Source organism: Scardinius erythrophthalmus (assembly GCF_964197995.2).
Source record: "Scardinius erythrophthalmus genome assembly, chromosome: 11".
NCBI classification, from domain to species: domain Eukaryota; kingdom Metazoa; phylum Chordata; class Actinopteri; order Cypriniformes; family Leuciscidae; genus Scardinius; species Scardinius erythrophthalmus.
Genome location: NC_138231.1, coordinates 41,510,642 through 41,582,730, shown reverse-complemented (window position 1 = coordinate 41,582,730; position 72,089 = coordinate 41,510,642). Strand labels below are relative to the sequence as shown.

The 72,089-nt window shown below is 37.6% G+C and overlaps 4 protein-coding genes across 4 annotated transcripts; 3 read left to right on the top strand and 1 right to left on the bottom strand.

Moving 5' to 3' along the window:
* Window positions 1-3,865: 3,865 nt before the first annotated feature.
* On the bottom strand, window positions 3,866-11,280 carry drc1 (dynein regulatory complex subunit 1 homolog (Chlamydomonas)). Its single transcript, XM_081377950.1, has 16 exons — window positions 11,008-11,280; window positions 10,819-10,903; window positions 10,435-10,547; window positions 10,101-10,284; window positions 9,884-10,021; window positions 9,632-9,718; window positions 9,375-9,497; window positions 9,091-9,230; window positions 8,375-8,509; window positions 7,964-8,294; window positions 5,144-5,233; window positions 4,795-4,890; window positions 4,580-4,695; window positions 4,343-4,495; window positions 4,133-4,235; window positions 3,866-4,055 (listed from the first exon to the last, which is right to left on the bottom strand). Exons 1-16 carry the CDS (start codon window positions 11,136-11,138, stop codon window positions 4,023-4,025), a joined length of 2,058 nt encoding a protein of 685 aa, XP_081234076.1. The 5' UTR covers window positions 11,139-11,280; the 3' UTR covers window positions 3,866-4,022.
* Window positions 11,281-16,445: 5,165 nt separating this feature from the next.
* paplnb (papilin b, proteoglycan-like sulfated glycoprotein) lies at window positions 16,446-25,472 on the top strand (the record flags this gene model as incomplete). Its single annotated transcript, XM_081378106.1, has 13 exons — window positions 16,446-16,499; window positions 17,877-17,986; window positions 18,072-18,132; window positions 18,543-18,645; window positions 20,020-20,150; window positions 20,226-20,323; window positions 21,552-21,753; window positions 22,281-22,457; window positions 22,538-22,688; window positions 23,209-23,289; window positions 23,415-23,556; window positions 25,007-25,073; window positions 25,191-25,472. 13 exons carry the CDS (start codon window positions 16,446-16,448, stop codon window positions 25,470-25,472), a joined length of 1,659 nt encoding a protein of 552 aa, XP_081234232.1.
* An 838-nt stretch (window positions 25,473-26,310) lies between these two features.
* Window positions 26,311-28,065, top strand: erh (ERH mRNA splicing and mitosis factor). Its single transcript, XM_081378659.1, has 4 exons — window positions 26,311-26,446; window positions 27,070-27,157; window positions 27,253-27,373; window positions 27,469-28,065. The coding sequence occupies exons 1-4, from the start codon at window positions 26,444-26,446 to the stop codon at window positions 27,569-27,571; spliced, it is 315 nt and encodes a 104-aa protein (XP_081234785.1). The 5' UTR covers window positions 26,311-26,443; the 3' UTR covers window positions 27,572-28,065.
* Window positions 28,066-30,406: 2,341 nt separating this feature from the next.
* On the top strand, window positions 30,407-48,721 carry smek1 (SMEK homolog 1, suppressor of mek1 (Dictyostelium)). The gene is made up of 15 exons (XM_081378496.1): window positions 30,407-31,443; window positions 31,530-31,585; window positions 32,794-32,892; window positions 32,997-33,614; window positions 42,094-42,171; window positions 42,254-42,370; window positions 42,599-42,715; window positions 43,665-43,796; window positions 43,902-44,004; window positions 44,152-44,310; window positions 45,685-45,854; window positions 45,956-46,098; window positions 46,696-46,886; window positions 47,021-47,232; window positions 47,323-48,721. Exons 1-15 carry the CDS (start codon window positions 31,302-31,304, stop codon window positions 47,440-47,442), a joined length of 2,457 nt encoding a protein of 818 aa, XP_081234622.1. The 5' UTR covers window positions 30,407-31,301; the 3' UTR covers window positions 47,443-48,721.
* Window positions 48,722-72,089: the final 23,368 nt, after the last annotated feature.

Here is a 72,089-nt window from a genome sequence, read left to right as displayed (position 1 = left end):
GTTTGTCTTTTTGCGTGATTGAAACGCTTTGCATAAACATATGACTTTCATAATGATAATGAATATAATTATTATCATTTGGATGATAAAATGTCCTCAGAACTATCACTTTTTGTTTATTGGCAGGTTATGTCAGTCGCTCGCAGTATATTTCGGCTGTGCCTCAGACAGTGACTGTGAGTGAAACGCAGGACGGCGGTATGAAGTTCAAAGTTCACCCGCAGAGGCGAGTCTGTCTCCGGCATGAGGACCAGCGCAGATTCGGTGGATATTGGATAACAGAGTGGTTGATTACACTTGAATTAGGCTACCTGAATGTTTAAATATTTCATTTTTACTTGTTAAATAAGTTTAAATGCAGGCAATATTGTATACATGAAAAAACAGTCTAAAATGTGCTGTATTGCTGTACTCATTGAAAATAAAGGCCAATGTAATGTATACTGGTGGTTGTCTGGAGTACTATTTTACAAAGGTTTAGAGAAAATAAAAAAGTTAATATTACTCATTAATAAAAACAGTTAATATTACTCATAAATATTGTTTTTTTAATGTTTAAATGTTAAATTATTTCTACTCAATTTTATTTGTTAATGTACCAGATGCAGTTACTCAGATTTACTTAATTTTTTTACTTGCATTTACTCAATTCATACAGTATATTTCATTGATTTCACAGCTTTAAAATTTACTCAATTTTTTTGAGTGTAAAAATGTTTCACCAATAAAATTGAGTAAATAATAGTTAAACTTTTTACAGTGTGTAATCCCTATGAAATGTGCATTTCTCTCTGGAGCGTTACTGCAAAGATCGCGAGTCAGCATCGTCAACTTTATCTTTGCAGCCGACACTGACACAGAAAACACTTTTTTTACAAATTAATAAACAATTGAAATGTCTCCTTGCTATATTTGACATATTCATAATCATTACTTTTGCCGTTTTTTTGTGACAGCTTTTAGGTGCGTTATTGGCAGCGCCACCCTTACATGTTACATGAACGCTTCACCACGCATCAGCACCGAAAACATGGAGTATTTTTTAGATAATAATCGCACAACCTATTCAATATTCTATAATTAAATACTCAGTGACTCATCCCAACCAAATATTGAAATCTGTGATTGAAAATTATCTCCACAATGGAGTTTAGTTATGTCTGTTTTTCAACAGTATTTTGTTACACAGAAAACAGAAGTGTTATTGCTTTGGCTGTTTATTTATTTTACTTAGGTATATTGTTAATAATTTGCATAGTTGATATTGTTCTTTGGTGTTCAGTTTATACAGGTTTTCCTAATGTTATTTAATAAAAATATCTTTTTTTTCTCAAAATCTCTCTTTTTTTCTCTCCAACAAACACGTTTGGTGCATCGTTACAGCCCAAGTTATAACTGATAAAAGTACATTTCAAAATACTAGGTCTTCGACATCTTATGGCATTTACACTTTGTTAAATTTTTGCACTTATAAATTTGTTTCATATACTATTTTGATTTGAGAGAAATGTTAATTCCCCAACAAATAATATTTTCTTGTGTAAAACACTGCTTTCTCCTCTCAATACAAATAAGTGCACGCTAGAAAATATTTTAGAAATTTCTGCGTGTCCTTTGTGTCAACAGCATTCCCCCAGTTGTATATACGCACACTTCACCTCGATCTTATGTTAAAATATCTCCCTCTAGTTTCGAAAAGTTGACACTGCAAGGCAGCAACTTGTGCCACGTGATAAAATTGGGAAAAGACTGACTAGCTTTTGCAGTCCATACGCTGCTCACATGTTTGTCCAGTGTTAAAATGTTTTATTTCATCCCAAAACGTCAACATAAAATTTTAACTGCAGTGTTGAGAATATATCATTTCAGTATAGATAACAAATAGGATAGGTTTTATACAGTAAACCCTGCGTCATGTTCTTCAGCTGGAGAAAAATATGCACTTGTTGTCAAAGTGATTTCAAACAAAAGATGGATCACTTTATTAAGTGATCAGACGTGAATAATTTGGTATATAGACAGATACATACATACATACATACATATAAATACATACAATTCATAGATATATAGATCAGGCTGAACTCACAGTGAACTGTCTATCATCGGTTTAATTTCCTAAGCTATTATTGTGAATTTGATAAAGAATCACTCTCTAGTTGTTCTTGCATTTTTAGATTGGTCTTTGGACACGGTTGCTGTATCACCGAGTAACAAGTTACTTCGTTTCGCGGTCACACCGAATGATTTCTCCAGCCTCCTGACACCCCTGCACTTCATCCTCCGCACGTAACGCTGAGTTCGATCTCTTGCTTATGATTTCAAGTTCATGCTGATTATTGTAAATAGCGCCGAAAGTCTTAATGATCAGTTGAAGTGGCAACATAATAGCTAAGATGCCAAATATAACACTGACAGCGGCGATACAATTGCCTAGTGTGGTTTTAGGGTAAATGTCTCCATAACCCATTGTGGACATGGCATTTACCGCCCACCAGAAGGACAGTGGGATGCTGGTGAACATAGATTCCGGGTGGCTCTCCTCTATTGTGTATCCCAACGCCGAGAACAGGGAAACTCCCACGCTCATGTATAAGAGAAGCAGACTCATCTCCATCTATCAGACTGCCTTTAAGCGCTATTGCGAGAGTTCGCAGACCCGATGAATGACGCGCAAGTTTGAAGACGCGCACAATACGCATGACGCGCAACACCCGCGCTGCCTGCTGAACATTGCCCAGCTCCATCATGGCAGTGTCCAGAATCAACACTAAGTAAAAAGGCATGATGGTTAGAATGTTTATTATATTCATGAAGAAAATCATAAAACGCAATTTGTTGGAAGAGGACACGAATCGCAAAATATATTTCACCGTAAACCAGCTGATGCAAGCCGTCTCGATGGAGTGAAGGATCGGGTGACCAGGTTACCCTCGGCATCGTGCACTTGAAGCTCGTGCACGTCCGCAGGGACGCTTGGCACCACCGATGTTCACAGCAATCCCCGTCTCCTCGCTACAGTCCGCGTAACGAGTCCTCCGGAACTTCCACATTTCAACTGATAATCCAGAGTTAAAACAAAATGACAGAACTGTAGGTTATGAAAAGCAACATGCCAGTGACTAGTAAAAATTTGTGGATATTTTTCAGGGTAAGGTAGGTGTATTGTTAAAGGCTTTTCAGCTAAATTTAAACCATGAAACGATTATGAAGTACAAAATTATTTAGGCAAAAATGTTAAAAAAAAAAAAAAAAAAAAAAACATTTACAAATAATATCAGAGCTATTGTTTAGGCAAAAAAAAAATGTATCAAAACCATGTGAACCTGTCATTAATGAACAATCGGCTACTTTTGACTAATGTCAACTTGACATTAATGAACAATACTGAAGGCAATCATTTCAGATCATTTTGATTAGCTTGTCTGAATGTGAATGTTCAAATATAAAGGCAGTTATGATAAAACTTACATGTTATCTGTGAAGAAAGTCTCGAAAAGTGTCAAAGAAGTCGATGCTGTGCTGCTTTTCAACAGTTCTGCAGCGCTAGACCATTGCGCTCGAGTCTTTTGAAATCCAAGTTTCATATAAAATATATCGGGTAATGTGAAAGATGTGTGAAGATGACCCCCTTAAGAACGATGTTCATTTACTTTAAAAATGTAAAATATTTAGATAAATTTAGCAAGCACAGGATGATGATGCATCAGCCAATGTTATTAAAGAAATAAAAACAAAATAAAACGAACATTTGCACATTTAGTTGCTATAACACAAAATGTTAAATTATACAAATTATTCCACTGGAACCACAGAAAAATTAATGTAATCAATTCATGTCTCAAAATAAACATGTCCAGATTCTTGTGTTGAAAATGATTTATTTCTTACTCATACCTTGGGGGAAAAAATCAGTGTAAAAAAAACAAACAAAAAAAAAACACTGCATCTGATGGCAAATATGTATTTCAGCACCACAATTTAAATGTTCAAGCTCAAGTTATATCACATGGTGACCTGCCTCATTCTGGTGGTCTGGGTCTCTCAGCACAAGCCTATCAGGAGAAATCAAGTTAGATGATTTGAAGCTAACAGCCAAACTGAAACTTAACATCATGTAACACTCAGTCACCTTGGAGGATGTATAAAGATGCAGGAGCTGTCTGAGCTCAGTATTCTGTTGTTGTATATCCTGTGTTTCCACTAGAAGCTCAGCCCTTTCAGTCAGTGTAGTGCTGAGGATAAAACATCCTTATTATTACTAATACAGGTTTAAGTCAAATTCAAAGTTTTGATTTGGGTGCTATATGCTGTAATGATTGGCTATGAAATGCACACTTACTGGTACTTGTTGAAAGCTGTATCTATAGCACCCCAGAGCTTGAGTTTGGACTCTGGCATGACATTAGCTATGCTTTCCCAGTATGCTTCATCCTCTGAGTCATCTCTCATTTCCAAACCCAAAACACTGCTCTTAGGCGAGGCCTGGACATCACTGGACACATAATAGCATACAGCAGATTTCAGGGAACATGTGTGATGACAGAAACTTTTAGGTTTGAAATGCAAGTGCACTGACTATGGTCTGCAGTGTTGCGCAGTAAAGTCTTTCAGAGCCACTAGTAGGTCATTAGGATGGATGAGGTCAGAGTGTTCTTCAGCTGATTCTCCTTGCTCACTGGATGTCTCCTCTTCCTAACAAAAAGACAAAAGAGAAGTGGAACATGTTTAGGTTTGTTTCCAGAGTGGAAACACAGTGAGAGGTTGAACTCAGGTGACGGGATCCACTTTTACCTCCATCTGTTCCCTCTGCTCTCCGCCATGTTGTTTGTAATTCATAAAGAACTCAGCCATTTTATACACATCCACCTCACTCTCAATCCCTATTGCCTGTGTGCATAAAAGACAGAAGAAATCAACTTAGACTGTTTTTTTGTCTAACTGAGTGGTTCTCTACTTTTTTTACTCCAAGGCCTCCATTCGAAGGCCCTCCAATCTAAGCTGATGTACCTCTGGTGCTTCTGCTGCTCACAAATATAATATTAGTTTGATTTTGTGTTTATAATTTTTTTAAGCATTTTAAATAAGATTATGTTAATATAACTCAATTAAAATCATTTATTACAGGTATAATTGTACTTACCGAGAAAATGGCATCTAGCTTTATAAAGGACTGTTCATTCTTCTCCAGATGAGACAACAGCTTTAGCAGTTTACTCTCTACGAGAAACCCCTGAGAGAAAAAGAGAAATGATAAGATATCGCAATAGTTTATAAATAAAAACGCATACATACAATGGTGATTTTTGAAATAGAGGATTTTGAAAAGAAAAACTTTGTTGTAGATTTTTGAAAAGAAAATCTTTGTTGTAGATTTGAAGGATAGATTATAATCACTTTAAATCATTTATGATGTCTCCTTACTTATTGTTCTTTTAAGAGTTTTACTATTTTGGGCCCGTTCCTTACCAGAATATTTTACTTCCCTTCTATTATAGATTTAAAGTGTTTTTAATTGTTAAAATTAGGAGTTTCTACTTTGCATTTTTTTTTTCTTAAAGGGATATTCACCCAAAAATGAAAATTAGCCCATGATTTACTCACCCTGAAGTCATCCTAGGTGCATATGACATTCTTCTTCTAGACGAATACAATCGGAGTTATATTAAAAATTGTCCTGGCTCTTCCAAGCTTTATAATGGGAGTGAATGGGTTTATGTCTTTGGAAGTCCATCAAAGCGCATCCATCCCTGATTAAAGAGCTCCACGCGGCCCAGGGGGGTTAATAAAGGCCTTCTGAAGTGAAGCGATGCGTTCTTGTAAGAAAAATATCCATATTTAAAATTTTATCGACTAAAATAACTAGCTTCCGGCAGACGGCCTACGCAAGTCAACTAACGCCAAAAGAGTAACACTTGACGATGTATGACGTAGGATGTAGGAGTAGCGTAAGCTTTGACGCCTCTCGTGGTTCAAACAAACAGGGCTGGGCAACCGCGTTAGTCATTACGTTGTGAGTCAAGTTCAAGGGTTACTCTTTTGGCGTAAATTGATGTGTATGGCCGTCTGCCGGAAGCTAGTTATATTAGCTGATAAAGTTTTAAATATGGATATTTTTCTTACACAAGCACTTTTATCATGAATGGATGTACTTTGATGGACTTCCAAAGACATACACTCATTCACTCCCATTATAAAGCTTGGAAGAGCCAGGACATTTTTTAATATAACTCCGATTGTATTCGTCTGAAAGAAGAATGTCATATACACCTAGGATGGCTTCAGAGTGAGTAAATCATGGGCTAATTTTCATTTTTGGGTAAACTATCCCTTTAAGAACTAAAACCTTTTGTACACACGAGTCTTAACATTGGAGCCGATTGACTTCACAATATGGACAAAACATAATAAATATTACAAAATTATGTTTAAACTTAAAATATTTCTTTTGTGTTCCATATAAGAATGAAAGTCATACAGGTTTGGAATTACATGAGGGTGACCAAATCAAAATCACCATGAAATTAAAATGGATCATTCTTATTTCGTTATGGAATATTGCAGTATTTATTATTAACGATTTATCCGTGCACAACATTATTTCATATTTAATTCATATGCGCATAATCTTTAATCAAAAATAACTTCCCCTCCCTCTTGCAACAACATCTCTTTTCTTATCTGATAACGTGTTTACTGGTGCGAGGGCGGGACAACCTGTCACTCACATGACATCACAGCAATAGCAAACCACAACCATCCAACAATCCAATCAATTCCCCATGGACAAAATCAAGTCCCGTCCTACATTTTTTCTTGTTCAAGAAGCCGTTTCACTCTGATATACAGACCCTTTCCAAAAAATTAAAATATCATGGAAAAGTTTATTTATTTCCATAATTCCATTCAAAACGTTAAACTTCCATAGATTATAGATTCAGGGCCCTCAACTTAAACGATTTCAAGTATTTAGTTGTTTATTTGTACATAATTTGGGCTTCCAGCTCATAAAACCCACGAAAACAGGGATTTCAAAAAATTAGAATATTACATGAAATCACACAGTAATTCCACAGTGATACCATGGTCACTGAACCAGGTTTTGGTTCTTTTGGCAGTGTGGGCAGGTGCAAATCCTGCTGGGAAATGAAGGAAGCATGAAGTGCTCTGAACATGTCCTGGTAGACGGCTGCGTTGACTCTGGATTTAATAAAGCACAGTGGACCAAAGTCCTCTTTTCTGATGAGAGCAAATTTTGCATCTCATTTGGAAACCAAGGTCCCAGAGTCTGGAGGAAGAATGGAGAGGCACACAATCCAAGATGCTTGAAGTCCAGTGTGAAGTTTCCACAGTCTGTGTTGGTTTGGGGAGCCATGTCATCGGCTGGTGTCGGTCCACTGTGCTGTCCACTCAACGCAGCCGTCTACCAGGACATTCCAGAGCACTTCATGCTTCCTTCAGCAGACAAGCTTTATGGAGATGCTGACTTCATTTCCCAGCAGGATTTGCACCTGCCCACACTGCCAAAATAACCCAAACCTGCTTCAATGACCATGGCATCACTGTGCGATTACTGTGTGATTTCATGTAATATTCTAATTTTTTGAAATCCTGTTTTCGTGGGTTTTATGAGCTGGAAGCCCAAATTATGCACAAATAAACAACTAAATACTTGAAATCGTTTAAGTTGTGGGCCCTGAATCTATAATCTATGGAAGTTTAACGTTTTAAATGGAATTATGGAAATAAATAAACTTTTCCATGAAATTCTAATTTTTAGGAAAGGGTCTGTATATACAATAGGGAAGACAAGACTGTCGCAATTTGTGCTTCATGCCAACTTTAAGGCCATGATAAGATCCTGTATTGATATGCAATATATGTTTTAACACAGACATTTTTCAAGATTTCAAGAGAGCCAAAAGTGTCTTAACTAAAGAATCAGCCACAAACACACACTCACCATTTCATCACATAGCAGCTCCAGAATTCTCTTCACTGTGCTTCTGTTAACTGTAGTGTCCTCCAGGCCCTCAGATTCGTCCACTGAATGTCTTCTTGTTTCGCCTTGCAGGATATCCGCAGCAGTCTGTGTGTCCGTCCTGAAGGTCTGCTGTTTGATCGGGCCGGAGCGCTCCATGAAGGGGACCAGAGGAGACACCCAAGCCAGACCCAACTGCTGCTCGTGAATAATTCGGTCAGTCTCTAGCGCCCTGTGTGCCAGGGCCTTAACCTCATCTTCATACATCAACCATAGCTTCTCAAAATGCTCGGCATCGAGCGCTGCAAAGTGCCTGTCCACACACACACAAACACAAGGAATGTCCAGGGACTGTCTGAACGTGTTTCTAGATTATGATGTAAGTTTGCTCACCTTGCTTTCTTCTGCATGTCTTTGTACTGCTGTTTGATGCGGGCGTAGTCATTGCTCAGTGATTGGTTTTCTGCTTTTGACTGCTTCTCCTGATTGCCACATTTAGTCTTTAGGTTGTTAAGAACATCTTGCAGTCTGAAAAATTCAGATAAGTTCTAAATACAAGTTAAGAATACTACGCATCGGTATTCTTGATCAGAATCACAGATGTATCTAATTTTTCATTCTATCAAAAAGTGTTTTGAAGTAACATATGCTTTGGGTGGTATGTTTTATTCAAGTCAAAAATAAAATACATTTTGACTGAATCTACCTTACTATAATGAAAGTCATTTTTAAAGGGTTAGATCAGGGTTTCACTTTTTACAGTGTCGCTTTACCTTTAAGTATTTGGTAATGATTCTTGCTGAGCTCATTTATTTATTGCACAAGAATGTAAGGCATTACAGTGAAACCTAAATGGGCAGATAATGGGGTTTTTGCTGTTTATTTGATGAAAAATACAGTAAAATCAGTAATTCTAATAGGCTGAGAAACATTTCTTATTATTATTGATGTTGAAAACAGTTGTGCTGCTTAAACTAAAAAAATAGAACAGCATTTATTTGGCATACATTTTTTTTGCAATAATGTAAATGTCTTTACTGTCACTAAAGTGAAGAGTGACGTCACTTTAAAAAAAGTGTACTAAGATTAACCTGTAAAACTTTCAATACCTAATGATTTTCCTCTTCAACAGGGATTTTAAAATGGTGTTCTCTTCCTCTCCTTTCTTTAGTATCTTAAATTTGTAATGAAGTGTTTCTTCTTTCACAAAGCAGTTGAACTTCACCTCTTGTACATTCTTCCTTATATTCTGCACACACACAGATACACACAGAATCAGTGTTTTATTTGTACCTATAGCATTACTGTATCTAGTATAGTTACATCTAAGCAGTATACAGTAACATTCTTATTGTCCTAGTTATTCTTGTCATTAAATCCATATCAAATTCACCTGTACTTCTGTATCCCAACTGATTTTGTTTATGTTGTATTCTTCAGCTTTCTGAACCCTTAGTTTCTGCAGCAAGTCCTCATACTCCTCAAGGAGACTTAAACCTTTCATCATGTTCCTCAGCTGCAGAAAAATATGCATCTGTTGTCTAAAAGGTTTCAATCAAAGGTATTTACATTCATATTGGTTTCAATCAATAGAACGGATCCCTGATTTACTCCCTTGTGCATGTGTGTGTTACATGTTACATGCTGTACCTCTTTCTCATTACGTTCCTTCATCTGATGCTCCCATTTCTGCCTGTGTTTGGTTAGCAACGTTATCCTCTCCTCATCAAACGAGTTCTTTAATGTCCACAGAAAAGAAATGGTATATGATTGAAAATAGTATGCATCCATATTTATTCCATTATGCATATTGCTCGACATATCAGAAGAAAATGATGAAGGATGGAATAAAGATTTGTATCTGCAAAAATGGCCTCCAGCCTGCAGGGGGCAGTACTACACCTCAATCAGCTGCAGGTCCTCCCGGTTTGACTTTTTTAGACTTGAGGCCTGTTCTTCTATCCTCTCGGTCAGCAGGTCTATGTCATTAGCCTGTCTTTTCAGGTCCTTCACATAGCGATCATCGCTTGCCTTCAGCTCCTACACACAAACACTTTTGATTTTGAGTCTATATGTTTCTTGATGCATTTGTTAGAAGTGTGTGTGTGTGTGTGTTCACCTGCTGTAGCTCACTGATCAGTTTATTCTTGTCCGCTATAATCTGGTCACAGAGTTGTTGCTGGTTGTTCAGAGCATCTCTCAGATCTAGCGGGGTCTGTTTCATTTTAGCATCTGTCCATTTGCGAGTGATCTCCTCAAACTTTTCCTGACTGGATTTGGCCTCGTTTTCCAAAATTTCTCTCCTTCGCAAAATCAAATGATTTTTATTGTGAATACAAATGTCACAGAATTACAATTTCAAAGGCGTATTGTCATATTGTTTGTTTCTCCCAGTGTAAAACATTTTAGTGATATTGTCTATGGAGACAAAAAAAGTGTTTAATCGCATGTACCTCAGTCGACATGCCTCCTCTTGTTCTTTTCTCCTGTCGGACTCTCTGGCGTCTGCTGCTACCTGAATGTTGGTCACCATTTCTAGACCATCACCTTTTAATTTTGCCATGTGCTGCAAAAAGAGAAGAGGACAGTATCCTGAAAACCTGATCTAACTTACCTCTTATGTGCACAATATTCAGTACAGAACAGTACAGTAATTCAAATCTACAATACTCTTAATTATTAAGATATTTCTTAATTATCATGCCAGTTAGGCTATTGCATTTTTGTATGATAATGCTAATTATCTGAACAGACCATCATTAAACAGCATATTGCAATATATATAATACTAAATAAATTATTTCGTCCTTATATTAAATATATATATATATATTGACCCTTTCCCTTTGCTCCACTTCCTTCTGACTTTTCCTCGTTTCTTTAATATCCAACTTTCCCTGGGAATCTTCACCAAGCTGTTGGCTGCAAAAAAATAATAATACAATGTGCCATTAAACCAGAATAAGTTACTTAAATGTCTGAGAAGTATATGTTTATTACAACTGAATAATGAGATGAATGTGTACCGCGTTTCGGCCTCATATCGAGCGGCTATGCGGAGGCGACGGGCTGTTATTCTCTCCTCTTGGTTTGTTGACTCAACAGATGGCCCAGGCTCGTCTGCCTCATCCCCTGCTAAAAGTCCGGGTTGGTGCATGTTCAGCTGCTTTAATAACCACTAGAAAGGATAATTAAATCATGAAGAGAGGGTGAAAGAGAGAAGACGAATGGTGAATGGTGCCAGCATTGTTTACAATGGCGTTGCTACGATACAGCGGAAGTGGCTGCAACACATGTCCGCACAATCATGCTAAAATTAGCTGTTAAACCATTTTATTTCCTCATTGCACAACAAAAACAAACAAAATGTATTTATTTATTTATTGCACAAGTCATACATAATGCTTATTCATTCATTCATTCATCCATAACATGCATGAACGAAAAAAAAGGAACAGGAAGAAGAAAAAATCTTATGGTACCTGTCGCTTATTTGTGCACATATAAAATAAAAAAAATAAAATAAAAAACATCTGCTTTATGAATGGATCAACCCCAATCCTCACCCCAAACACCAAACATTTTCAATAATACCTATCTTTACACTTAATTAGCATCATTTTAAGCATGTTAGTCATCATTTTTCTTGTAACATTCCTGTATTTTTTCCTTTTACAATTTCTTAAATTTACAAACACTTTTGAAGCACTTCAGTTCATAGTCCAAGGTGTTCCACAGTTTAAAATCAAAGTGCAGTTGAGTAAAAATTAACATGTTCTATTCCAAAAATATGGGAGAAATATATCTGGGAGAATATATAAATCTCTACACCCCTACACCCTACGCCTACTTTTTGATATTTTTTCATCATTTAGGAATATTTATTTTATTATTGTGAATATTTATAATTATATAATATTTTTATGAATTATTTTTGATCATTTATGAAACTTAATAGTAAAATGTTGTAGGCCTATATATAGTTCTGTATATTGTATTTTAAATATTTTTTACTGATCTGTGTGTGTGTGTGTGTGTGTGTGTGTGTGTGTGTGTGTGTGTGTGTGTGTGTGTGTGTGTGTGCCATTTGTGTATTTTAAAAATAATTTTATATAATCAAATGTGTGAAATACGAAAGAAATACCAAACCGTTACTTTCTGGCTATAACGGTGAGCGTATAAACAATTCAAAAAGAGCAGAATGCACGATGAAGATACTTTTAATGAACTCAGGAGAAATGAACACTACACCGCCAACATAACTTCAATGCAAGACAAAGAACGGAGGAGAGCTCAGGATTTAAATACACTAATTTATTTCTAATTAAGCTAATTAACTGAAACAGAACAGGTGTGTAATAAGAAACCATGGGAACAAACTATGATCAGATCTGAACACAGGCAAACAGGAACAGGGAAAACCAAACAAAGTACGTTTACATGACAAAAACAATGTACTAAAAACAGTTGAAGACACTGCTATTTAGACAAGCTTTTAGTTGATTGTGCTTTTATGTTTTATGTTTTTATGTTTATATGATGCTTTTTAAATGGTATACTTGCTACTTGTAAAGCACTCTGTGATTCTTTCTGTGATGGGTGCTATATAAATAAAGTTTACTTACAGTACTTACTTTACTTACTAAAACAGAAAAGTTTTATCTTTGTACAGATGAAAATATCAAAATGATCCCCATTCACAGCATCAGCGAAAACTATTTCAAAGGGTGTATTTTCATTCCAGGCCAGTAAGAAACATAGGCCATAATAGACTAAACACATATGCATGCTGTCACCATTTTCACAGATTCACGTTTTTGTAGTTTACACGGAGACCCAAAACATTATTGTCATGTAAATGAATGGCCAAAACGCATAAAGTTTTCAGTTTTTAGAGGAAAACGGTGTCATGTAAACGGCCCCTAAAACACAAAGAAACTAAAGACAGAAATAACCCTGATACATTACATTGTGTTGTACATTGTTCTGTTGTATTTTATCGCCCCGCAATAATATTTCGTAATATTTCTTCAAAGTTTAAATATACTAGATTGAATTTAAAATCTATGTTTTTAATATGTAGGCCTATATTTTGGGTAGAAAAAAAATATTTATGCTAAACTTTTTCTTCTTCTTCTTTTTGCCAAACAGAAAGAACAACAGAAAGAATTGCAGGGTCATAACTCATGACGAAAGTACTACATGTCAGAAGCACTTTAGCAGCAGTGATGATTGTGTAACAAGTTGAATGTGGCGATAATTTAGGAAAGCTCTCTTTGTGGCTTTCCCTCTCTCTGTCGCTTCTTCCCCACCACAATCTCTGATGCCTGATATCTTTTGACATGGCTGGACTAGCTAGCTTTATTTGTGCACCTGGCTATAGACCTTATTCAGAGCAGCGCCATGACACACAGGTACGAAAGTGAGGCTGTGAGGGATAGTTTTGATGCGTTTTCAATGGCATTCGCTGTCTGGGGTTTTTGTCTACTAAAATTTCTTAGAAAGATATTTTTGTGGTGTTTCATCAGCAGAACAATCCAAAAACGCATTAAATGACAGTACAACACACTAAAGAGATGTATCCCTCACATTAAAAGAAGGCGCTGCTGTGAATAAGGTCAATGCCATCAGATTAAAAGACGATGGCAACAGACTTAATCTAATGTGACCACTCTTTTTATAGATGCTCACTGTACAGTTCTCTCACTCTACAAATGTGCATTTTGCACATTCTTTAGAATAGAAATTTCTTATATCAGAGTAGATCTATGCACTGGGGTTCTTATAGTGTCTATTCTGAGAGGACCATAGACTGACAGCGTACTGGATAAGCAGTCACATCGTCTAGAGTTAAAGTATTGGCATGGTAATCACCTTAGTGATTATGATGGCTTAGCGACACTTCTGCCTTTGCTTGACTGATCGCATTAAGAGTTTTATGAGCAGACATCATTCAATGATGCACATGGACCAAAGTTCATCTGTCTTTAGTTACAGTGTAATGCGAATTTATGTGTGTGCATCGATGCATTAACAACGTCTTAGAAAGGGGATTACACACAGAAAAAAAAAGCAGAATGTCCTTTAGATCTCACAACCCCAAAATGTGTCTGGTCTGTCACAGACAGCAGGAATAAAACATAACTCAATGGAAATAATAAAATGCAGCTATTCATATTGTTTGGGTATAAAGGGAGGAAAAAACACTTTCCATAACTTTGTGTTCTTGATGATATTAAAGGCATTTATCCATTCAAACTCTACAGTATTTTTGTCACTCTACTAATAAGGCTAACATATTAGTACAATTTAAAGGTGCTCTAAGTGATGTTGGGTGACAAGGTTTTGTCTAGTAAATCACATTTCTGCTGTTATTGGACAGTGCCATTTTGGTATTATTTATATACTGCTATTTATTAATATTTTGAATTAGCTAATAATAATTTAATTAATAGTTTTGAATTTCACTTTAGTTTTAGGTTTTAGTCATTTTAATGCGCTTTTGTCATTTTTACAAAGTTTTACTCTAAAAAATGCTGGGTTGTTTTAACTCAATTTTGGGTCAAATATGGACTAACCCAACGTTGGGTTAAAAATGGACAAACCCAGCCGTTGGGTTACATTTTTAATGTAACCAATGCAATTTGTCCATTTTTAAACTGCATTTTTGTCTATTTTTGATTTTGTCCAAAATGCAGTTTGTCCATTTTTTAAATTGCATTTTTAACCCAACGTTGGGTTAGTCCATATTTGACCCAAAATTGGGTTAAACCAACCCAGAATTTTTTAGACCAGTCAACAACTGTAATTTCCATTTAAATTTTTTAAGCTTTTCATCTAGCGTTTAGATTTTATGTAAGCTTTATTTCACTTGACGAAAATGATTTTTAAACCAAAGCGAGTTTTAGTTAAAAATATTAACAACACTAATGTTGCTTCACCACTTGCCATCCGATGTAGATATAGAAGAAGAAACAGGAGAGTAGCAGGCAGAAAAAGAAAGAGCTTAAGGAGGGGATTAAACAAACTGGATTTAACAAATTAGTCAGGGAGACACGCGAGAGAGTATTGCAGTCTGTGTTGGTCCGTGTTTCTGGATCAATTTTCCTCTCATTAGTTTTATGAATATTGTTTGGGACTGAACAGTATGACACAACAGCAGGAGAAGTTGGAGACTCTGATGAGGAGTATGGAGGCCCTGCTCAGAGAGGTGGAGCAGCTCCGTGAGCACTGCGGTCATTACAACCTGGAGCTGAGTCGCCACATCACAGAGCTCCGCTCGGAGAACCGAACACTGACTGACAAGTACAACGCCCTCGACGAGGAGCTGCAGGAGGCCTTGGAGACCGTCAAGGACCTCCAGGACACCAAATACGCTCTGGATGCCAAAGAAAGGCAGGCAGAGAAGCTCAACCGACAGCTCTGATGGAACTGTAGACATGCAGTGACCGGAGCCATTTATTTGATTTTTTTTTTTTTTACAGTTTTCAGGGTAATCAACATGGCTTGCTTAGTTGTCTCTGCATTTTAAAATTGAGATACAAGAAAAGCTTTTAACATCCACAAAAATTACTTTTGCAGATCTTCAAATGTTATATGCACCTAAGCAATGCAGCTTTGTCGATTCAAGTATCATACATAAGTTGTTTACGTGGTCTCTGGATCTGTTGGGGTGTAAGTGAAGCAATTGTGTAGGTAAATGACTCCTTCACAGTGACAACCACCATCTGTCATTTTGGTTGCTGAAAAGTGAAATGGACTAAAATAGCACCTTTGAGGATAGCGTGTCACAGACCGCTTTCACCCCTATGATTTAATACTATACGTTTAGTGGCACCAAGGAACATCTTTGGTTAGAACATTGAAAAAAGCCTGACTGTGAGATCTGTCACACAATCACACAATTACGCTTTCATAATCATGCTGTCTCTTGCTTTCATAATAATTTTTTGGGGGCTCTGGCCCCATTATAGACAGTGGCAGGTCTTGCAAGTCTAATATCTTTCTGTAAAGCTGATTTGAAACATGTATTGTGAAAATGTACACTTGACCTCTGGCCTTTCTTCTAAAGCACTGCAAAATTATAAAATGATAATGGAACTAGTTTAAATAAACAGATATTGTGTAGAACTCAAACTATGTTTTTCATTTTTACCAAACAGTTATGAATGATGAAGTGTGATCACGATCTCAGATTCGTGCAGTAGTCAGGCATGATATTGTCTCCCAAGAGGGGTTAATTGTAACTTGATATGAGTAGTGTGTATGGGTACGTTTGTGTACGTGTGCACAAAGGAAGAGATGTTCAGTCTTGAGTGAATGGACATCAGTGTCACGACTGTCTCGCTGTGACTGGGTGAACTTGGAATTCTCGAAGTAAGACAGCGAGAAGGTAAGTGACTATTCATTATAGATGTTTCAGTGTTTTGTGAATTTGTGGTCAACAAAAATTCTTATGTTGAAGATGATGGTCCACTCTCTTCTCGGGATCTTGTGCTTGACCTCTGCAGTTTTCTGTGTGAGTAAAACAACATTAACATGAAACACATGCGCTCAAGAATTAATATGATTGCAGAAATGACTGTCCAGTCAGAGTTTAGCTCTTAAATGTTTTCCCAGCTGACAAATGGAATTGTGGGAACGCAGGGATTTGCAATATTTCTAAATTGTTAATATATCGTTATTTAAAATGTTATGATAATTATAAGTTAGTACATTCTCCTACTAAACATATATCATTCTTTGGATGCTTATTTGTAATATTCCAAGAAATGTAATGTCAACATTTATCAAGTAAATACGTTTTTTTTTTCTGGAAATGTTTTTCTCAGTATGTTTATGAGAACATTCAGGTAAAAACAACATCATAAAGACATTTCAAGAACATTTCTCTTAGCAACATGAGAACGCATTTCAAATATTAATAATATTATAAGAACACTTTTTAAATTTTTATGTTTTATCTTAACGTTTACATAACCTTTACAAAACATTAGTGAAAGTTGTGGGAATGTTCCCTGTTGGCTAGAATGTCAGAGGAGAGAATCAGATCAACTAAATTTATGTTCTTTTCACCTAGAATGTGTAAGGGATCCATAAAAAATGGTTTTGTCCACTGTAAACCCGAATAAGTTGGCAAAACTCAAAAAATGTAAGGCAATCAGTTGCCTCAAATTTTTTAAGTTAAGAAATTCAAAGTTTAAGTAAGCAGAACTGGGATTTTTATTTTACACACTAATTCATACATTTAACTTAAAACTTCCATGTAATCTCAATGTGAACACTTTTACTAGTTTAAACTTAGCTAGCTTTAACAAGCTAGTTTGCTAACATACTAATTTGTTAACATGTTAACAATAGTATATTATAGCACTTGCTGTATGAGTGCAGAAATATAAAGGTTTTATTTGCTCTCAAATCAAGCTCATGCACTTCATGCACCACCAACTATCCTAAAATCAACATTAACAGAAATTCTTCTAAATTAGCAAAACAAAACATTAATCACTACTAAATCTCCCACTTAACATTAATCTTGCGCAAAAAAAAAAAAATTATATTACACTTAATTTTAGCATTTACTCTCCCTTTTGAGTGCCATCGGCAAAGCATGCTGGGAAATAGACATCCCAGCCGTTTCAGTTAAACTTAAGTTCATCTAAATTAAAAGAAATTATTTCATACAACTCAAACCAACGAAACAGTGCAGTTTACTTAAAATATATCAGTTCTGTGAACTTGAAAGAAAAAGAAAGAGCTAAATACTCATAAAAATTTATTTGACTAAACTAATTAGTTTAATTTAAGTTTGCCCTACTCAAACCAATTAATTATTTTGAGCGTTAGGGTTTACAGTGATTTGTCCCCACCATGACAGATAGTGTGTTTGCTGTAGGTGAGGCAGCCGTCTGATGATTACTGGGATCAGTATGGTCCGTACGGAGCCTGCAGCCGCACATGTGGCACCGGAGTAGCTGTGAGAACCAGGGTCTGCAACACCATGAGGTGGGTGGTGAACACCTGTGTGTTTAGTACATTTGAAACCCTTTTCTTCAGAGCTTTCATAACCCTTCTATCTTCTATTATTAAGGACGGATGGTGGACACAATTGCGTGGGACCATCCAAGTCCTACAAACTCTGTAACACACAGGTAAACAACTTAAAGGAGAACTCCGGTCAATTTTAACATTGAGCTCATTTTTTTGTACATTTGGAGTGCTGTCAGTACAGAGAACAACGACAAAAATCGGTGTTGCCTACACCGAGTTATTCTATTTTTAAAATTTGCACCCTGTTGACTTCAATGGGGCAAGTACTAAACCTGCTTTTAGCCTCTTAACATCCTTGATGTGTCATTACAAGTGCACAGACAATGTGAGTGATTCCTTCAGAGTGAACACGAGTGGATCTGACTGCAGTAGATGTGAAACTCCAAATGTACAAAAAAATTAGCTCAATGTTAAAATTGACCGGAGTTCTCCTTTAACACACAATCAAATGCACACACACTATGTTTAATACAACTGTTTTAGAGCGCTATAACTTTTATCCTCTGTAAAGGAATGCCCTGTTGGTTCTCGAGATTTCCGTGAAGAACAGTGTTCTCAGTTTGACCGAATGGAGTTCCAGGGAAAACGTTACACCTGGCAGCCATATTATGGAGGTATAAGACACATGGCGAAATGTAAAATTTCATTTGATTGATTATACAGTTTTTTTGTATGAGGACGTTCCATTAGGAAGTTTATTTGAGCTGTAACAGCTAATGTTTTTAAAGGAGAACTCCGGTCAATTTTAACATCGAGCTCATTTTTTTGTACATTTGGAGTGCTGTCAATACAGAAAACAACGACAAAAATCGGTGTTGCCTACACCGAGTTATTCTATTTTTAAAATTTGCACCCTGTTGACTTCAATGGGGCAAGTAGTAAGCCTGCTTTTTAGCCTCTTAACATCCTTTAAGTGTCATTACAAGTGCACAGAAAATGTGAGTGATTCCTTCCGAGTGAACACGGGTGGATCTGACTGCAGTAGATGTTAGAGATATTAATAAAAACGAAGTTAATTCAGCCAGCGCTCATACCTTTGTTTACATTTAGGATGTTAAGAGCCTAAAAGCAGGTTTAGTACTTGCCCTATTGAAGTCAACAAGGTGCAAATTTTAAAAATAGAATAACTCGGTGTAGGCAACACCGTTTTTTGTCGTTGTTCTCTGTATTGACAGCACTCCAAATGTACAAAAAAATGAGCTCAATGTTAAAATTGACCGGAGTTCTCCTTTAAGGTAGGTAGCTGAATTAAATAAATAAAAGTGCAAAATAAATAAATGCAATTTACTAAAACATACATTTTCTCATCCAAATTAAATTTTTTTGATGACAATGATGACAAATTGGTTAAATTTACACTGAAAACAAGAAAATTAATGTTTAGCTATTAAATATAGTATTAGCTATTAAATTTAGATCTCCTTTTATGAAAAATAAGCGTAAATAAGAAAATGATTTGTTGTCTAAAATGTTATTTTTACATAGACTTAAAGGTGCTCTACGCGTTTTTTAGGCCAAAACATTTTTTTGTCACATACAGCAAACATCTCCTCACTATCCGCCAGCCGCCTGTCCCCTGAACACACTGTAAAAAACGCGGTCTCTGTAGACCACCCAGGCTCCACAAACGGCAACAAAAACAAACCGGGCCAACCTGGACAACGAAACACCACAAACTGTTCCAGCCAATAACCGACAAGAATGATTTGGGGGTGGGGTTTGGGGGGGTTAGTGTGTGGATGAGGAGGTGGGACAGGTTTTGTTTGACAATAATTTACACAACATCACTTTGAGCACCTTTAAATTGGAGCTTTCATTTGTTAGATGACAGTGAGGGAAATACTTTTACACACAAAGTAAGTCTTAGAAATATAATTAGATGTAATGTGTGGTTAAGTCAGAAAGTTCTGGATGCTTTCATATTTTGTTATGGTGTAATAAGATGTGGCTCTTTATGTAGTCACATGACCTGTTGTGTTTTGGTCTAGCTTCAAACCCATGTGAGCTGGTGTGTGTGCCCAGTGGCGAGAGCTTCTACTACCGTCACAGACCCACTGTGGTGGACGGCACACCGTGCTACGTGGGCCACAAAGACATCTGTGTGGAGGGTGTCTGCAGAGTACGTGCACACTGACTACAGCTCAAAACCACACACACAAACACTTCATTCTAACACTCTTATCTCTGCTGAAAGGCGGTGAGCCATGGGGAGATTGTGGCTTTTGAGGATGACTCTGTTCCTGTCATCTCTAGACATCGCCCTGGGGCTGCTCCCCATCTGGACACCTACAAGTAATTTGTGTATTTTTTTTTTGTGTATGTGTGATTTGTTTGTGCATCTATAATTAAATGTATACAGCGGTTGGACAATGAAACTGCAGCACTGGCCAATATAGTGTTGGAGGTTTCACTCCTATGTATGCGCGGCCTGGTGGCCAATCTTCACTGATTACAATTCCATCAGTAAGAGCAGAGTGTGAAGGTTTAATTCGCAGAGCAATAGCTGTACATAAGATATTGCAATCCACAACACAATGGGAGACATATCAGAGTTCAAAAGAGGACAAATTGTTGGTGCTCGTCTTACTGGCTCTTCTGTGAACAGGACAGCAAGTATTTGTGGTGTATAGAGAGTTATACCATGGTCTGTGAATACTCGATTATGATTGGCTGCAGGGTGTCCATTAAAAAGTGATAGAAGACACCTAGTAAAGGAGTTCTGGTGAAACTGACTGTTTACCGTTCGAAATTAATAAATAAATGCGCTGGCTACATCAGCTGTGAGTAACCATAGCAACAGGCAGTAAACTGAAGGGTTCTACGAGCTAAATAAACCGTCAGGCGTAACCAGGGAAACCAAGTTATTGTTTGTAAAAACTTTAGATTTCGATTGTAAAACTAATTAAAATATAAACTAATGTTTTAAAAATGTTTTTTAGCAAGTGACCATGGTATAAGCGGGTTAATGCCCTTCGAGGTGTCCATTGTCAGGTATTAATGGACTTCGGCGGAGGCAACCGTCTGACGCGCAGCCTCGCCGTCGTGTGACAATATGGACACCTCGTCGGGCATTAACCCTTACCTATGGTATCTAGTTAAGTAAGCATTACCTCATACGAACCACAACAGGAATAACTCGGATTGTATCCAGAAAACACAAAACCACAGCTACCCTTAAAAGCGCACCTTGACTCTTCTGTTGCCACCAAAACTGTCCTGCACAGTCACCAGATCGAAATATGTTTGAGCCACTGTGGGATATTTTGGAGGAGCCAGTCAGAAAGCCTTTGCCTCCACCAGCATCACAAATAGTGACCTAACCTGGCCACTATTTTGGAAGAGGAATGGCTCAAATCCCCCCTGGCCAGTGCAGGACTTATATGTCATTTTCATTGTTCGTATCATTTGTGTTCCAGTCTGTGAATTAGTGGTGAGGATTTCTCAGCGAGTCTCTCGGATAGGTATGAGTCCGACAAGTGACGATCTTTATAGTCACTATCTTTATATATTGTGTTTGTAGGTACACATACGGCACCTATTCAGAGTGTTCTCTTCCCTGTGGTGGGGGCACGCAGACCCGTACTGTGTACTGTATTGATGAGAGAACATCAGCAATGGTGGATGAATCTCACTGCAGTGCACTAGGCCTAAGGAAACCAACCTCCCAGGTGGCCTGCAACCAGCACGCTTGTGCCGAGTACAGTGTTGGTCCTTTTGGTGATGTATGTAATTATTCCATTAATATTTATATTTATGCATGCTCAGAAGATTTTTTTGCTCCCCATACAGAAATGTAATATATGTCAATATATGTAAATTACATATATAATGTCAGTGTCCATGTATGTCTGCTGCCTATATGCAAAATTCATATATGTAAAACACATAGACATATATGAAACATATATTTCAAAATCGAGCAAAAATGGACGTTTTCATGTAAGTGCCATATATTTTCCCGTATATATATCCCATATATGTCACAAATTTATACTTAATGCTGTCCATATATGCGAGAAATCAATACTACACTGTAATATATGCAGATATATGGTATCATATATGGATGAACTCAAATATTTTCTTCACATGTTTAGACACATAAATGTTGCAGGCATATATTGTGTTCTCAGAGAAGTCAAATATATGTATAGATATATGTCATGCTATTTAAAATATAAGTACATATATGGCCATATATTACATTTTTATAACATTGATGATTGTGCTATTCTGTTGTTTCTTCCAGTGTTCAGTGACGTGTGGTGAGGGCCAGCAGACGCGGGAGTTGTTCTGCGTCGGTGGCAGAGGAGAGCGTCTCCCTGAGCACCACTGCAGGGGTCTGACACGTCCACACGACACCAGAGCCTGTCAGAGACCAGCTTGCCACCAAGTTTTTAGATACTACACCAATGATTTTAGCTTGGTGAGAAAAGAAGGGAGAGGAAGGAAATAAAGGAGAAAGCCAAACAGATCTAAGTATTTTCCTCTCTCCGTCTCCTTCAGTGCACTCGTAGCTGTGGAACCGGTACTCGCGAGCGCAGAGTGATATGCATGGATTTGGATCAGAATCAATATGCAGATGATAGATGTGCTTCTCTCAGCAGACCTCATGCTTTGGAGAATTGCAACATACAAGCCTGCCCTGGAGCACAAAGTGAGTTCATTCATGGTCATTGACAGTGTGTTATGTGTATGAAAGATTTTGTATTTTCAGTCATCAGATTCATCTACATTGTGACTTAGATTTAATCAACTGAAAACAGTGTCTGTAAAGGTGTGAACCAAATTGCCCACAGATACAGTATATGGCCCATAGAAACTGATGGGTGTGAAACAACATTGCTCAGGGTAGACTGCAGTGTAGATCGATCTCCTGTGGGAGGTCCTAACAGTTTTCCTTTGTTTGTAGCTCTTTTGTCTTCATGTATAAAGTTCAGTCACACAGACAGATTGTTGAAGGGCAACATGCTAACATCACAGCTGAAGGACTGCTACACTACAAACCTTCAATAAATTCTTCTCCCCACAAGAACTCTGGTCAAGCTTACTTATTTTATGTATTGGAGAAATCTAATGCATTGGCGAGCCACCCAAACCACTGCTCGGCCAAATACACCAAAATCTATAATGCACTTATAACGCACTCATTCTGCACTTGTGTTGCTTTGGTTCAGTGGTGCCCAGCGTGCAGGACCCTGGTGCTTACGAGAGCTCCTTGCGTGGTTTTGTGCCGTACACCCATGATGCAACCTCAGGTTAAAAAGCTGTCACAAATATATTCATGATTCAAATGCAGTTTTAAATTCCTGTTTCCATTACTCATGTGCTTATTTCTATTGCATATGTGCTGATTCTTGCTCTACATTTGCTTTGTGGACAGTTCGCAGACCAAGCGATCCATACCCTTCAGTGACTGGTCCCCATTGTGCCCAGTCGTATTACGGCTGCTGTCCTGATGGTCACACTGCTGCCTCTGGGCCTCGTGGAGAAGGCTGTGCCCACGATGACTGCCTCAGGTCCAGGTACATATACACAGTATAATACATCACTAAATAGTCATATAATCTGCCCACACATCAATACACTTTCATAACTGATATTTTATAGTAGTACTATTATTTTAAAAACACAGTAATAGTTTAAAAATCTTGTTTCCACTAAGATCACTATAATATATATAGTACAGGTCAAAAGTTTGGACACATTACTATTTTTAATGTTTTTGAAATAAGTTTCTTCTGCTCATCAAGCCTGCATTTATTTGATCAAAAATACAGAAAAAAATGTAATATTGTGATATATTATTACAATTTAAAATAATTGGTTTTCAATTTATTATACTTTAAATTATCATTTATTTCTGTGATGCAAAGCTGAATTTTCAGATCATTACTCCAGTCTATCACATGATCCTTTAGAAATCATTCTAATACGATGATTCATTATCAAAGTTGGAAACAGTTTCGCTGCTTAATATTTTTTCATAACCTGTGATACTTTTTTAGGATACTTTGATGAATAAAAAAAAAAAAAAAAAAAAAAAGCAAATGTTTTAAAAATAGAAATCTTTTGTAACAACAATATACACTACTGCTCAGTAATTTGGGGTCAGTAATTTTTTTTCTTTCTTTTTTTGAAATAAATCAATACTTTTATTCAGCAAGGATGTGTTAAATTGATAAAAAGGTGATAGTAAAGGAGATTTATATTATTAGAAAATGTTTTTATTTTGAATAAATGCAGTTCTTTTTAACCTTTTATTCATCAAATATATCAGGCAGCAGAACTGTTTCCAACACTCATAATAAATCTTAATATTAGAGTGATTTCTAAAGGATCATGTGATAGACTGATGTCACATGTGACACTGAAGACTGGAGTAATGATCCTGAAAATTCAGCTTTGCATCACAGGAATAAATTATTTTTTAAAGTATATTCAAATAGAAAACTATTATTTTAAGTTGTCATAATATTTCACAATATTACTGTTTTTTTCTGTATTTTTGATCAAATAAACGCAGCCTTGATAAGCATTAGAGACTTTATATTATATTATATTAAAATTAAAAAAAGTATTAAATAATTATAAAAAAAAAGTATTAAAGGGATAGTCCCTTAAAAAATTATGGTTCTGTCATAGTTTACTCACTCTCATGCCATTCCAAACCCATTCCCTTCCCATTGACTCCCATTTGACATCTATTGAATTTGTCAATGGGAACCAAAACGGTTGGGTAACAAATATTCTTCAAAATATCTTCTATCATGTTCCACAGAAGAAGAAAAAAAACAGTCATGCATGTTTGAAATGACATGATGGTGAGTAAATGATGAAAGAATTTTCTATTTTGGGTAGAATATCATTTTAATAAGTCCATTCAGTATAATGACTTTAAAACCTTTAAACTGACAATATATATCCTACTTCACACCATTATCTATGTTATTATGTTTGTGTGTGTGATAATAGATATGGCTGCTGTCTGGATGGAGTAACAGCTGCTCATGGTTTTGGAAGAGCAGGATGTCCTGAAAGGGTATAATAGCTCATTTCATTTTCACACTCAATTTTCCTTTATGCTTCATCTATCATCATATAATTTTATTTCATTGTATGAACTATCTTTCCAACACATTATCTCCTTTGTTTTTAGGACTACAGCTCAGTTCATCAACCCTCTGCTAGTGAGTGCTCTTTGGGACGAGATGTTGGGTCCTGTTATGAATGGACATCTCGTTTCTACTTTGATCATTCCTCTGGCTCTTGCTCGCATTTCTGGTTTGGGGGTTGCCGAGGAAATGGCAATAACTTTGTATCCAAAGAGGAATGTGAGAGGACATGTAATGGTTCAGGCAGAGGCCTTGCCCCGAGAGAACCAACATCCAGGAGAGGAATCAGCGGGGTCAGAGGCTATAGAATGAGATCCCGTGCATAAGGGGTTAGAAGAAGGGTCATTGCAATCCCCCAACAAACAAATAGATAAGACAAAATAACAATTTATTCAAATGTGCACGCAGCATTTTTCCGCTGGCTAATTTGAAAGGCATCTTGGGTTTATATTGACATTAATTGACATTAATCTGTGAAAAAGTTTTAAGCATCAAAAACAGCATGTATTTTTTTTTTTTTTTTTTTTACATATTTCATACTCAACTGTTTCATCAATTTCATGAAAATAAATGTGCTGTTTAGAATTAAGCTAAAATCATTTTCCTTTTCTTTATGTTTCTATATACTTTGTACTTCAATTGTATACTCTTGCTAAGCCATTAAAGTGCTAACACAAACTGAGAACACTGATTGTTTATGATTCCATTCAACTTACCAGAATAAATCTCTAGTAGCCTACAGCATTTGAGACGATCTTGCATGCAGATTTCTGTTTTTATTTTATTCGTTTGTTTAACAGGGACAGCGCACATTACAGTAATATGCCAGGGTTAGCCTATTTTCTTTGAGCTATTTTTTCATCTGTAGTTCCTGGACAGAATGATACAAAGTCGCCCTGAAAACAAATATCAAATGTAAAGTCAAAATGATGTTATAAATATACACAAAAAAACAAACAAATAAAAAACACAGACATAAAAAGGATGCACATTATATTAGGCTACATCTAACACAAAACAATACGATATTGTTGCAAAAAACAAAGCCATTATTTGCTGATGATTACAATACAATTTTAAACCCTCATAGCCCTCAAATTTGAACATTTTGGAGTTAAAATGAATTCCATTTTGTATAATTGTGACACACTTTTATTTTGAAAAGCCAAATCGCCACCGCCACTACCGGAAGTGAACGTTCGTTGCACATTTATGCTCTTTCTGTTGCTGCTCTCAGTGAATAACCACCAGTGGTTAGCACATCATTCATAGCGACGTTTAGATACCAGGAGCAGATATGGTATGTATTTCAGTTCTATATTTTATATTATGGTATAGATTGTTGTCGTTTGTCTTGTTAGAAAACCGTGTTTTATCGCGTGCCTCGACTCGTTAATAGATGAACGCGGGCTGCTAGCAGCGGTGTAGCAAGGCAACGTCGAATATTCAGGAAATTGGATATTCCGCTGGAATATTTCTACATGCTCTTTCTACATAGTTAAGCACTTTGTTTAAAGTGTGAATTTAAACAAACTCAATTTTAAGTTCACCCGTGATATCTTTCTTAGTAAGAAGCGTCTAGACTGTTGTTTTGGGGGAGGGTTGGAGTCCAACAGCTGGTGTTTTCAGAGTCTTATTCCAGAGTTTCCGTGTGAATATTCGAGCGAGTTATATTTAATGTTACTTAGTTCATATGCCAAACGAGAATATCAGATTAAGATGTCATCCTTTAAATATAAATGTGATCTATTAATCTCATTGTCAGATGTGAAATAGTACTAGCAAGTTATTAGCAGTAGAGGGCTCCACATAATTAGGTAATTTCACGGTATATTTGGTCTTTCTAATGAACTTTTTATGCATTTTTGTTATTTAACATGTATAATTTATTTAAACTTGTTTATGTTTCTTCCTGATGTTCAGTCTCACACTATTCTGCTGGTGCAGCCCACCAAGAGACCAGAAGGAAGAACATATGCAGACTATGAGTCTGTCAACGAATGCATGGAAGGTAGGATGTTTAGTCATTTTTATTGGACTGGAAATTAATGTCATGAACTATTCTAATGCATTTAATTCATAATATTTACCCTTCTCCAAAAAAAGGAGTCTGTAAGATGTATGAAGAGCATCTGAAGAGGATGAATCCCAACAGTCCCTCCATCACATATGACATAAGCCAGTTATTCGACTTTGTTGATGATCTTGCTGACCTCAGCTGTCTTGTGTAAGTAATCACACTTTTTACACAACAGTGCACAACAAACACATGAGCTCTCACCAATCATGTCCATTTCTCTCACTCTCTGGTCGTTTAAACAGGTACAGGGCAGACACGCAAACCTACCAGCCCTACAACAAAGACTGGATCAAAGAAAAGATCTACGTGCTGCTGAGGCGTCAGGCCCAGCAAGCAGGAAAATAAGGAGTGTAAAAGGCCGAATTATTTCTAAAGCTAGTCCCCAACTGTATCAGAACTACGCTACATCACAATAGAAACATAGTGGGAACCAAGTGGTGACGTGATGCCGCTTAGTTCAGATTTTGTTGAATGCATGTCTATTCAGTCAGTATGTCAAAGAATAGATTGAAAATATTTTGCATTTTAAATCGAATTTTTGTAACCGGAGTTAGGGACTTGGGATATTTATCAGACTAGAGGGTAAAATCATCGGGGGGGAACAATCCCTCTCAATTGATGTATTTTCTTGTGTTTTTTTTATTGTGTTTTTTTTTTTTTTTAATTCAGTAAAGTTTAAAACTTACACATTTCAGATTATGGAGATAGTTCTGAGTCATCTTGTATCCAAACTTGTCCTCAGTACTGTTACAGGTTTTGTTGACACTCTGTTTTGTGTATGTATCCAGTATAGTCACCACTGGAACATAATAAAAAATTTCTCACAAAAACTTAATGTCAATACTGTTGTTTTTTCGCATTTCTGAAGAATCATGTGACACAAGACTGGAAAAACTCAGCTTTTATTTTAAATTGTAATAAAATAATCACAATATTGCTGTTTTATTGCATTTTGAACAAATGAATGTTAAGGGTAAGCGACTGCTCGTCTTTATATAGCTATCTTCTGGGACAAAAGCATGACCGTCCAACCTTTTTTTATTTTTACTCACTGCTATACTATTTTTTTATTATTATTATTAGTTATTAGTTTATTTGACAGGGACCATGCACAGTTCAGGCCCTGTACCAGAGTTAGCTATACAGCTAATTTACATCTGTGGTCCCTGGGCAAGGAAAATAAAAACAATATAGACAATAAGACAATACTATCAAAACAGACAAAAAATAAACTTAACAACAAACAACATGTGACAAACATTACTCACATATAAACCAAAATACATTCCATGTTATAATAAGATCAACGATCACATAATTGATTTGCCTTCAGCTAAGTCTTTAAGGACATTTTTAAACTGCTGAGATTTGCACAATCTCTGATATGAAGTCTATAAGCAACCTTTTCTATTGATGATGAAAAATCTCATTTTTGCCTTTATTTTCAAGAATCTAAACAAACTTTGTAAAGAAGCATTACACTGCATTAGCTGTGATTACTGAGATCAATACCTATTGGAGTGACATTTGTGATCATGCTTGGTGCTGTATTGAAAACCCCACAAGGTTTCATTCTGTTCTGTTGGTTACATGATCCACTGTGTATTTGCATTGTTCTTGGAAAGTTACCAAAGTAACTTTTGAGGAAGCACATACATTTTATTTATGGCAGTTACTGGTTAACCAAGGAAACAGCTGAGTACAAGACTTCAAAGTAGTATAGGAACACGGTAATGCTAAATACAAGTAAGGTAAAGCTGCAACAATTTCTATTTTTTAACAGATTTGCAATCTGGACAGTCTGGCTTGATCTTTGTGATGATAGTAATGATGTGCTCTGGTTTCAGGCCAACTCTTGCATTGGGAAAATGTAGATTAACTGTAGTGTTATCATACATCACTATAGCTGGCAATTCTGGCCCTTATGTGCTTTTATATTTACATTAATTTGATAAAATAAAAAAAACGTTTCTTAAGCAGTTTTCAATAAAATAAAATAATTTGGGGTTAGAAAAAATAAACGTTTTCCTTAGCTGGGCCCATAGTCCTGTTGTAGCCTACCATACTATTGATATAAAGGTCTCATCTATCTAGTTCATTCAGATTAGAGACACCACAATAGTGGTTTCTGAGTGAATGTTGAATTGTTTACTTTCGAAACCATCCAACCTGATCTCATGAGAAAATGTATCTATTTTATGAGGTGAACATTTTGTATGAATTAGTATGATGTGTGATTAACATGTAAACATAACATTTTTCGCAGACAAAAAGGGAAGTATGAAGGTCCACACCCCTAATATTAACCATCAGTTGTTGATTGGGTGAGGCAGATATGAATGTGAAGTTGTGAATTGTGAGAAAGAGGCAGAAGTCCTGCATAGAAGTCTGTTGTTTCACCAGTTATGACATTTATATAAAAAAATAAACAAAAGTAAAAATGAAACATGCATGGATGAATCGTTCACAGTAAGATAATAAAAATTAGATGCATTTATAAAACAGGGCAAATTTTAATTTAATGCTGACTAACCTTTTCTGGTCATTTTCCAAATGCTAACACCTAGTTAATCACCTAGCAACCACCCACAACACCCTAGCAACCAGTCTGACCTATTATCAACAACTCAGCAATGTCCTGGCAGCTTGCAACACCATAGCATTGTTAGTGAGTTTTTTTAGCAACACTAAACATATAGTTTGTAATTCATTTTACAGTTATATAATCTACAAGATAGTGGAGCAACCTAGTTATGGCTGTAAGAACACATTTGCTATGATAGGGACTTGGCCATACTCCAAAGCATAGCTTGGACAGTAATACCAGCATAGGATGGCCTGTTTTTCCAACAGAGGCTTCTTCTCCTGTTACTTATAATGGCTGGAAATGAAACAACAATGTATTCGGTCTCAGAGACAAAATAACAGCATCTGCATTTAATTTTATTGTATGAATGACAAAACATATGAAGTTCATTATCTTTAAGCGCGCCCCAGCAGTCATTCGCTCAAGGAGCTGCGCATGTTCGCGCTCACTTTCACTCTCATTCACATTCCTCTCCATGTCCCTTCTTCCCTTTCACCAGCAGTGAGTGTTTGATGTTACGAAACACCCGTGTGTCTGCGCTGGTCAATTTGGCGTACTGTGTCTTTAAACTGTGGCGGCGGCCCTGCGCCTGCAGCACAGGAAACCCCGTAGCGACTTTCTGAGGGGACCCAAGATGGCCGAATCTTCACAGTGGGGCTAATAATTACTTTTCGTCACGTCGCTGCTATTTCACGGTGCTCGACGGTCGCGCTGGCCATTCGCCATCCCGGAAAGCGAAACGAACGAGTCTATTCGATTAGTTGCATTGGGGAATGTTTATCTCTGTGTGAAAAGAGACTGGCTGGTCCATCCGCGGCCCTTAGCCAGAATATGGCGGAATACTTGGAGAAAATATAGCTTAGCTTATTATGAGCGCGCCGCTTTATACACGACCCTTCCCGCATTTTCACCTATCGCGCGCGAGTATAATTATCAAATAGCGTAATCGGTACGTCTTTGGAGTTAATTCGCGCACGCTTCGAACGTTTATCTGTTAAAAATGACTCGCGCGAGGAGATAGCCTGCTAGCTGAGGCGCTAGCTACGCTAACCCCGTTTGACTGAATTAGTCGCAGCGTTAGCCTAGCTAGCTTAAAGTAAGGGGGCACGGAGAAAAATAAACACATTCTGCATTCGTGCTCCGGCTGCATACTTTAAAAACAAACCTCTCACCGTTTCACCCCTTTTAAAAACGGAAGTGCTTTTTGTTGTTACGTTTATAAAGATTTCAAAAATATTGAGTATGTTGTGGAGAGTCTCGGCTGCACACAGCAGCTAGCTGACCATTGCTAGACTGGTCAGAATAATTTTTCTGGAAAGCACAAGTTTACTGTTGTAGACCGCACAACAACACACTGCATCAGCTTCGAGACAGCTCGCCACTGACAGCCATACATTTCAGCTTGAAGTTGACAGCAGATTCGGTTGCCTCTTGCAAGGCAAGGACATTGAGATTTATTGAATTACTGTTTGAGAATTGCTTGCAAGGATGACTGACACTCGTAGACGAGTAAAAGTGTACACTCTGAATGAGGATCGCCAGTGGGATGATCGGGGGACGGGACATGTGTCATCCGCCTACGTGGAGAGACTGAAAGGCATGTCTCTCCTGGTGCGCGCCGAAAGTGATGGTAGGTTTCAAAACACTACAAAAATGATGTACATGGTCACTTTTTGATTGAGACTGCAATTAAGATGTGCCCGTTCTTTAAAACAGGATCACTGCTGCTGGAGTCAAAAATAAACCCTAACACCGCCTATCAGAAACAGCAGGTGCGTTTGAAATGACATGATCTTATTGACAACATAATTCATGAATATGTGCTGTAAATGTCTTGGTTAAAACTAGTCAAATATACATTTGTCTTATAAAGATGCAAGACAGCACAGGTGAATAAAATTAATAAATCTCACATACCATACTTCCCCAGTTGAGGATTCACAGTACAACAACCCTGTTAAGCATATGATATAAAAGTCAGACATAGGAAATAATAGTCAGAAACAATTTCAGAACAGAAATCTAGTAAGGACAATTTATTGAAATATTGGACAATTTAAAAAAAAAAAAAATGCTTGCATGTGTGTTTTGTGTTGTACATCATATTTAATGCATCAGGCTTTTTATGGGCCAAATAAAAAAATGGATATTGATTTTATTCAGGTGTCCAAACTGACCATAATCATGCAATAATAGTTATTAGTAAGATGACATGAAATGCTTCGTTTTATGACCCAAGCTCTGTACTTTTAATTATATGGGGGCAACACATGAAATGCAGTGCAATACAACAAAGTAATGATTGAGAGATGTACAAACAAATGTTCCTCAAAAGCCTGTTGTATCATTTGTAACCATAGATGGATAATAAAGTAAACCTGAGTAGCTTTTAGAGGCCTTGGAAATACATGTATCAGATATGATACAATAAATGTTATTTTGATAATTACTCATTCACATACTAATTTGCATGAACTTCCAAAACTTTTCTTTGACATAATAGTTAAAGGGTTTTTTATTTTTATTTTTATCACTCCATGAATAAAAAAATAGTCGACAGACAGAATTTTTTTTAATGCATAAAATATTAAATAAATCAGGCAACTGATATATAAAGCCCTCTGTAAAAACCTTCATAGATCTGTTAAGCTTTGTGTATTTAAGTGATTACTGAAGTTGAGATTTCTGACTCATTTTGAGAAAACAGCCTTTAAAGTTATTTATTGTTATTAAAATCTACAGACACAAATCCATAACGTGTAACAAAATAAATATTTAAAAATATACTTTGGATGTTTTCTATCTACTAGTCTGACACGTTGTGGAATCAAAATAGCTCAAAATTGACAGGTGTCATGAAAACAAAGTGCTTTAGCCTGTAGTGTCTTGCCTTAAACTGTAGATCCCTGTACTCACTTCCTTGTGTCAGTAACCTGTTTTTGGGGCTTTTGTTGATAGTATTTGCATTTTTCTTTTGAAGGACACATTAATAGTCTGGTCTGAGGCTGAAAACTATGACCTGGCCCTCAGCTTCCAGGAAAAGGCTGGCTGTGATGAGATCTGGGAGAAAATATGTCAGGTGATTATGCTTATCATAATTATGTGCATTAATAATATTTTCTCTAGGTTTCTCTAAGTGGTGTAGTGCTCTATTCCGAAAGCCTTTTGTGTGTGTGTTTACAGGTCCAGGGAAAGGACCCCTCAGTAGACATCACCCAGGAGCTGATCGACGAGTCTGAAGAGGAGCGCTTTGATGACATGTCTTCTCCTGGCCTTGAACTTCCACCATGTGAGCTCTCCCGGCTAGAGGAGGTGGCCGAGCTGGTGGCCTCATCCTTACCTTCTCCGTTACGGCGGGAAAAACTGGCCCTGGCGCTAGAGAACGAGGGCTACATCCGCAAGCTGCTGGAGCTGTTTCGCGTGTGCGAGGACTTGGAGAACCGTGAAGGCTTGCACCACCTCTATGACATCATCAAAGGCATTTTCCTCCTCAACCGCACGGCGCTCTTTGAAGTTATGTTCTCCGAAGAATGCATCATGGATGTGATCGGGTGTCTGGAGTTCGATCCGTCGCTACCCCAACCGCGGAGGCATCGAGAGTTCCTAACCACCACGGCGAGGTTTAAAGAGGTCATTCCCATTTCAGACCCGGAGCTGCGGCAGAAGATTCACCAGACGTACCGGGTGCAGTATATTCAGGACATGGTGCTGCCCACCCCCTCTGTCTTTGAAGAAAACATGCTCTCCACGCTGCACTCCTTCATCTTCTTCAACAAAGTGGAGATTGTTGGCATGCTGCAGGTGGGTTTTCCTACTCAGCCGAGTGTACGTGATCAGTAGTGTGCTTTAGGGCTGGGTGAAATATATCGATTTCTCGATTTTAATCGATTCTCATTTTTACGAACTGATATCGATACTTAAATCCCAAGAATCGATTAGTCATCCTGTTTTCAGTTGATGGATGAATGAATGTAACATTGTAGCGCGCATCCCATCCAATAAATCACAGTAATCTTTGTGCTTTGTTACTATTGATATGAAACAAAGTCTCAGGTTTCAAATTACGTCCATTTTCTTACGAAATTCAAAAACATAAATACCGTGTTGTCGTTGTGGCGTGAGATCGCTCTGGCGTGTCTCAAGAGAATCAGCAGCACATGACCTTCTCTTCGCCTTAATAACACCAGTTACCGCGCAAAATAAACATGAATGAGCATCTGAAAGTATGTTAAAAGATAAAGTACAACTTATCGAATTCCGTATCATGTGACATGGAATCGCTCGATCAGTGTTTCAACCGTAGACGTCAGTAAATCAGCTTGTAAATAATGTCATGTAACGTCACATTTACCTCAGAAAAACCATATCCAGTGACCATAAACTCATTAGTCAGCTAGAAAAATTAACGTTACAGAGGTGCATTTTGCTAAATATATGCACCATATTACATATTCATTAATGTTCTTCAATTTTGAATGCATGTTTGAATAAATCTGGCAGGTTTTTATGACAGCCACCATTTAAATGTTTATATTTCATATAACTTTATTATTATAAAAATAAATAAGTGTAATGTAAGTGTTAGTTAATTTTTACCTTCAATATTATAGTTGGCTAATGAAGCCTAGTAGGCTACAACTGACTCCCATAGTTTACAGCATTAGTTAAGAGATTTGTTTTTCTTGAGAAAATTTGCCATGTATTGTACCTGATATTCAAAATAATCAATATTGAATCGAATCGGAATCGAAATCGAATTGCAAGCTTGTGAATCGAAATCGAATCGAATTATGAAATTTGTGTCAATACCCAGCCCTAGTGTGCTTTGTACCATTAGTGGTTGAATGATATTTTCCCACCGTTTCATCGACGTGTGACAATACCGGTATCATCGCCGGGGGGCTTTTAAATCGCTAATTTGAAAGCGAAACTAAAATGCACACGTCCGCATGGGCATTCATAATGGTGCGGCCGTTTTCAATTCATTCCTATAGGAATGAACTGAAAACTCTCGCTCTGTTCTGCTCGCTCCGCGGCCGTGGACATTATGAATGCCTGTGCGGACGTGTGCGTTTTAGTTTCGCTCTCAAATTTGCTCCAATTCAGGGCGGATTGCTTGAATGTTGAGTTCACTAGCCTATTATTCTTAATGAAAAACACAACAACCAAACAGTACAATGACAAATTCGCTTAAATAGGTGCTTTGACACCATCCGCCATCACCTTGTCAGTCAGATCCTCACTCTCGTGATAAATGAAATCTGACTCCTGCTATTGATCTGTGCTGCTACTCACAATTTATTAAGCAGACAAGATCAGTTTTTAATTGTAGTGTCTGTTCTCTAACTGAACAAAATTATTGTATAAAAAAAATGTTTTTTTGCCCACTTGCTTCTGAACACCGTCAACACCGACTATCGTAGCAACCTGTGGTTGAGTTAACTCTACTGAGCAAAACAAACTATAGATTAACTCTCCATTTAGGCTTCTAGCATCATATCGCACAGGTAACGTACATTGTAGGCTTGCTATGTGTCGTCGTGCATTCTCACCACGATTTTCAGAGCAGCAACTTCCGTCTCAAATTCATTGCATCCTCAGCAAAACTACTTGCTTGCAGAGGCTTCAGTGAATACGTTTACATGTTTGTGTTGCTGCTGCAACATCTCATTGAGACATGGTGGGTTGTACTGTGGTTCTCTGCTGTAAAGGTCATCAGATGTTCTCCACACCAAAAGGTCTACAGATTAAGGATAACAGCACTAACTATTTTCAGATGCATGTAATCATATTTAGTAGAAAACCGGCAGTATTTAGTGGATTTCAAGAGTAAAGTGGGAGTGATTGTGATTTAAAATGTTTTCATCATTCAGTTGTAGCTAAAGTGAGTTAAAAATATATTTTATGAAAATAGTTTGATGTATGCTTCTCACCTAAGCCTTACAGTGGAGTTGTTTGATGTTGGTTGGAGTTAGGGGAGGGGGCTTGTTTCCATGGGAACAGCACCATCATGTTCTTTAGAGCCATATCATGTGATGTCACAAACGCTTGGCAGCCGTGCTGGATGATCATTTTCTCCAACCCCCAGTCAGCTGCTTCAGTACAGTATGGTGGTTTCATACATATTTGCAGATAAGGGTGCAATTATATGGCACACTATTGTCTTAATATTACCATATCCCATTACTACCTGAGTGTAATCTAGTAGATGTTAAATAAACTGGCCATAGATACTAAAAGCTATTTCTTATGATTGTCTGAGCAATTAGATGTACTTTCCCATGACCGTATATGATCACAGTTTTTTCTTTCACTTGATTTGTTCCTCTTTTTGAGGTGTAATCTTTTATGTCCATGACAAGGTGATACAGTAAAATACAGTATCAGTCACGTCTAACCTTGGTGTCGACGTGCATTGATCAAATATACGTCACGAGTCACCCTCATTCAGCTAGAGGTCAAGTAATGTTGCAAAACGGATTTGTGATTTACAACTTTATATTGAGCTCAAATGACATTAGGATAATGTATATAAACAATTGACATTTATCAAAAATATGCGGCAAATCTGGCTAAACAAAATTATTAATGGTTGCATTTCACACAATACGGAAGGGAAGGGATTGAGTATCAGAAAATTGATTTTACTGTTGTGAATACAGGCTATTTCAGTAAAAAGTGCATCCAAGTATTTACTCATTCTACATACGATTCTGTGAGTCACGATCCGATTTCAAAACGATTATTGATCTACCTTTTTTTTATTAACTAATTAGTGTACTTTAAATCTTAAATTTATTTGTACTTTAAAAAAAGGGGGCTCAACACTAAGGATTTTTTCTATTTTCTCTAAAATCTAATTGCGATTTTTCTGGTTTAAAAATTGTGATCACAATTTAAAATGTAAATGCAATGCCCAAAATGTAGTTTTTATACAGAAATATGACTAATAATAATATTTATAATAATAACAATTATTATTATTATTATTGCTAAACAAAATTGAAATTAAATGAAAATAATATTACTTTTGTAATAACAATGTTACACTGCAAGAGGGCTATTACTATAAATCATTAGAAAGGTCTAAGGATTTATTATAAAATATTACATTATTATGAAAAAAAAATCTGTGATGGTAATTTCTTAAAGGGTTAGTTCACCCCAAAATGAAAATTGTCACCCTTATGTTGTCCCAAACCTCTGAGTTTCTTTCTTCTGTTAATGTTTTCTTGTAGCTTAAAAGGTAGAGCGTTGGCGTTTGCAACGCCAAGGTCATGGGTCATTTTCCCAAGGAAAGCAAGAACTGATAAGAATGTAAATGTGTATCTTGAAATGCAATGTGTAAGTCGCTTTGGATAAAAGCGTCTGCCAAATGCATAAATGTAAATGAACGCAAAAGAAGATATTTTGAAGAATGTTGGTAACCAGACAGCTGACGGTAATAATATTTTAATAGTACATTCTTTAAAATATTATCGTTTGTGTTCAACAGAAGGAACAAACTCATACAGGTTTGGAACAACTTAAGAGTGAGTAGGCCTAAATGATGACAGAATTTTAATTTTTCATATTTTTTTGTCAGGAAATTGTATGCGTCAACTGAGAGAAAAAAAACTCCTGTACTCCTCTCTATCGCTACTCTGAAGAAAAACTTGTGGATTCGCATGTTTACTTAAAATTTCTTTAGAGAGAACTTAGAGAATTATTTTTCCTTTTTTGCACAAAACAGGGTGTGGACAGCATGCGTGTCTCTGGTTCCTTCCACTGTAGGAAAATGAAGCCAAAATATCCCAGAAATAATCTTTGCCAACTATCGCTGTTGCAGAATAAAATGCAGATAGAGATGTTTTGACTGATGAAACAGACAATAAACATATTTATAATGCAAGCAATTCTAATCACATATCCTTGAACACAATAAAATATAATTTCTGCCTCATTCTGTGATATGAACCCACGTCAGATCACAAAAGGAAGTTATTTCAAACTCTCAACTGTGATTATATAGTAAAAACATCATTAAATGTTCTCTTTTGTTGGGCAACAGATGTGTAAATGCTAAGTCTTTTGAAAGATGTTGCTTTTTCTAATGCACATTAAAAGTAACTTGACCTCATAGCGCTTGCAGTGATGGAGTAGCATTTACTGCGTACGGATCAATCCACTCTGATCACGCTGATTTCACAATTATCGATTGATTACAATTTACAATTTCAATACCACAGCAAAAACTATTAGCCTAACTAATATAAAGTTCAAATATTATTGAAGACAAGTAAGTCTTCAGTAATAAAATTGCTTGTTTTAAAGGTCCCGTTCTTCGTGATCCCATGTTTCAAACTTTAGTTAGTGTGTAATGTTGCTGTTAGAGCATAAATAATAGGCTATCTGTAAAATTATAAAGCTCAAAGTTCAATGCCAAGCAAGATATTTTATTTAACAGTAGGGCTGCAACAAACGATTATTTTGATAATCGACTAATCTAACGATTATTAGAACGATTAATCGACTATTCATCGATTATTTCGCCGACTAATCAGTACTTTTGGAACGATTATTCAGCCTTTTCAATTAGCTAAAACACTGAGTTATACATATTCTAACTATAATATATATATAAAAAAATCACTTCAGCTTTTGAAATGGTTGTTTTAATGAACTTTGAGCAACTAAACAGGTCATTCTATTTAAGTTTTCAGATTTCTGTCCAACTCAAATCACACACAAATGCTCTCTAAGCAACATTGGTTAAATATTCTGTTCACTTTAAATAGAAAAAAATAAACAAAAAAAATTATCAGCTGCATTACAGACACACTTAAACTGCAAACAATTATTATAAGAATTTTTTTTTTATTGATATGACAATTGAGCTGAGCTGACAGAGACATTCTCATTCACCTTTTAATTTACAGTATAAAAAAATAACTGACATGATATTCTTCATAACATCTCCTTTTGTAAGTCTTCATGAATATGTAACAAAATACAGGCAAGGGATAATACTGTAATAACGTTACCTAATAGAGCTACAATAATAAAAACAGCCCTGACTCCTAAGCTCGATCAAGCTTTATTCTATGCAAAAATAAATCATCACATTACTGTAATTATATTATTATTGTTAATATTATTGCTATTAGTAGTATTGCATTCTCTAAAAAGAGATTTACTGCTAGTTATTTAGCTTCAGCTGGAGAACATTCACCTCTCACTGGCTCGTCTTGTGCCGGTGTGTTTCCTCTTTAAGTGCTTTAACATGCATGTTGTGCTCCCGTGAAAAGCAAGTTACGCCTTGCATGTATTGCATACGATAGTTTTGTGAAACTTTACACACCTTGCTAGTTCGGATTCGTTTGCACTCCGTCATAATTCGCGCTGTGTTTTCTTCTACCGCAATAGCATTTGTTACGGCTGCATTACACTCTAGCGCTACAGCGCCGTAGCGGTCAAATCGCGATATTGCAGGCCCTTACATTAGGTCACGTGGGATCAAACGACTACTCGACAACAAAGATATTTGTCGACAATTTTTTATTGTCGACGTTGTCGACAATGTCGACTAATCGTTTCAGCCCTATTTAACAGAAGTCGCCTACATCGAATGGCCCGTTTGGACTACATCCCTCTACTTCTTTCTTTAATGATGTCATTAAAACCGTTTTTTGACTAACCTCCGCCCACAGGAATGCTCCCTCAACTCTACCGAAATTCGTTTATGTACTTGCGCACTTCTAATAACTTACTGTGTTAACTCAGCTCTTACGGTGATTTTCTGAAGTAAAACTGACGCTTCATCTTTTGTGTGATGTACAATAAAATTTATTATACTCATCAGTATATGTTTGATCATCATTCAGCAGACTTGGATACATAGCCTACAAGCAGATGACAAATACGTTATAATAACCGTAATTAAACTACTAAACTATACCTGTTCCATCTCTATACAGCACTCTGACTCTGTAGGCATTATTGTCCGACTCGAAATGAACACCGTTACTGAGAGTTTCTGATATTATCTTCCTTCTGTGAGATGAAATTGTCCTGAGAGACTGAGCGCGAGCTCATGAAGCTCCGCCCCCTGGGTCGTCCAGCAGCAGCTCATTTGCATTTAAAGGGCACACACTAAAACAGCGCGTTTTTCTGAGCCCCAAAAAATGACAATTTAAACATGCTGTAAAAAATTATCTGTTGGGTATTTTGAGCTGAAACTTCACATACACACTCTGGGGACATCAGAGACTTATTTTACATCTTGTGAAAAGGGGCATAATACGGACCTTTAAAAAGTTACAAGCAACTTCTCAGATAAATACAGCAGAACAAAGATACAAATGATCGTAATGTACAGAAATGGAATCATACTGCAAAGTCTTCACTGTATAAATTAAATATAGATTATTTATTATTAATATTAAAGCTACAAAAGTTGTTCAGTCAAGATCAGTGAGTGACTTTCTTTGTCTTCTGTTGTTTGATTAACATTAATGGCAGAGACGGCAGCTAGAATTTTAGGCTGCTGTCTTTAAAGCTACACTGTGTAGGATTTTCTCACATCTAGCAGTGAAATTGTATATGACTACCAACTGAATATTACTTTCTAGCCCCTCCCACACCGAGGGTGTTTTAACTCCTACGGTGGGCGTATTATTTCAAATCTGCCGGCAGTCGCAAGTAATCTCCCCCTCGCATTCGCCATGGTGCCACTGAGTGTAAAGCGCGAAAGGCGAAGCTTTTCCAGGTATGTCCCTCTTTGGCTAATGTATTTTCAAGATGGAGGCGCAACATGGCTGCCGCCATTCGAGCGACTCGCCCGTATGTATTCTAAATGGCAGATTCTACGCTTACGAGAATACTTGATTAGTTGGTAGAAGTAATTACACATTGATGTGCGCATATCATTTTGAAAGAACAGTGTTTTTTGCTAAGAATCAACTTAAAAAAAATTACACAGTGTAGCTTTAAGACCGAAAGCTACTTTTGTGTGTATTTTTCCATTCAAGTGCAAAAAGACGTAAAAAAGAGAACTCAATTCCCCCCCTGTCAGACTCGGCTCTCTGTGTGCGTGCACACTGAACACAACGCGCAAACACCAAACATTTGCACACAAGCAAATAGTAGATAATTAAGAGGAACAAAGAAACCAGCAATAAACAGTGTTATCAGTGCCTAAGAGTGCTTTCAGTATCTGAACATTTTCCAGTCAAGACAAGAGGATTTTTCTCTTTCTCAGCTTTACTCTGCTGTTTAATTATTACTGATGACATCATAGACAGTAGGGGTGGAACGGTACACAGAAGTCACGGTTCGGTTCAGACATCACGGTTCGTTATGAGTTCAGAAAAGCAAAACAAAAATGCAGAAGGCTTGAAAATAAATACTTAAGCCTTGTATTTTTTAAATAAGTTTTATTAATAAAGTGAAGGCATAGAACCAGTTTATTTGTAGTGCACTGACAATAGTTTTTTATAATTTGTTTATTAATTAAATTATAAAGACAAAAAGACTTTGAGATATGTTTGGTAATTGTACCTGAATGAATTCAAAATTGATTTGCTACATTTCAGATTAATATATTTGTTTTCCTTTTAATTAACAGTAACTTAAACACTTTGCAGTTTGAATGATGTCCTGTATAAACAAAATGACGGAGTATGTTTTTATGTTTCCACTGTTCGATCGCGCCCGCGCCTCACACACGCACACAAATAGAAGTAAACATTTTGCGACATTTTTCGATCGCGCCCGCGCCTCTCTTCTCTCTCTCTCTCTCACACACACACACACACACACACACACACACACACACACACACACACACAACATATTCCAGCATTGCAATCTTTACATCGCAGCCTGCTTCAGAGCTAAGGCGGAGCTACAGATTAGGTGTCCCTAAAGAACCCGCGTATCTAGTAGTTCCGCATTACATAAATTAATTTGCATGCGAGTTTTATTCATTTTTATACCATGTATTCTCTGTGTACATTTATGCACCGAACCGTTTCGGTTCAATACGAATACATGTACCATTCCACCCACCAATAGACAGTGGGAGATCTAATAAGCTGCATTCACACTAATGCACAGATCTGTTTTGAGACATCATGTGTTTTGTTCTGTCAGTCTAATCCCTTAAGGCATAACTGACTGTTTACATTAATTTCATGTCATAAAAGCATAACGACTTAACCTTTAAAAAAATATATATAAAGGTTAATGTAATAACCAGAGCTCTGTTTCTTATGTGTGTTTTTTTGTTTTTTTTCCTTAGGACGATGAGAAATTTTTGACTGAGCTCTTTGCACAGCTAACTGATGAAGCCACGGATGACGACAAGCGACATGAACTGGTATGATAGCAGCATTACTAATGGATGCCTCCTCCTCAACATAATGGATACGTACAAAACTCATAATGTGTGTCACATCCAGGTGAATTTCCTGAAGGAGTTTTGTGCATTTTCGCAAACGTTACAACCACAGAACAGAGATGCATTCTTCAAAACCCTTTCCAACATGGGAATCCTGCCAGCGCTGGAAGTTATTCTTGTAAGATATCCTTGCTATTTTAAAGAACAGATTTATTGTCAGGTGTCAGTTTGGTGTGTTTTTTAATGTTAACATCTTTACTAACGAGTAATGACCTTTTGTATTGTATGTTATCGAGACCTTATGCAACTAAAACGGTCTCTGACTTGCTTGACCTTTCCTATCAATGAAAACCATAACCTTCTGCTTCCCTTGCTGTATTTACCAACGTGTGTGTGCTTTTTAAAGGGCATGGATGATGTGCAGGTGCGTGGAGCAGCCACTGATATCTTCTCCTACCTGGTGGAGTACAACCCCTCCATGGTGCGAGAGTTTGTTATGCAGGAGTCTCAACAGAACGATGATGTAAGTCATCTGACCCATGTGATCATTATCTACAGTACAGGTCAAAAGTTTGGAAACATTACTATTTTTAATGTTTTTGAAAGACGTTTCTTCTGCTCATCAAGCCTCCATTTATTTGATCAAAAATACAGAAAAAAAAGCAATATTGTGAAATATTATTACAATTTAAAATAATTGGTTTTCAATTTATTATACTTTAAATGATCATTTATTTCTGTGATGCAAAGCTGAATTTTCAGGATCATTACTCCAGTCTATCACATGATCCTTTAGAAATCATTCTAATATGATGATTCATTATCAAAGTTGGAAACAGTTCTGCTGCTTAATATTTTTTCATAACCTGTGATACTTTTTTAGGATACTTTGATGAATAAAAAGTAAAAAAATAAAAATAATTTTGTAACAACAATATACACTACTGGTCAGTAATTTGGGGTCAGTCATTTTTTCTTTCTTTTTTTGAAATAAATCAATACTTTTATTCAGCAAGGATGTGTTAAATTGATAAAGTGATAGTGAAGAAGATTTATATTATTAGAAAATGTTTTTATTTTGAATAAATGCAGTTCTTCATAACCTTTTATTCATCAAATATATCAGGCAGCAGAACTGTTTCCAACACTCATAATAAATCAGAATATTAGAATGATTTCTAAAGGATCATGTGATAGACTGATGTCACATGTGACACTGAAGACTGGAGTAATGATGCTGAAAATTCAGCTTTGCATCACAGGAATAAATTACTTTTTAAAGTATATTCAAATAGAAAACTATTATTTTAAGTTGTAATAATATTTCACAATATTACTGTTTTTTTTCTGTATTTTTGATCAAATAAACGCAGCCCTGATGAGCATTAGAGACTTCTTTTAAAAATATAAAAAAAATCGTACTTTTGATCTGTACTGTACATGTCATCTTCACTAATTGTCTCTTTTTACAGGACATTCTGTTGATAAATCTGATCATTGAGCATATGATCTGTGACACGGATCCAGAGTTGGGTGGAGCCGTACAGTTAATGGGGTTGCTCAGGACGCTAGTGGACCCAGAGAACATGCTGGCTACTGCTAATGTGAGGCCTGTTTTAATATAAATATAGTACAATGTATCAAATATACACTTTCATTGTCAGAAAAACATACTCCTTTAATTTCATGAACTGTCTGGGTCCCTGCAGAAAACAGAGAAGACCGAGTTCTTGAGTTTCTTCTATAAGCATTGCATGCATGTGCTCTCAGCTCCTCTTCTTGCCAACACCACAGAAGAAAAACCCAGCAAAGGTAATAATTAGGGTTTTATGTGCATATGGATTCATGCCGACTGGATGCGTTTGCAGCCTTTTTTAATCATTGCTCAATTGAAATTTGCATACCTATTCAAAGACGTAACATCTGCAGATTTCTCACTCCGTGTGTTTGTCTTGTCAGATGATTTCCAGACGTGTCAGCTGCTGGCTCTGATCGTAGAGCTGCTCACTTTCTGTGTGGAACATCACACGTATCACATAAAGAACTACATCATCAACAAAGACATCCTCCGCCGAGTACTGGTGCTCACTGCTTCTCAACACGCTTTCTTAGCCTTATGTGAGTATTTGCACTCACACACATACATATAACATTCATAATGTCACAAGAGTGGGGTCGGTTGTTTTTGAAGTGCTATCAGAATGACAGTAAGGATTGTTGCTTGCTTGGTAGTCCAGTAGCTCAAATTTCGAATTGTCATGCCACCATTCTTGCCTTAAAGCAACACTAAGTAGGATTTTTTTACCTTCAAATAATGTTTCCAAAATCGTTTCAGTGGTTCGTCAAGTCGTGACAGGGTGAAAGGCACTTATGCCACCGCTTTGCAGTTCTTTATCTGGTATATCCACGCTATGTAAGATTGCCAGATCGGGTCGCGTTTCTGTAGTTCTAATGAGACATAAGAAAACTACAAATTTGACTTGCTTTACGGCCATTGTTGATTCCAAAGCTGGATAAACAGCGAGCGTGCGCGTGCGACAGTAGGATGCGGTAGGCTAAATTATTTACGACAGCGGTAATGGACAATTCCACATCCAACCTGTAGGGCGACCACCGAGGAAAAGTTCCTTGGTGTTGCTTTAATACCAACAATATATATATATTTTTATGTATTTTAAATGTTTTAATTTGACATTTTTTTGCATTGAAGTGTACATTATTTAGTATTTACTTTAAAATTATTTATATATTTTCCTTATAAGTAATGTTTTTTTTTCCCATCAAATTTTTTTTAAACAAATTTATAAAGATTGATTTGTTTGCAATTTTCATACTATTCTTATTAGTCTCTGTGACACTCAAAGCATTTGTGCTCAGATCAAATCTTCTGCTTATCAACAGTGGTTACAGTGTTTTTTTTTAGTGTTATTTATATTATTAGTTTATTTTTCAATTGTTTTTTTAATGATTTTGTCAGCTTTTTGTCATTTTTAAATTTTATTTCAGTTTTAGTTTTTAGTTAGTAATTTTAGCACTTTAATTTAGTAAAGGCAACATTTTTAATTTTCATCCCAATATTTCAGTTGAGAACAATGTTTTTTAATAGTTTTAGTTAATGATCACTAGTTTGATGAATATAACAGGGTTTGATACTGAAAGTATGATTTAAAAAAAAAATTAAAGATTGAACTAGACTCAATGATAAGTAGTACTAGAAAAATGACATGGGGCATAATTAGTCATGCCACTCACCATGGGAAGATTCAAACCGCATAATAACACTAATGATGCTGATCCATTTTAACTATGAAAGGCTCCTGTTGATAATGACTACCCTTACATTATTACAACACATGCTGGGCCAGCTGCATTAACAAGCACTCATTTATCTATACCAATACCTAACACTCAATGCTAACCCACTGACAGGCATCAGGTATAACTTGGCTGTTAAATCTCTCCATACCTTTCTCAATCATTCCTCTTATTCAGGTGCTTTGCGTTTCATGAGGAAAATCATTGGCCTGAAGGATGAGTTTTATAACAGATACATTATGAGGAACTTCCTGTTTGAGCCAGTGGTCAAAGCTTTCCTCAACAATGGATCGAGATACAACCTCATCAACTCAGCCATCATAGAGATGTTTGAGTATGTCAGAGTGGTGAGTACATCCAAACATAACATCTCTTGATGCTCCTGAACATACCGTTAGACTGATATATTTTTAACTTTGTTCATAATTGCCGTGTTCTGTGTGTGTAGGAGGATGTGAAGTCCCTGACGGCTCATATCATAGAGAACTACTGGAAAGCCCTGGAGGATGTAGACTATGTACAGACGTTTAAGGGACTGAAGCTCCGATATGAACAGCAGAGAGAAAGACAGGACAACCCTAAACTTGACAGGTCTATGGTCATTTCAAACCATTGTCATATGGATTCTCAAATTTAGTGAATCACTAATCAGGGATGTAGTTCCTAAATTTGTTTTGAGAATCGATTATAAATCTGTTTTCAACTAAAGAGACTCTTTAAAGTCTCTCTGTGGTTTTCAGACAAAATAAAAGCCCTTTGGTTTGATATTTGAAAGCAACGAAGACAGCCATAATATTAGATGTTGTTTTGTAAAATAAATTTGTAACTTTACAGTACAAAAGTGTAAATACTATAGTAGTATATTTTGTATTTAATAAAATCAAATATTTAACAGTATCAACAATAATAATAATTATTATTATTCTTTGGCCTTGTTGAATTGGTTCCATAAAACAAACAGTATGAATGTGGCCTGAGACTATTGAAATGGAGAGAGTACATTTTTTTATTTTATTTTTAAAGCTATGTCTAGTCAAGTGTGAATTCCCCGAGACCTTCCTGCGAGGTGGACCGTAAATCCACATTTTAAAGCCGAAATTTAAAAATAAAAATTGTGCATGTAACAGCTACTTTCAAGTGGATGTACCTTTTAATGAATGTTGTTTGTGTCTGCATGCTTGTCTTCAGTATGCGGTCGATTCTGAGAAATCACCGTTTTCGCCGGGATGCGCGGACGCTGGAAGACGAGGAGGAGATGTGGTTTAACACGGACGAGGAAGACTTGGAGGACGGTGAAGCTGTTGTGCCGCCCTCAGATAAGATGAAGAGTGACGAGGACCTGATGGATCCCATCAGCAAGTTCATGGAGAGGAAGAAACGTACGTTTACTGCTACATGCAGATGGCGTGATGTTGATGACCAACTAACTACGATTCCATATCTGACTGCATGATGCTTTAATATCACCTGGTGTGTTTTAATTGATTACTTTTTTTCCCTGTTTTTCCTCAAGTGAAAGATTCAGAAGAGAAGGAGGTGTTGACAGGTAAGGCGAGCCTCTCAGGACGGCAGAGCCCCAGTTTTAAACTCTCCTTTTCCAGCTCTCCAAAGCCTAGTCTGTCCTCTCCTCCAACCGCGTCCCTCCACCCCGGCTCACCTGGTTCTCCAAGCTCTCCTGGGACAGGAGCCCGGAGCTCCCCGCCTACGGCAGCTGTCACCACCAAGGTGATTATGCAGGCTGAACACTGAAATGATGCCCCAAAATTGTATTTCTCACTGCTTGCTTGTTTCTGATGGCATCTTCTCCCATTCCAGGGAGGTCTAGTGGGGTTGGTGGACTATCCCGATGATGATGAAGAGGATGAGGATGAGGAAGATGCAGACAGTAAAGAAGAAAGTCCTCCGCTGTCCAAGAAGTCCAAGCTGAGCTCCTAAAGCACTCCCTCGCCAATCAGCACAGTCATGCTCGAAGGGAGCTTCATCCAGAGACTATTGCAGCGCTCAGCCTAGAACTCAAAACTGAAACTCAATGAATGAATACATAAATGAATGGATAAATGAACGAATGCAGCCCCCCGCAGGTGTCCATGGGGCGCCATGTGAGGAACGGAGAAATGGAGAGCGAGAGAGGGAGAAGATTCGGTCACAGAGCGAAAAGGTGAATGTCTCCACATGGAGTTTGTCCAAGTGCCAATCTGCAAGAGATAGAGAGAGAGAGAGACTCGTGAAACGGACGGAGAGATCGAAGAGAATATAAAACTGTGGTCTGGACAAAGAATTATAAAAATGGATTTAATAAGAAATGAATTTCGACAAACCTAAAAGTACTGGGGGGTGAAAATGACCTCACACACAGTCAGTCAGTTACTCACAGACACTGTTGCCCCACAGAGCGTCCCAGGCTTGGACCAGGACACACTGCCCCCCCCTCTCAGGGAAGGACCTCACATGACCCGAACTGGGCCAGCCAATTCACAACCACCACTCACCTTTGCTGACTTCATCTCCATTTCTTTCTCTCCTTCCTCTCGCCCTTTTTTCTGTTGGCCTTTTTTCCTCTTTTTTTTTTTTTTTTTCGTGAGTTTCTAGGGCCAGACGGGACACTAGGGAGCAAAGAAGTCTGGGTAGTCATTGTTTATGATGTCACCGTTGTTCTCGTGGCTCAGCGGAAGTTCTTCCTCTTTCAAAGCCAGCAGTTCCCTCCTTTTCTTATTCTGTTGTTCTCCTCTCTCATTTTTTTAAATGACACAAAAGAGACCTGCCTTTAAATGTTCAGGACGTTTTCAGCCGCACTTGAACAGGTTTTTAAAACCTCAGTGGGGGGAGATAGTTTTACCCTTTTTTTGCCCTTCAAAACTGCAGATTTTTTGGAAAATTTGTAAGCCCGTCTTGATTAAAGATTGAGTGGAACTCTAGATGTGATCGATTTTTGTCATATCTTCATTTTCTTTTCTTTTACATGAGTGTACTCTTAGTTGTTCAGTATATTTGGGACCATTAAAAAGATCTTTGCTGTAGTAGATCTCTCACGGTTGTGCTGGTTCCCTGTATCATGTCAACTGTGCTGATGTTTTGTCTTTTGAAATGGGGTTTGGTCACTGAAATGATCCTCCTGTGTCTGCTCATCTGAATACGTCAGTGGAAAGTCCTGCCTCCGCTGACGGAAGCTTTCTAAACAACCTGCACACGATTAAAGATAACAGTTTTTATTTTCTGAATATCACTTGTTTCCCTTTGTGCTTGAAAACCCTGAGAATAGTGTGAGCGTACACTAGAGGGCGTACTTCACCTTCACTGATATGTTTATGCAAGAATAAGAGCAACAAGCCGGAGCCAGAAAGTAACTTTAAGTCTTTATGCACTACCGGTCAGAAGTTTGCAAAAAAACAAACAAAAAATTTGTTGATAATATATGTAAGGGTTAATGCCCTTTGTCATTGTCAGGTATTAATGGACGACGGCGAGGCGCGTCGGACGGTTGCCTCAGCCGACGTCCATTATTACCTGAAAATGGACACCTCGAAGGGCATTAACCCGCTTATACCATGGTCACTTGCCAAATAACACATTTTTAAAACATTAGTTTATATTTGAATTAGTTTTACAATCGAAATCTAAAGTTTTTACAAACAATAACTTGGTCTCCCTGGTTACGCCTGACGTTTATTTACTAGGTGTCCTCTATCACTTTTTAATGGACACCCTGCAGCCAATCAGAATCGAGTATTCCCCCAGACCATGGTATGAATCATTTGAATGTACTGTTTTCGCTTTTATTATATTTTAAATTGCAGTTTATTCCTGTGATGGCAAATCTGAATTTCCAGCATCTTCAGTGTCACATGATCCTTCAGAAATCATTCTAATATACTGATTTGGTGCTAAATTATTAATTGTTTTTATTATCAATGTTGGAAACTTAACATTTTTTGTAAAAACTGTGATACGTTTTCCACAGGATTTTTTGATTAATAAAAAGTATATATATATATATATATATATATATATATATATATATATATATATATATATATATATATATATATATATATATAAGCATTTATTTTAAATACAAGTCTTTTATGTAATCAGAATGATTTCTGAAGGATCATGTGACATTAAAGACTGGAGTAAGGACTGCTGAAAATTAAGCTTTATCATCAGAGGAAATATTTCACATTATTACTGTTAATACTGTATTTGAGAAATGCTCACCAAGGCTGCTAAGAGACTTACTTCAAAAACATTTGACCGGTGGTGAATTTGATGAAAAGTACACCGTTTTTTTAAATGAAAGAAAAATAGGGTCTATGGAAATCCAGATGCCATGCTGTAAAAGTTTTAAGACATGCATTCTGATTTAGATCTCATTTGCACAAAAGAAAACAATTCTCAGCTTGTACAGATCAATCCTGGTCGGTTCTCTGTTATTTGACTTAGCCCTTCTCCATTAATGGCTTTTACCATATGTTGTTCCACTTCATCTCCTCTCATCATTGCCGAATGCAATATGTCTCATCTTTGGGGAGATAATGCTCACATACACCTGCCAGTGTGCTGGCACTAACGTGCCTTTTAATTAGAAATTTAACCATGACAAATCAAGCCACACAAACAGACTGATTTCAGCTCATCCCCATCCGACGCCAGTCAAATCCAAGAGCTTCTGGCCGTTCCTCAAAGGAGACGCGCCGTGCCAACATCACCGCACGAGCTGAAGTGTCTCCCTCTTCGTGTGTGGCGGTCTGTGTATATTGAAGCTGCGTTTTATTTATTTGTTGAGGATTATTGGTCCTTTCCATTGGCATGTGGCAGTGCCAGTGCGCATTCGGATGCCAGTGGAGAGTTTCTACAGATGTGGCCTTTGATGTGAAGCCACCCAGCGACTGAGGGATTCAGATCAGGAGCTTTAGAAATATCATTCAGCGAATCAAGAAAGGGCTGATGGTTTATCTGATTTGTTTTCAACTATCCCTGCTGGAAAACCAGCTTAGACCAGTATAGTGCTGTCCAGTAAAACCAGCATGGTCCTTCTTTTGAAATCTGGCTGACCTGGTTAAGTAATCTGCTCTTGTTGGTTAAGAACGGCTGAGTAAGTCAATTGTGTTGTTAAATTCCATTCTTGAATTTAGAGCATGTACTTTAAACACTGGACAATATTCCTAAAATTAAATGCTCTTTATGAAACATGTAGCCACACTACAAAGGGGGTCTGTATTTTTATATAGAAATAAAATAAAAAGAAATGAATAGGCCTACTTTAAAGTTCAAAAGTAACAGTAAAAACAGTGTTACAAAACATTTCTATTTCAAATAACTGCTGTTCTTTTAAACTTTCTGTTCATCAAAGAATCCCGATTTTTTTTAATCATGTTTTCCACAAAATTTTTTACAAGTTTTCAACTGATAATAATAAGACATGTATCTTGACAGCATATTAGAATCATGTTACTGAAGATTGGATGTAATGGCTGCTGAAAATTCAGCTTTTAAAATATATGAAAATTTAAAAAAAAAACTGTTGTTTTAAATTGTAATAGTATTTTGTACTATTAGTGTTTTATTTGATAAAATCATTGCAGCCTAGTTACTAAAGAAATTGAGTTACTGTTAATATTTGCCTCAACCTACAATGCAGTTCTTTTTTTCTTTTTTGCACTTATAAAACTTTATTGTAACTAGAGTGAAATATTTGACAAGAAATCTGTGCTTCAAAAACGATATGTGCACTTGCATTGTTCAAACTAAATTTGAAGTAAATCAATTGCATTTTTTTAGTGAGGCTGCTCACTGCAGAACAAATGGGTGGAGCTTACGTGTAGCTCCTCCTCGCTAGACGTCCAGCTGGAGGAGAGAAAGTAATTTGGGTTTAATGGGTCTAGTTAGAATTTCCAACCACACCCTAACCCTAACTCACATCTCTGACTCTATCCCTACTACACCCCATTAGACGTCCAGGGCTGGACGTGACTGCAGTGAGTACCACTCTTCAAGTCACGTGCGCTACCTCTAATCCACCAGTAGATGGCGGGCGAAGTCCACATCACCGCTTCCCCAAGAGAGGCTTTTGTGACAGATTGTATAATCGTTTAGGGGCAGTAAAGTCTGCCGAACAGGAAATCCTCAGCGTCTCTCGTCGAGGTTGTCAAAACAGCCGCACAATGTGCACTTTCATGTGCACAACTGGACCCTGTCGCCCCTACCAACAATCGCTTGTGTTCGCTGCACAAAGTGGCCTCTGTGTCGGCCGGGCCGCCTCCTTATGGCCCGGCGGCCGCTGTGGAGGTGATCGGGGGGCATGTTCAGCATAGCGTGTCTGTTTGTGTGATTAATCACCGTGTAAAACTGCGGCGTATCCGTTTCGGTGGGAGCGAGGAGCCACGGGCGCCTCTCCGTTTATGCGCCATTGTGTCTAACGGTGCCCGGTAGCTGAGAGCAGAGGGCAAAAGTTTGAGCATATGGTTGAGATTAAGGCGCTAAAGAAACTGGCTGATTCACATGATTGGGATTTGTTTTATTTTGAGTTTGGCTGATTACTGAATAAACGTCTTAAAAGTGATTGATCTTTGGGAATACTCACTAAAGCCTTTTGTTCAGTGTAGCATGGTCATAAACATCTATTCCAAATCCAAAGTGTTGGTTGCTTCCTATATGTGTTTACATCTGTTCGGTTTTAGGCTGTTTGCATGCTGTCATCATGACCCTTGGTTGATTAGCCTATCTCTTTTAACATACTGGAAATGTGGAATAACACATCGTCCATTTCTGCAGTAGGCATGTAGTGTAGAGTAGGCTGCACATTTTCTCTATGTGCAAACATGCAAATGGCCTTCAAAACGTGCAGTATTTAACTTTTACAATCTGTGGATTCCTCTCTCCCAGGGGCGTAATTTGTGGGGGGGAGACAACCCCCCCCCATATTTAAATCTATGCATTACAACCCCCCCAATATTTATACCATGATCACAATATCAGGAGGCATACCCGAACTTCAACCCCCCCCAATGTTCATCTACACCCTTGCTCTCTCCCATCATGGGATAGCAAAGTGTCCACTGGTTGCCCACTTCAGAATCTCAGTAGACTGTTGGGTATTGTTTGCCTATACTGTTTTGCAAATACTTCATATTCTAATATAGCCTATTTTTGGCATACTTATGCTTTTTTTGTTTCCAGTTTTGCTAATGACTTACCAAGTTAGCAGTTTTGAGCTTTAGGTTCCATCGTCCCAAAGTCAATGGGTATTGGTTGAAAGCCTAATATAAGGTCTGAGGTTGACACAAGCTCAAGATATTATTTATTTTATTCTACAGCATAAATTAAACTGCTAATACCCCATTCAGGATTATTTAAAAAGCTTTTACGTGTCTTGCTCACAATGGATTAAATTGGACTGAATACAGAGGCTGTCATTAAACAAATGTCATCAAATAGGATTACTCATACTCACTTTTTACAGCCTCGTTGTGTTTATACTCCTCTAGCAAACTATTCTAACTCAAACTTTTCAACTTGTAGATTTTAAATAAAAAATTTGGAACTTCTTTTGAATAAGTTATTACTTTGCATGTGAATACACTCTCAGAAAAAAAAGGTACAAAAGCTGTCACTGTGGCGGTACCTTTTCAAAAGGTACACCTTTGTACCTAAAGAGTGCATTTTAGTCCCTCAAAGGTACATATTAGTACCAAAAGTGTACATATTAGTACCTGAATGGTACATATTAGAACCCTTTTGAAGGGTACTGTCCCAGTGACAGCTTTTGTACCTTTTTTTTTCTGAGAGTCATCCGGATGTTCTACATTCGTCATGTTGTCACTGTCATGTTACCTATAGCGCCAGTTGCGTAGCCATTCACAAATCCTCTCCTGTGGCCTCATTAGAATAGTGTCCATTGGAAGTGCACTTTAGAATCTCATCGGAAGTCTGGGACGTTTTTGCCTAATGTTTTATGAATTCAATGAATTTGGACGTACTACTTCTTTACGTTTTTTTTTTCGCCTATACAGTAGGGAAGTATGCGATTTCTAGCCTATATCATCCATACAGCACTCTAGCAGTGTCACTATCTGTGTCTTAAAAAAACTTATGTAAAATAAGTAATACATCCGAATTCATCGTATTCACAGTGTCTATCACCACACATGATATTTGATTTACCAAAAAATTGCATTATAAAAAGAAAAATATTACTAAAATATTGATTTCAAAGAAGATATCTGAATAAAACCTGGTGAGGTCATGTGAATTTACCCTAATGTTCTTCAAAATCAGGCCAATTTGAAGATATTTCTGGCACATGGAAAACTTTGGTTTGCTCTGTGAATCTGAGCGCAGCTTTTTGCATTCTGTTCAATGAATGATTTCATGAGTCATGTTTTCTCCAGTGAACGTTAGCCAAGACTGAACCCTAGCTTCAGCCTCATGATCCGCCCACAGTCTTCTCCGGCTTGCATGAAGACAAAACCAACTCTGATTAGACAGAAAACAATTTTGAACAAGTTTTATTAAATTCACATATCGGTCTCTGTGGGCTAAACAGTGTGGTCTACAGCAGGACAATCTACCATGTTAAATTTACCCTATATAATGTTACATAAATGGACTAGTGGGTGTTTTCATTCTCAATCAATAAACGCATTCGAGCAGGCGTGAAGAGGGAATGGCTTTACCATGTGGAAACGCACGCACACACACTCACACACACACACTTGTAGTTCTTGTTAGAGGGTAAATATAACCTATACAGCTGTGGATCTGTGCTGATCTTGGCAGCGCCATTGGATTGTTAATGTTAAAACATCACTATTAAACTTTTACAGACTTTACTATTAATATATTTAAATTGGGGGTCTTTACAACTTCCTCATAGATCTGGATGGTGTACGGCGTTCAGCTGTTGGCCGTCGTGACGGTCTGTGTAAACTGTGTAAAGGGTCACGACTGTTGCCGTCTCTCTCTGAGTCGCCTGGGCGAGAGATAAGAGAAGCACATGTCAGTCTCTGCTGATGATCAGCATCTTTCCTTCTCTCTCCGCTGTCAATAGCCTGGGGGTCTCGGTTAGCCTGGGCATGAGATAAGAGAAGTGTGTCAAACTGTACTGCTGTTTAGCACTGTTTCATGCTCTCTCTCTCTCTCTCTCTCTCTCCCACCGCTTTAAACTGTTTCAGGGTTGAAAGTGGGTGGATTGTCTGGTGACAAGTCCCAGACCAGCGCTCTCTCTCGTCTCATTAGCACATGTGGCGTGCCATCACATGGTACAATGCTTCTACATCAGAGGCCACTGTCAAAGCGACATGTTAAAGTCCCTCAACTGAGGTGTCAGAGCCCACGTGTTTGATTTCTACTCACAGATGTGCACAAATTGGCACATGCTCCTGGGCATGGATGAAAAAATATATTTTTTTTATTAAATTTAATTAATTACATAAAATAAATGTTTTTTTAAGACTGGTATGTCATCAACATCTGTTAAAGAGCTATAAATGTGTTTTTGCTGCTGTGTGTGAAGCACGGATCTATTCTCTCTCTCTGTTAATGTTAAGAGCTCCTTTGAGTGCATCATAAAAACAACAGCATGAAAGACCAGTGTTGCTCTCAGCGCTCTCATATCTGTCTCATAACCCTTAACACACATGCACACACACACACCATGATGCTTAAAACAGGCTCTTAACATTGCTCAAGTCTTCCACCATCATTGATTGCATTGGGAAATTTTTAATGCAATTTATTAAATATTTTGGCACTTTTTATTGTATGCTGTAAAATTGTATGCCGTCATATATTTATGACAGGAATTTTGGCCATTCTTCATTTGTAAATAAATCAATAATTTGTCATTCACATTAATACAAATTGCCAATGCTCTTTTCTTCATAATAACAAATCATTTCTTTCACATTCAAATGTTATCTTGAAATGAGTTTTTACAGAAAAAGTAAAAATGAACAAATAACATATGAAGAGTTCAGATGCAAAAGCCTCTAAGTGCCATCTGAAATTTTCTTCTAGAATGATCATTTTTATCAAGCTCGTATATTCAAGTTCAATAATTTCACTTAAATGGCAATGCAAATGACTAATTGTCATTTAAATGAAATTACTTAACTTAAATATACTAGCTTTATAAAAATGATAATTCTAGAAGAAAATTTCAGATGGCACTTAGAGGCTTTTGCATCTGAACGCTTACTCCTCAATAGTATTACAAAAGGAAAATTCTTTTCCAATTTCCATAAACGTTTGTGTATGATCTTTATTTGAAATGCAAAATGTGTAGGGCAACGGCCAGGCCTCTCAGCGTTTTCTTATTTATAGAATTCCAATGAAATATCCTCTGAATTTTTTTCTTTTTTGTCTACTATCTTTGTTAGTGCATCTTTATTTAAATATTTAGAGCCCGTTGCTAAATTTGGAACCACATACTAACATACTACTTTTACTATTTTTGCCATAGAAAGATATGAGAAAAATAGTAAGAGTAGTATGTTAGTACTGTTCTTTGTTTGATGACAGTGTGACTTTTTTTTCTGTTAAAAATAGTTTAATCATGTCATTCCTAACATGTTTGACTTTCTTTCTTCTTTGGAACACAAAAGATGATATTTAGATTATTATTTTATTTTTTCTTCCATGAAATGAAAGTCAGTGGGGTCCAGTGTTGTTTTGGACCCTATATTTACTTTGATTATATGGACAAAAACAAGCTCTTCTTTTGTGTTCCACAGAGGAAAGAAAGTAATACAGGTTTGAAACGGCATATGAGTGAGTAGATGATGCCAGAGTTTTTTTGGGTGTACTATCCTTTTAAAATGGACAATGCAGACTATTCTCTCAAATCTGCATATGGGTTAAATATATGTCTTCTTTAAAAGTTCGGAAACACGGTTAATATGTGTCGATTTATGTGTTGAGGGAGAGAACAGAGTCATCTCTGTTAAAGTACATCAGGGGCATTGAGATCTCTCTCCTGCTGTCCATAAAGCCTACCGCTCAGATTGTAAAATGGCCTTTCACGAGATGACACAGGAAGCACTCCCTAGCTGAGGCTCAGCCGTTCCCCACCGACCACAAATCACTGCGCACCACTCCTCTGACAAACCCTCTCTGGGTCAGAACTGGTACAGTAACAGCTGGTTTTGAATTTAAAGGTGCAGTAATATATTCACAGATTTTATGGCTGGTTGAAGATCAGTGATTTGTTGAAATGTAATTGTCTACTGTCTCCGCCGGTGGTCACGGGCTAACAGGTCAGCGCTGGTCTCAGAGGAAGAGCACTGCTAACAATCAGATCCATTGTGCAGGTCTGCTTCAGTTCATGTGTCTCACTCTGTTAGGACTTCACGCTAATCAAAAACATGTTTAATCGCAGGCCCTTCTATGACCTGAGGCAAAGGGCCACAGCATGAAAGACCTTTTCTTGTGCCTTTTACCTTCCTCTGTGGAAGTGACAGTTGCAGCAAAAAGTGGGAAGTTGGGATTGTTTCTAATTGAACATCTTTTGACTTTTTGAATTTATATAAGAGGCTGTTGTTGAGAGAACATTATATTGGTTCTATATATCTCTGCCATTTTAAAGTAATTTCTGTTTTGCTTAGCAAATGCTTTTAGAATTTTCTGGAATCGATCCGATCAGGTTTTTAGAATCAACAGAATTGATTACACTCTAGTTTTCTTGATTCTAAAAGTCACAATGAAATGGATCAAAATGGAAAACTGTTATTTTTTATGGAATACTGCAATATTTATTATGAATGATTTATCTGTGCACATCATCATCATCTTATTTTTCGTAAATAAGAGATTGATAGACTCACATAAAAAGGCAACCACTTTTCGCCACCTACTGGTGCAATGGTGCAAAGCTGTAACCTTCAGACAGACTGAATTAATTGCTTACCAGCTGTGCGAATCTTTTTGGTGAAACAAAAGATTCGATTCAATGGGATGAATCAAAATAATGGTAATGGACACAGTTCCCGTTCAGTCAGTTCACTCGGTTCTACACAATGGATTCAGTCAATCAACTCCCTCGTTTCCTCGTCGTGAATCGGTATATTGATGAATCAATTAACTGCGACAACGCAAAGTTACCTGCCACGCATTACAACCACGGTAAGTTAGCCTTTTCATCAGCACTAGTGATGTAGCTATAACGCCTCAGAATTTATATCGTTTTGTAGTTAATTCGTTTTTTATTTATTATCACTCTTCGTTGGCATGGAATATGCGTTTTCTACAAGACTGAAAGAACATAACGCCACCGGTGAGTTACTGACGCTCGATGTTTTTAAACGGTTCTTTTGGCAATGGGACCATTTTAGAAAAAACGCAAATTCTCTGGCCAGTTCCCTGACTAGTGAGCTATCCAGTGCACTGACTAGTGAGCCATCCAGTTCCCTGACTAGTGAGCCATCCAGTTCCCTGACTAGTGAACCATCCAGTTCCCTGACTAGTGAACCATCCAGTTCCCTGACTAGTGAGCCATCCAGTTCCCTGACTAGTGAACCATCCAGTTCCCTGACTAGTGAGCCATCCAGTTCCCTGACTAGTGAGCCATCCAGTTCCCTGACTAGTGAGCCATCCAGTTCCCTGACTAGTGAGCCATCCAGTTCCCTGACTAGTGAGCCATCCAGTTCCCTGACTAGTGAGCCATCCAGTTCCCTGACTAGTGAACCATCCAGTTCCCTGACTAGTGAGCCATCCAGTTCCCTGACTAGTGAGCCATCCAGTTCCCTGACTAGTGAGCCATCCAGTTCCCTGACTAGTGAGCCATCCAGTTCCCTGACTAGTGGCCATCCAGTTCCCTGACTAGTGAGCCATCCAGTTCCCTGACTAGTGAGCCATCCATTTCCCTGACTAGTGAGCCATCCATTTCCCTGACTAGTGAGCCATCCAGTTCCCTGTCTAGTGAGCCATCCAGTTCCCTGACTAGTGAGCTATCCAGTTCCCTGACTAGTGAGCCATCCAGTTCCCTGACTAGTGAGCCATCCAGTTCCCTGACTAGTGAGCCATCCAGTTCCCTGACTAGTGGCCATCCAGTTCTCTGACTAGTGAGCTATCCAGTTCCCTGACTAGTGAGCTGTATATCCGGTTCTCTGACTAGTGAGCTGTATATCCAGTTCCCCGACTAGTGAGCCATCCAGTTCCCTGAATAGTGAGCCATCCAGTTCCCTGACTAGTGAGCCATCCAGTTCCCTGACTAGTGAGCTATATCCAGTTCCCTGACTAGTGAGCTATCCAGTTCCCTGACTAGTGAGCCATCCAGTTCCCTGACTAGTGAGCCATCCAGTTCCCTGACTAGTGAGCCATCCAGTTCCCTGACTAGTGAGCCATCCAGTTCCCTGACTAGTGAGCTATTCAGTTGCCTATTCGTGTGGTGTACCGTGGGGTTTCGGTCAGGGCCTTCAGTAACGATCTCACAAAATAACCATATTCTTTCTGGAAATCTAATCATAACGTACTGAAATAGACAGTAATTGAATTTAGACACGTTCAGACATACATTAATTTAATTTAATTATGAAAAAATACATATTTTTGATTTTGACAGGGCCAGCAGAGAAGGCCCTGATGGCCCATCACACATGTCAGGCCCTTCAGAAGAGTTGATTCCCCTGAGTTGAACCGACTCTGAAGTTAAATACACAAAGGTTTCAACAAGCAGTCTTGTTTTACTGAGAAGTCAGTGTTTGTGTTTTTTGGTCGACTTTGCCCATTTCTATATGGCTTGTGATTGTTAACAGATTCGTAACAAAGGGCACAAGGGTCAGCGCTGTACTATAAAATACCTAGGCCTACATGGCAGATCATTTCTGTGCATATTTTCTGCCTGCACTAAATCTCTTACCAGCTGATTTTGTCAGTTTTCAGATGATGCTGCACAAAGCTTGCGCACAAAATGGATTTTGATGGCTGTATGTTTGTGTTTGGAAGTTCATCTCTATATTTCTAGATATTTCATTTATGTACAGTGTGAAAATATAATTTGCACTGTCAAACCAAGGGTTCATAAAATCTGTCAAACATCAGTCCCATGCTGTGCCCATAAATCACCGCACTATTTCAGGGACAGCCATTTGAGATGGTGTCAGAAACTGTAGTGGACATTAAGGAGTGCACTCATTTAATCCCACAATGCACTGCAAGAATGATTGTACAACCGATGTACACTTAGCGGATACGCATTCTGCACTGTGAGGGTCGGGATGAATTAATTCCTGTGTCTCAACCTTTACAGTCTATGGTCTCAACAGTAAATGCCATTCACAATGAATCATAAAGGTTTTAATTGATTTTTAATTGTTATTTAGGTTTATACATGCTGTTTTCTATGATGTTTTATAAGATAAATCGTTTTATTAATCCTGGAACTTGCTAGTTACCTAAGTGTCAAATGATTATTAAATAGAAAGCATGGCCTGTCTCAAAAGTGGCAACCCTTCCAGTGTATTAAGTGTCCAGATTTGCTCACTTGATTTTATCCATTCCTTTTAGAGGACTAGGCAATATAGTATATATCCGGACCAATTTCGGATACCGCCCTAGTCTTTGTTTTCAGTGGACTATTTCTGCACTGCAGTGCTTACTGTAAACTGCACTGTAATAAATAATACAGCTTACTGTATATAGATCATAGGAAGGAGTAGATCATAGAAACCAGTGGCACTAATTTGCTTATCGAATGTCTTATAATACTTTTGGGAAACACAATCTGTGCTGTAACTGTAGTCATACAATGTCTTTAATTTGTATGTTTGAAGTGAAATGAAGTTATCTCAAAGTATAATTTTTTATTTTATATTTTTTATGTGTAAAAAGTCTTAACTTTTAGTAGTCTGATCAAATCCACCTTATTTTTCAGTGTGGCAGTTAGCTAGGCTATTTCTTATGAATGTTTGAGACTCATGATTTCTAAGCCACTGTAGAAATTGCTAGAATAACAACAAATTGCAGGACACAGTAAAACTATTTGCACAACAAACCTGTGTGATTATGATTACAATAAGTCAATAAGTCAGTTGATATTGCTTCTGGGTCATTTATCACAGTGAAAATGAGCCGTTAGGGTGAGCGCATTGCATTTTGGGATACAGCATTACAAAATGTTTTGTATAATGTATATTTTTGCCAAATGTAGAATGTTTGGGTGTTCCATGATACAAAAAAGCAGGAAATATGCCATTTTAACTGATGAAGTGTTGATGAACATCAATGATGAAGTGTTGAGCTGTTTTCTCATAAGGGCCACTGACTCGTGTCATCTGATGCACAGTCCACTGACTGGATTAACCCAAACTCCATGGCCATTCCTGAAGGTGAGAGGTCACTGGTATTATTGGACCTCTCTGCATTATTTTGGAACAGGAATGTCAGTGACCACAAAAGACTGCTTTGGCCAGATGATCAATGAAGTCCAAACGCAATCCGTTAAGGTCAGGGTTGAAATCCAGAAAATGATGCTGTGGTGGACCCAGGTCAGAGGTGATCGTGAGGCCACATGCTGTCTGCTCAGTCATGTGTGAAGTTCTGAGAGTTATGTTTCATTCTGTTTAGTCACATTACAAAGAGATATGCTGGCTTGTGTCACACATGGAAAACAAAAACCCTGACAAGGTGATGCAAGAAGAATGACCCTGTCGAATAGGCCTGTTTGTTTTTTTGCAATAATGTCTGGCTGACTGTCCATTGTGCATTATATTTAACTCAACTGCCATTTGACTATTGTTAAATTTTTCTAATTTACTTAAAGGGATACTTCAGGATTTAGCATTAAGCTTTGTATTAGTAGAAAACCTGTAGTATTTTCCAATTACCGTACTTCCCTCCCTCATATCCCCCTGAGACAAGAGATTTATGTATTTTTTGTCTGGAAAAAATCCTCCGATGACGCAAAAATCGTCATTTTGCGTCATCGGAGGATTTTTTGTCCAGAGGCTAGAAACCGTCCGGCCGTCGAGATCGTCCAAAATGTCCGGCTTTTGCTTTCTGCAGTCGCCATTCATTGTTTACATGCACACCTTTTGTTTCAATCTAACTGAATTCATTCCGATTGGTGAATCTGAATGTAGTGTTTACATGAACGCTAAAAAAGTGATCGGTTGATGTGCGTTTTAACATTGCTAAGAAAATTCCCGCTCCTCCGTGAGAGATACGAGACCGGCGTATCTCAGTAATGACGCCACCGGCCTCGCGCCGATCTCCCGCGGCCGTCAGCCTCGTCCTGCTCGCCACAGTAAACTTGCCGGTAGGCTTGACTTGGGAGTGGCCTCGTAGGGCAGCGATGCAAGTGCATTCTGGGAGTTGGTGTCTTTCATCCACATAAGCCAAAAATACATTTTCTGGATTTTCTCAGTCTAGAAAGCTCCAAATTCAAAAATAATTTCACATTTCTTCTACATAAATGACCCATTTTAAATACACATTCATCTTTCCAGAGGTGATGCTCTATGTCGATCCAATCACGTATGACTCCCGTTCTTCTGTCGAACACAAAAGAAAACATTTTGGAAAATGCCTCCATACAAAAACAGTCAATATGATCCAATCTCAATGTTGTTTTTGACCCATTGACTTTCACTGTATGGACAAAAACAGTTTTGGGAAGACAAAATATCTTCTTTTGTGTTCCACAGAATAAAGAAAGTGCATGTTTGGAATGAGATGATGACATTTAAATGTTTTGGGTGAACTATCCCTTTTAAAAGAGGGCACTTTAGGATTAGTGCTTGAACGTATGTGTGTGTGTGAGTTTTGCAGTGGCAGAACTGTAGCAGGTGGTCATCTGTCAGGTCGGACAGATGTCCTCTGGCTCGTGGAGGTCAGAGAGAACAGACTGAGCTCCGACCTCCGGTGTGCTGAGAAGGCGAAATCCTAGCGCAGTCTCTATCCTCATTGATCGGCCACACTTGAGCACGCATTAGGTTGCATCCACACACAACAGCATGCTCTAATGAAATCAATCTGCCGTGGATATGCCTCGACGTGTACCAGAGACAGAAGTTCTGTACCATCAACATCTATCCGTTGGGCTTTTCATTGTTCTATACTGAGCGTAAATAAATGTGTATGTGAATGTGATTTATATGTGAGGAAGAGAGTTCACATCCTAAAGGCAAAAAGCATTAAGAGTAGAGTGGGAGCGCATGGTAATGTTCAGAATAGCATACTACCTTACTACTCATACTATCCCCCTGGAGAATGTAGTATGTATATTATTTCAGATTTTTTCTTTATATGTAATGTCCAGATGACCTTCTACATTTATAACGAAGTGCACTGCATGAGATCTTGACCTTCCAATTTAAGTGATGAAAGAACAGAAAACTATGGTTTTCTTTAACTACTACTATTACTACAATTGAAAGAAAATATTTTTAACGAGCATTGTATTGTTACAATGACGACAATAATTGTAAATGAACAATATGTATGTACTCTTTCTCCATGTTAACTGCACACAGATTTCCCAGTTTATTTGTCAGTTCAAAGCTTGCAGTCCGCAGTTTTTCCTCTTTGTCGCCATCTCTGTTCGAAATCTGCAATTGCAGTTATTTGCGGAATTATTAACTTTACGTGCGTTGTGCCTCGACTTGGCACAGCGCGGATAAATCCAATGTTTTGAGGAGAATGTGCGGCTGTCAGTCACTGCGCTGGTGTTGATACTAGCCGCGTTTCCATTACCCTTCAAATTGCGCAAATAGAAATTGCGAATTGGAAATACGCTCAATGGAAACACGTAAATTTCGCAAAAACTCCCATTTATCGCTAAAAAGTTTTCACGCTCGCATGAGGTGGTTTTTCAGGCAATTCGAAAAAGTAATATTTCGCAAAACTGCAATGGAAACAGTTTTTGCGCATTTACAGGTCACCTGACTTAGAAGGGGCGGTGTGTTTGGACAGAATACGAGACAAGAGTTCTTTATTAAATTCATAAAAGACAAAAGAATTACAGAAATGTTGGATTCTAAACCTCATAGAAATGCCACAATCAAGACCTCGGAGCAGAAATGAGTGAGAAACACCCAGAAACACCTCATATGTGCTGTAAGTAAGGATCTTTCCTTGCCATTAATGCTTGGATAACAAGCCTACGTTTCCTTCCATTAATAATAATAATGTCTAGTGCGGTACGTGGCTGTGATATATATAAACCTACCAACATCCATTGCCAGTAGTCGAATAAGATCGGTTAATGGAAACGCCGTCATTTCGCAATAGTTTTTTATCGATATTTTAAAAAAATCGCAAAAGTTTTGGGCAAATACAGTGGAAACGCGCCTACTGTCATTTGCAATCACAGATTCTACTTTTTTGGAAGTATGACCAAAATAAGAATTTTCACTGGAAAATGTCATCTGAACAAGTAAGTAACATCCACTTTTGTTCTGACCAACTAAACCGATTTAATCTAACGATCGCTTATCATATCACGTCAAACCGTGCAAATTATACTTTGTTCTCAAATTGTTAATGTTAACAACATCAGCATTGCGTGACTAGATTTAATGCCCTTCCGATATTTATCCTTTTTTTCGCATGGGCCGGTTGCAGTCTCTTTTTTTCTCCGAAGTCTTTCGTGTTTTACAACGGGTGAATCTCCAGTTGTCACTGGTGATTGTCGTTTGAACCTTTCTGGATCCGCCATCGAATTGATAAGTTTAATAATATCAAGTGCTGTGAGAAAAGGCTATAAATCTCCACCTCCAACATCCTCACACTCATAGCCTACTAGCCGAGACTCCTTCTTTATGTGTACAGATGTGACGTAATGATGCAAGGACATGCAAAGACACCAGTACCACTGGAATTACAAACATTATCACAAGCTTACCGTTTTGTCATCGAGCTAAGGCAAGCAGATAGTGTTGAACACTGGCTGGTTATGTACTTGCTCAAATTTATTTTGGATCATTTTTAACCCAAAAAAGCTACGGACTGCAGTTTTAAGTCCTTTTAACAAAGTCCTTTTGTTAAAACTTCAGTTCGTACTTCAGAGTTTTTGTATTCACGCCCATGGACAGTTGGGTTGAGCCCAGAGCATTATGGGTGTTGAAGTGAATGCCACAGCCCTTTTCTCTGTCAGCACTTTTTTTTTTTTGCCTTTCTATTGCATAGAAGCCACGTTTTATTAAAAGCCCATCTTTCCAGCTGTGAATTACCCCTTTTCCCCTTAAGATCTGCCACATAGGCTACTGTTGCTAAACTTTACAGAATATCTCATAGAAATAAACTGGAAATTTCTATGAAAAGTGTTTTTCGAATGAATTGTAAAATCATCAATCATTTTTATCTAAAGAAATTGCTAAATCATGATTTGTTTCATAAGTAGATGTCACACATGCTTAGTGAATTTGATTGTTGCATACTGTTTCTCAAACATTTGTGAGAATGTTAGTGTTTTGTTCTGACAATATCCCATGTCTATTTTACCCCACAGCACAGCTCAGTGACACACAATCTCCGCTCTAGACAAAGTAATAAATATCTCATCTGTGAGATAAAGGGAGAGTGTATGAGATGATTACCCTCAGATGTGCCATATGTGTGAGTTTACCCACAGTACACGCAGAGCCGAGAGGATGGAGGGAGTGGAACCTCCCCACACTTGTTCTTTTCATCCCTTTATTCTTGCAGGAAGAAGCACATGTATATTTTTTTGGGGGGGGGGGCTGTGAGTGGTGTGTTTTCTCTCAGTAGGGATAATGCTAGTCATTAATCATCGTGTCTCGTGCTGAAACGGCCTCCCGCTTGAAATGTCACTGGGATCCGCTGTGCCCAGCGCTCGCTACCGTTCATCCGCTCCGTTAACCGTTCCTGGGAGCCTCCCGCTGTTTCACACACCTGGAGTTGAGCCAGCCGACCAGGATATTTTTAATTCCGCTTCCCCTTTACCTCAATGCTCAGGAATGCTCTCCCACCTACATGGCGTCTGCTCGCCATTACTTTTATTTGAAATTCAGATCTATATTTGCTCATCAGAAACACATGTTACGGCGGGTAAAATGCACACAGAGCGCTCACAATGAGGAACATCTTGGAGCCCATAACTTAAGCTCTCTGTTAAATTGCCCCGAACCATGTGAATATGTGTATCTGTGTTACAGGAACACAGGAAATACCATCCTGTTATCCAGGTTTTTGATTTATATGTCTATACACAACCTCTCGTATATCGCGCTATGAAGATACGTTCAGACCAGAACCAAAGAGACTGAGAAGCAGGACAGTTTAATTCAAGCTTGCACACATTTACAGTGAGTTACAGTGTGTGACTTTGAAGTGGATCCTTTATGTTGGAATGATGATGTGTGGCATCTGTGCACTTCATGCTCACGTGGGTCATGTTATTGTTGTAGTTGGAAGTTCTTCAAATCATAAAAATGCCCCAGGGAAGCAATATTTTGAGGAACTGAAACATGCTTTCTAGGTAACGCGTAATTTACACACCAAACTTCCCCTGGGGCAGATGCTTCGCTGACTGGCTGAAGGAGCAAATTGTGGGCATAATGGCCGCAGGCTTGCTGTCTTTTCCCCCTTTTTTGTTTAAAACCGGAATTGGAATCGCATAAATAGGACAAATCTGCCCGGTTTTCCTCCTGGACCCCATCTTGGTAAGTTTGGGGGAAGTTTCTGTGATCAAAAGCACTGAAAAACGGTTCCAGGGCAGGATATTTTCTCGCCGTGTTCTCAGGTTTAGACGGAGAAAGAAGGAAACTTTCTGTGAACTTTCGAGGGGAGACCCCAAAGGTGTCTTTTTTTTTTCTTTTTTTTTTTTTTGGGTAACGCTACATTCCACTGCAGCCATGACAGTTGGGGTGGTCTCATGCATGTCTTCATGCTGTCTCTCCCTCACAGACCCAATGAAATGTCTTCAACGAAAAGTTCAACCCTCATGCTTTGTTGAGATTAACTTTACTGTGAGTCTTTGGGGTTCCAGACATTTGTAAAATGTCAAATCAAAAACATAAATGATAATCATAGCCAAACTGATTAATGAACTGACGATTAAAGCGAAACCGTTAAATGAACGTTCAAAAGAACAGCATTCATTTTAAATAGAAATCTTTTTGTAACAATGTAAAAGTGTTTCCTGTCACTTTTAATCAGATTGATGTGCCCATGCTAAATACATGTATTAACATTTGTTTTACTTGCAACAAAACATTTTAACAGTAGAGTAAATTAATGAAACCAGACTTCTGACATGGACTGACCCAATAGTAATTTCAAAATGTAAGTATTTTTTCCACCCTCTAAATTATTTGAATATGTTCATCTGAATTAAGTAGCTTTAAACCAGGGGTCACCAAACTTTTTTCTCTGGGGGCCACATTATCGTTCCTGACTGTGATGGGGGGCCGGGGCCGGGTCAGCTATATAACATAGAATTGTATGACCCAGACCAAAATGACCACCAGCAGGCCTCATTGTGTAGTAGAGATTACTAGCCTGGCACAGCCATCCCCACTACTATATCCACACTACTATATCAACACTTGATTCCTGGCACATATTTGTTTATCTTTACTAGTGGTTTGCAAAAGTTGTAATCGAGTCTTCACACTTTGTTTAGTTTAAAGTTATTCTTCACAAATAATCGTTGGTCCACTGTTCTTTGAAAACTCTGCACTCTCTTTTAGGGGTGGAACGGTACACAGAAGTCACGGTTCGGTTCATACCTCGGTTCAGACATCACGGTTGGGTACAATGAAGGGAAAAGCAAAACAAAAATGCAGAAGGCTTGTGCATGTCTCAGGCTGGACCACCAAAAGAAAAATAAATGTCTTAAGCCTTGTATTTTTTTTAAATAAGTTTTATTAATAAAGTAAAGGCATAGAACCAGTTTATTTGTAGTGCACTGACAATAAATAGTTTTATATAATTAGTTCATTAATTCAATTGATAAAAATACCTTGATATGTTTGGCAATTGTAGGCTACCTGAATTAATTGAAAATTAATCTGCTACATTTCAGATTAATATATTTGTTTTCCTTAAAAATGTAATTAACAGTAACTTAAACACTTTGCAGTTTGAATGATGTCCTGCATAAACTAAATGACGGAGTATGTTTTTATGTTTCCACTGTTCGATCGCGGCCGCGCGCCACACACACACACACAAATATAAGTAAACACTTTACGACTTTCCGATCGCGCCCACACCTCTCTCTCAACATATTCCAGCATTGCAATCTTTACACCGCAGCCTGCTTTAGAGCTTCAAAGCTAAGGCGGAGCTACAGATTAGGTGTCCCTAAGAACCCGCGTATTTAACAGTAGTTCCGCATTACATTAATTAAATTGCACGCAAGTTTTATTTATTTTTATACCGTGTATTCTCCGTGTAAATGTATGCACCAAACTGTGACGCCCGTACCATGACGTACCGTCCATAACGACTTTTGGGGATTGCCTCATAGGGCCGGTTCAAGTAGTGGGGAGCAGAGGGGCTGGGGGGCCAGTCAAAGGGGGGTGGCGGGCCTGGGTCGGCCCGCGGGCCTTAGTTTGGTGACCCCTGCTTTAAACATTTGTTAGCCATGCTTTATATCAGGGGTCTCGGAGACCCCAAAAATAATTTTAGATATATCATAGCTTGATGTATGTTTTCAAATTTTATTTATAGTCAGTCCTTTTGGAAAAGTCATGAAGTATCAACCTGATTCAACATTTTCTGAGATGTTTAAAGGGCACTGGTGTCTCTGAGACCTCAAACAGAACTTGAAGGTAGCATTTCTATTTTAAGCATGATCATTTATAGATAGGTAGATAGATAGATAGATAGATAGATAGATAGATAGATAGATAGATAGATAGATAGATAGATAGATAGATAGATAGATAGATAGATAGATAGATAGATACTTTAATTCATCCCGAAGGAAATTTAAGGCATCAACTAGCTTAGCACATATCCACATACATGTATATCAAAAGTAATAATAATAAAACTATATATACATATAGAACAATACATGACAAAGAATAAATTATAAAATGAAGATGTTCATTTAATTGACAGACAGCTTAGAGACACAGACTCTTGCTTAAAAGTCCATCTCTCCCCTCCCCTATAGTTAACATGATCAATAATATGTAACTCTGAAACGCTTCTTGATTTCTGTGGTGCAACACCAATCAATCATTAAGAATATAAGTCGGCCTTTGATTGGCTGACGGCTCTCTTGCACTAATTAGGATTGCTTTAACACAGTGCCCACTCCTCCCCCTGTTTTACATATGTACTCTTCATTTAAATTGGCCCTGTCATATGCAGATAAGCGGCCGCATTGTTGCGCGAGGGTCGGCGAGTTTCACACTCATGTTGAAGCAGATGAGGCTTCCCTTCCTCTGACTGCACAAAAACAAAGCGTGTTAAGCAAAGGGAGGAGGAAGCTGCCAATTAGAATCTGCAGGCCTTTGGAGCTTTGGCTGCTGATTGGCTAATTGGGTGTCTGAACAGAGAGCTCTCTCAAGCAGTGGCGCAGATCTCATGCCTCAAACATTAGTCTCACACTCTCTAGGCGTCTTTTGTCGCTTGATTTATGGATGTTGTTTGTTTCTCTTTATCTTTATTTAGATCATGTCCTGTGATGCCAGTGAGGTGATGCTGTTCATCATGGTGTGATTTGTCTTACGTCTGGCAAAAACGACTATACTTTCAGAACTGTGTTAGTTATCGTTCTGTTTTTGTAAATCAGATGATCTTCAGATGCATTTTTAATACTTTTTGACAAAATAATAGCTTAATAATTAGAGAACAACAATTAGAAAAGAATTTGCATTATGAATATTTTAATAAAAACTACAGTTAAACAATATTCTTACTATTTGTTTTGATATATAAATGGAAATATAGATTTTTTTTATCATCGGGCTAGGCTATGTGACTTTTTCTCTTTAGATTTTATTACATTTTAATATTAGTTTGTTATTATTTTACAGGGGTAGCAATAACAGTGACTGGAATTATGCTGGGAACTGTTACGAACTGCTCCAAGACACGAAGGTAGAGATCCAAATGCAGCTTTAATGACGGGGAAATCCAGACACGTAATCAAATAAACAGGCAAAAGGTCAAAACCCAGGTAGGCCGTCCAAACAAACAAAACAGGCAGGGGTCAGAGGCAAAAGAGTAATCCACGGAACAGGCAAGAAATCCAAAAAACAAGAGACAAGAAACCAGGGAATACACTCGGGAATGCAGTACCGTAACAACACAAGAACTCACAAAGACTGGACTAAAACACAGGGCTTAAATACAAGGCCAAACAAGATAACAAGGGGGCGTGGCTAATCTGAAACACCTGGGGAGACTAATAAACATGAAAAGACAGGGGAACACAGACTGACATCACAACAGGAACTATGGTTGGGAAATCTATGGTAAATGTTATATAACATGTTTGTATCAAATTGTATCAGAATGTGTGAGCTCTACTTCCTTGTAATTATGCACCTTCTACATACATATTCTTTTATGTAATCAAATAATAGTCTCCTGTAAAATGTGGATTACTGCAGGTGGAATATGATTATGGGATTGACGAAACTCTAGGATTATCTGCCACAAAAAAGTTAGGCTACATTATTATTATTATTATTATTATTAGAGCAGGTCAGTGATACTGGTGGATTATATAAGCTTTATGATTTCATCATTGAGAGGGAGTTAGGATGATCTGTCAATAGCTTACAGTGGCAGTGGCTTCTCTCCGTCAGCATGCACTCACTCACCCCTGATATACATAATGCACACTATTTTTATTCTGATGCATTATGTATGCCATCGTCTGTGACGTTCTGGGGAATGGTGAAAGTATTTGCTCATAAAGCTGTGATGGAGAGAGACTGAGCTGACTGAGGTTGCGTCTTTGTCTGGTTTTGTCATCTTGTATCTTCCCTGTTCTGTGCCTGCTCTGAATATTTTTAACTGACAGCTCACCCAGAAATTTAATTTGCATCATCATTTGCTTATCATCATGTCGTTTAAAAACTGTATGACTTTTTTATCGATAAAATGAAGGACCGTCAATCTCCAAAATGAAAAAAAAAAAAAAAAAAATGTGTATACTAGACTGGACTCTAGTCCAAGTCTTCTGAATCAATAAAATAGCTTTGTATGAGGAACAATCCAAAATATAAGTCATTATTGACGGATAAACTTTCACTCCGGTGAGCGGTTAACCATTTCAACCTGATCATTCGGTATGTTTACATGGACTAGTTTTCATCAATCTGAATGATGGGCTCCAGACTAACTTTTTTTCCTAGGAGCGCTGTAGCCCCTGACTGGAAATTTTGGAGAGAAAATTTAGGGGCACACCTTAAAATCAGCTTGCAATGCAAATATTCAAATTTCCCCCTAAATAACTAATACTGACAAATTATTAGGGGTGTAACAATATATCGTGTCACAATATATCACAATACAAAAATGCAACAATATGTATCGTGGATAGTTCACCCAAAATAAAAATTACCCTGTGAGAAAAAATTGAAGTTTTCAGAGTCAGTACTACATTAAACTACAATATATTATGTTGAATATAATGTATAATAATGGGGGAATATTAGTGGGTCCTGATATGTTACCAGTAAAAAGTGGCCTACATTATTTTAACTATATCTAGCCAGTGACAGAGTGCAAGCATATTCGTCTAAAATAATCCTATATTTTCAGGTTCAGAATCAAGAATATATTTATTCTGGTGTCTCTATTGTCCTGTGCATTGGGTTATCAGCACCAAGTCCAAGCCTATTCATTTACACCCACAATGTAATATCAAATTTAGCATTTAATCAACAGTACATTTTCTCTTTACCTTTTATTATATGTCTTGGAGCATCGCAATAATATCGTATCGTGAGTTCAGTATCGTGATATGTATCGAATCGTGAAATTAGGGTATCGTTACACCCCTACAAATTATTTAATAATAAATAGACTTAACGTACAGATATTACAATGTGCAGTTTTATTTTAAGTTTACAGGGCTCTAGACGAACATTTGAGGGCAGCGGCACCGGAGCTCTACAGAAAATATCTGGTAGCACTGGGGCGGACAATAAAGCACTAAGCTTAATTTAGGGTGTGATGATATTAACTTTAATTATTATTTATAAGTCATTCATGTTATTCTGGTTATTAGCTATTCAAATTGTTTGGGTGCGTATTAGGGCTGCACGATTTGGCAAAGGCTGCGATTATTTAATGCGCAGATTGCCATGTTATTAAATGTTGTCTTTTGTTGGACAAGAGGTTCATAAATGCTTCTCATGTTTGGAAAGATGTTTGACTCCTGTTGCTTTTTCAAATGCACGTTATAAGTGAATCAAACTCACAGTGCTTTCAGATGAAGCAGCGTTTACAGAGCCGTGTGCATAAAAAATAATCGCAGCCTTTGCGATTTCATAATCGCGATAAGCCAAATCGGTTTAAGTGCGATTACATGTAAATTGCAATTAATCGTGCGGCCCTAGTGCGTATGAAGAGATTCATGATCACTCCCATGAATAAATCATATAGACCGTTGTTGTGAACTGGATCAAGTGATTCATTGAAAAGATCCAGCGCAA

Coding starts and splice junctions, on each gene's coding strand:
- drc1 (XM_081377950.1), bottom strand. CDS start 11,138: ATGCACCAACCCGGACTTTTAGCAGGGGATGAGGCAGACGAGCCTGGG. Junction 10,548..10,818: donor AAGTGGAGCAAAGGGAAAGG/GTCAATATATAT, acceptor CTCTTTTTGCAG/CACATGGCAAAATTAAAAGG. Junction 9,719..9,883: donor AGGACCTGCAGCTGATTGAG/GTGTAGTACTGC, acceptor TGGACATTAAAG/AACTCGTTTGATGAGGAGAG.
- erh (XM_081378659.1), top strand. Junction 27,158..27,252: donor TGTCAACGAATGCATGGAAG/GTAGGATGTTTA, acceptor CTCCAAAAAAAG/GAGTCTGTAAGATGTATGAA. Junction 27,374..27,468: donor GCTGACCTCAGCTGTCTTGT/GTAAGTAATCAC, acceptor TCGTTTAAACAG/GTACAGGGCAGACACGCAAA.
- smek1 (XM_081378496.1), top strand. CDS start 31,302: ATGACTGACACTCGTAGACGAGTAAAAGTGTACACTCTGAATGAGGAT. Junction 31,444..31,529: donor GGTGCGCGCCGAAAGTGATG/GTAGGTTTCAAA, acceptor TCTTTAAAACAG/GATCACTGCTGCTGGAGTCA. Junction 42,371..42,598: donor CAGCGCTGGAAGTTATTCTT/GTAAGATATCCT, acceptor TGCTTTTTAAAG/GGCATGGATGATGTGCAGGT.